Genomic DNA, 67,145 nt, shown 5'->3' on the forward strand with positions numbered 1-67,145 from the left:
CAGCAAATCGCTAGGCCTTCGATATATTTGGATCGACAGATATTGCATCGACCAAGACAACGATCTTGAGAAACAAACGCAGATACAGCAAATGGACCTCGTGTATCAAAATGCGTACGTGACTATTGTCGCTGCAGCAGGCACGGATCCATATTTCGGCCTACCTGGCGTTGGCGCTACCCCGAGAACTCCTCAAGCAAGTGCCCGGGTCGGGGGGCGATGCCTTGTACAAACTCTACAAGACCCGCGGACGCTCATCAAGGCCTCTACATGGATGCATCGAGCATGGACCTATCAGGAGAGCTTTTTCTCGGCCCGACGTGTCGTCTTCACAGAGCAACAAGTATACTATGAGTGTCGGACTGGCTTTAATTTCGAGACAGTCGAGAATTTGAGCGATGTTGGGGGACCACTTTTCGCGAACCAGAACCAGAACGGGTACGAAAATGATAGTCCCTGGCACATATGCGCCCATCTGACTGATTTCTGTGGGAGAGAACTATCCGTCAGCTCCGATGCTATACGCGCATTCCAGGGAGTGTTTCATAGCTTCAGGAAAACGAAAGCCCCCGTTCATGAATACTTGGGTATTCCCATCATGCCATCAAGGCCTGAAGGGTCAGAACGATCTCTGGACCTGACAACATGCAGCAAGGGCGAGGCTTTCGCAGCCGGACTCTCCTGGTGCAATACAGCATTAGGTACCAGGCGTTCCTTCTTCCCTACGTGGAGCTGGGCTGGATGGAATGTACCAATCAATTGGGAAACTGGGCCGTGTAGGAAAGGGCTGCAACTCAAAAACGAAAGACCATTAAAGGTCTTCATAGAAAATTGTGACGGATCACTTTCAAACATAGATGAGCAAAGCGACGCTTCCTTGGACATGGGCATACCTGGTTCATCCAACAGATTTATCCACATTGAAGCATGGACAATACCTATCGATATTCAGTACTCTCCTGACGAGACGAACGACTGGAACTCTTGGAAAGAATTCAATGGCTGTAAATGGAACTACTCCGGGTATTTTGGTGCATTTCACGATGATGACAAAACTGTCCGAATTGCCCTGCATTCGTTGTATGCGCAGTACGACAAAGATTCTGATATACAGCAAAGCTACGCGCCAGACTTTCGACAAGGTAGTCTGATAGGTATCGTGCTAGGCAGATGCGAAAATCTTCCATCTGATGATTTCACCGATGATATCTTTGTCATGGTTGTTTGGGAGAAAGAGGATCATTACGAACGAGTTGGACATATGGTGATCGAGAGAGCGTTGCATGAAACACTCGCAAACGAGGGCGCCTCTACTTCTGTAACACCTCCGCCGCTGTGTTTTCGCTTGAAAGAAAGAAAGACTATTCGCTTGGGCTGACGACAGCTTACAAGATCGTAGCTGATAAGATTACAGCATATTAGATGTCATAATTTATTCGAAGACACACTTAATGCGTCGTGTCAAACACATCACCGAACCGAAAAGAAGGAAAGAACACACTATTGTGAACGTCCTCAGTTTTACAAAGAAGTTCAATTCGCACAGGTCACCAAATCGGATACTTCGGTCGTAAGATAACCTAGGTATCAAGACTTAAAAGCACTACGCTCAAGACTCGAACTTCTCTTATCTACGCCATCGCCGCCGACATCTCGATGTTGCTACCTAACCACCAACAGTCCGCATTATCATACACACCGCCATGTCGTCAAATTAATGCGCATCGGGATCAATGGTCGTGTGTCAACGAGCCATTGTATCCTAAACATCGTCACGGAAGGGTCTCAAGCGTGACCTTGACATGTTTACAATACCGTTACAGAAACATCGCAAACTGTTCGTCTAGTCACAACTGTCCTACCCTTAGTCGCACTGCTGGCGTCAGACATCCCGCATTTCTTCTTCTGCACGCTGTAAATACTAACAAAATGACGTGATTTCCATGTTTTGGTATCGTGATCGAACAGCACAACTACCCTGCTCTGCATACGCGGCTGTCACGGCTCCCGGCACTTTTCGGAGGCCCACCGCCTGGTTTAGCCTCAACACCACGGCGCACGGTCGGCGCGCTGATACCTGCGCCACAACATGCATCGTCACTGTGGCGCATGATTGTCTCATTCGCTGCCCACTCCAGGAATAAAATCATGGTAAGCGGTTATTGCGGCCTTGTAGACCAATGGCAGGAATGAAAAAGGCGCCGGCGCCCGGCATTCGGTCCTTGTCTGCGTCGTAAGCTGCTTCGAGTTGGTAGCAGGGACAGAGGTAGCAGTTAAAGACGTGAGAGGTTCGCCCACTTTTTTCTGTTCAGCCACAGATACAGCCACACCTTCAGTCTTTGAGCCTGCTACGACTCCGAGAAAGTCTTCACGAGAGAGAAACAGAATATCCTCTCACGACCACGAAATCAATCACACCCGACATCACACAATGCCATCATCCACAGTACGTTGCCCTTCCCCAAACCACTCAAGAACCCTTGCTAACGATCACAGTCCACAGTCCTCCTCTACTTCCTCGCAATATGGATCCCCTTCCTCCCCGTCGCCATGAAGCGCGGCTGCGCCGCCGACCTCTTCATCAACATCGCACTTTGCATCCTGGGCTGGATCCCCGGTGTGATTCACGCTTGGTACATAATTAGTCAGACAGAGAAGGTTCCTGTGGCTTAAGGACTTAGAATGCGCAGTGTTGGCAGCGAAACCCTCCAGATACCCAAATGTCACTTTATTCATCTCTTATGTTCGAGTAAAAACGATGACCATGGCGAGAAGGAAGGCTAGACGTAGCAGCTATACAGATTGTGCTGATATCTGCTACAAGCCCCTCGCCTCCCTTGCTCCTTCCCCCAAACCCCATCCATCCCTCCAACCCCTCCAACTCTATTTCCCAAACCCATTCTCAGGCGTACATCCAGCACACCCACTGATCTTTCCATTGATGACATTGAAGGTGCCGCCATCGCCCGTGTTGCACCCAATGACGTCTGGATCGTTTGATGCTGTGCAGAAAGTTCCCTTGGGGACTCTGACGCCGGGGTCGACCGGGCTGCCGGGTGCGGGGTTGGATCCGCGTTGTGGTGTTGGGGATGCGATGACAGCAGTGGCCACGAGGGCGAGGGCTGTGATGAGGGAGAAGGAGGTTGAGCGCATGGTGGTTGAGGGGGGATGGTGGTTGGTGGAAGGATGGGTGGTGAGGGTGGTGTGATGTGACTTCCGGAGTCGTTGGTGTGTGTGAAGAAGGTAGTGAAGATGGTAGTGGTGATGGTGCTTTCTTCGCCGTGGACAAACAGACCTCTATATATGCACTGCGAAGAAGTACTCCCCCAGCTCCATCTTCCAAACGTCTCATCATCCCATCTCGCTAGTCCAAAGGTAGAAAAAACGATTACACGAACAAATCGCCATGTTGGGCAAAATGTCCGTCGTCCGCTCTCTTTCTCACTTCGCGCGTTTCAGTCTGCGATGTTTCGGGGTATAGAGACTTGGCTCTACTCGCACGAGCCCGTGTATGTAGTAACGCTGAAGATTAGGCTAATATCGGTAGAGTGATCTCGTATAGCGCCGTTTTGGTATTTCCCCGGGGTAGTGCCCTGGTGAGAGCTGCCCAGCTCCCCAAGAGCCTCCAGGTCGCAAAACATGATGTTGTATTGTTGGATATTTCCATGACTGACACATACGACCATAGGATCATGAAAATTAGGCTTCCCGTCCGCTCAGCCATATACAAGCATGATACCGGCGGATTAGTAGTTAGGTGGGTGACCACTAGCGAATCCCCGCTGTTGTATGTTTTTGCCTTCTTTTTTACTCTTTTTAGTGACCTGGCTGGGGGAAGGCGTAGGTGCGGAGGTGGGAAGGATGTACAGGGAAGAGAGAGGGGTGGCGGAAGCTGGGGAAGGATTGATGGTGGTGTGGTGTAGGTCATGATTGAAGGGAGATATTAGGTGCAGTTTGAATGCCATAATTTTATTTTTGCTCCTCGGATTGTCAGTGAGTCTATCGTGGTGAGGCCTGTGGTTGGATAGTGCTGGATGAGACTCAACTCCTTCTCGCCCACTCTCTTGCCATACCAGAAGCCCGTATCACAATCTCTCATACCCATCGTCTTCATCCTCTTCCACCAATCCGCAAGGACTAGCTAGCCCCAACCGCCTCGTAAGCAGCGCACTGAACGCATTAGCACCCACGTCGACAACATCGAGACTTGGTAGCAACGAACAGCGGAAGACTCACCCAGACGAGAACCACTTCAAGGATCCTGACCAATGCTCAACTTGATAGACACATCAAGATCAATAGAGAAGCAGGTCTTGGTGCCGTAGATCGGGAGAAGAGTGAAACCGCCGCCGCAATCGGGCTTGGGGTAGGTGTTGACTATGACAACCAACGTTAGCCCACTTCAATCAAGAGTGCGTGGAATGGAGACGTACGAGCGTTATACTTGATCTCCCCATCCTTGCCCACAACCCTGATGCTCTTCACCCCATCAGAAAGCCCATAGCAGACATTTGGATCAATCCAGAGGAACTCGTAGGCGCCGCCGCACTCGGCTTCTTTGAAGGTTTGGGCGCGGACTTGGGTTTGGACGCTGGGGTCTGCGGTGGTGGTGGGACTGGGTGTGGACGTGGCGCTGGTCGCGGCGCTTCCCAAGAGGGCGCATAGGAGAATAGTGGTGAGCATGGTGGCGAACATTTTGGTGGTGAGATTTTTGGCGGGGATTTGTGAGTTGGAGTCGTGGGTGCGAGGAGGGAAGGTGGTGTTGGTGTGGTGTGTGAGATGGTTTGGTGCAGTGGGTGCGGGTGGATGGAGTGAGTGGTTGATGTGCGTGCGATGGTCTGGTTTGGTGGGTGAGTGAAGTGAGAGTGAGTGAGTGCGTCTGGTTTGTTCTGCTTGAACAACCCGAATAGCATTGACGAAGGAGGGACAAAAGGATAAAGGGCGAGCGAGCTGTTTATAACGCCCGCTTACCGTCCTCCAAACCTGAGCAAGTTACGTGGTTATCTGGTGCAAACGCGCAGAGGTAAAAGGATCCGGGGAAGCGACGCCAGACCGCGCGTCTTTAGGTGAAGGCACTCGGTGAGGCAGTCGCGGCCCTGGTTGCGGGGTCAAGATCGTGGGGAAGTCGCGATTGCGGTGAGTGCGGAGAAGGCGTGGTTGGCTGGTACTCAAGGTACAAACGAACGGTAGGGGGGATGTGGATCACTGGCGTTGTGGTAATTGGAGTGACGACAATCAGAGTCATGGGTTTACTGAGAGATTAAGAGAGATTTGTCTAGCCGGCGGCGGTGAAAGTGCTGTTGAAGGAAGGGAGTGGGGAAGAGATGAAGTGAGGTGAGTGGGGAGATTTGGTCACAGTTACACAGTGGAGGGATTGTGTGTACCAGACGCGTAGCGGCAGAGGCACTGAGCAACGAGGAGTAGGACAACCAGAAAGATGTTGCACGAAAGTGCTGGATCGATCAACCTCTCCGGAGCCGTAAGTTGAGCACTGTGGTTTGGGTATGTAGGCAGGTTTGGTGAGTGATATCATGCTCGTGGTATGTGCGATGGGCGTGAAGACTGAGATACAAGGAAACGCGAAGAGACGGTGCGCTGGCTGAGCATGGTCAACTTGTAGAGTCAGTGACGGAACGTTTGGAGGAGTAAAGTTGCGCCCAGCTTCTTCATCAACGGAGCACACTCCACACATTCTGGTGTCCAACACAACTCATAAACATCGTGTATTGAACAATAGAGAGATAAACTCCCTAGAAAGATGGTATCCTCGCTTCCAAATGCAATCATGACCATACCCACCTTTAGAACACTTCACTCTCCGACGACTCAGCAGACTGTGCAGTAACAACTCGAGTGGGCTCTGAGACGAACATAAAAGAGCCTGAAAGATTGGCAATGGGCACCGCACACGGTGTATACTTCACAGGCTTTGCGGATACGAGGAGATTGGAAGGTCCAGTACTTTCAGCGTGTTCTGTAGGTCCATCGAGCCCCGCAGATCGACGAGTCTTCGTCCGTTTGGCCGCTTCCAATAACATATGCGCAGCGGAGATAATGTTGTCAAGCTGCACGTCTGAACTGGCTGTCGGAGCATCAGAAAGAGTACTGACGCTCGGCTAGAACGTCTCCTCCTCCGCACCCTCGCCCTCAGCCTCTGGTGGGATCTCGAAACCCTCTTCGGTAGAGTAGAGAATGTTTTGGATCTGCTTGAGCAGCCCCTCGTCCTTCTCGAGCTCGGGGTCGGCCTCCATTGCTTGCTGGATCAGCAATTCAATGTCGCGCAGCTTGCTGAAGTAAAAGTCCCTCTCGCGCTCGAGGCCCGTGACAGTCTCCTTGAGAGCACTGTTCTCCTCGCGCAGAGCGGCGCTGGCGGCTCCTCCCCCAGAGGCAAGCGGTGTGCGTGTCCTAGGCGCAGCCGTGTTGCTAGCAGCTGGTGCTCTTCGAGCAGTCGATGCTGCGGCGCGGGGTGCAGGTGTGGCTCCGGTCGCGACACCGCCCTGACCCTTGCGGCGGGCGACGGGGTCGTACTCGTGGCCGGGGAAATGCTGGTCCCAGTACTGCTTGACGAATTGGAGGAACTCGAGGTTGTCCTGCATCTTGCACTTTACGAGCGACTCGACGCGGATGGGCTTGTCGACATGGTGCTTGGCGAACGTGTCTGGATTATTAGCGGAGAATTTGGACGGTGGGAAGGCAGACGTACTCTGTAATACCTTGAAATTCTGCAGGTATGCGTACTCAGTGTTCGCATTGAACTTGACTCGCGACATGGGCACATCGTCTGCACGCTGTTAGTCTTAATCTCATCCGCGCCTAGGTAAGGCGAAGGACTTACAGAATATGCTGTCGAAGACTTGGCACAGCGCTGCTCTGTCCGCCATGTCAGTACACGTCCTCAGTCCTCAAGGCCAGGGGTGCCCCTCTATCCTCGGCGCGCGTAACGTACCCGGTTCCGCATTGTTCGACTTTGGTGATGTTGAGCTGGAGGAGGTTGTTCAACCAGGCGACGAGTTCTTGTCTGTTCACGTGGCGCTGTCAGTGTGTGGTCGTGGTGAAGGTGTCTGCGCAGATGGCCGCAGCCTAACCCCTCGGGCCTGGTGCCTACCTTGATTCTCCCATGGCGGCTATCTATGTGCAGGCGTCTAAGGGTTTGTTTTGGGCGATCAGCGACGAGATAAAAGCATGCAGCCCGAAGTGTCCGTGGTGAAGGGGTGGCGTTGCAGGCGGTGGACCTGAGTGCTGTTATTTGTTGATGCGCCTTCGAGTCGGGGAGTTGACAATTTGGGCGCCGCTGCCCCACGCTGGAGATTTTAGCGTCAGGTCATGGCGCTAGCGTCACGTGCAATCGTCTCGCCTGGTCGCGATTGACCTACGACGAACATGCAGAACTAAACTTCATGCATTCGTGGATGGTAGTTGCATGATGTGGTCCTTCACTACACAGTCTCACACCTTGCTGTCCTCTGACACTGTCACCATCTACCCAACAAACTCCCTCTCAACCATACCAACTGCTGTGCCCCTATCCGCCCTCACCGCTTCAAAAGCCTTGACAACCGCCGGGAACCATACATTCGCCATCTTGACATCCCCACTATCATTCGGATGTATTCCATCCCTCAAATCCGCCGTCCCACTGAACCCCGTATACTGGTCCACAACCCAGATGGGGCTTTCCGTCGTATTGAGACCCTGAGCCCAAGGAATGATTGCGCGATTCAGATCTTGGATCTTGGTGTTGTAGCTGCCAAAGCCCATGGGGATGATTTGCGCGACCTACGAAGGTGAGTGAGTAAGCGATTGGTATACGATAAGACCACCCAAGATTACTCGCGAAAAGACTTCAGGTTACAGCGCGGAGCCCAGAAGCATGCGACGCGACGAGACGGCGCTTGTACAACAGCACATCTTACACAGATACACAGGCAAGTATGAAAAAGAACAAACTCACCACAATCTTCATCCTCGGATTCGCCCCCCTCATACTCCCCACCAACGTCCCAAACGCCTTGATAATATCCGCCACCGCCTTATTCTGCTGCACAATATCATTCGTGCCCAAATGCATCGTGATCACATCTGCAGGATTACTTTTCAGCCACCCATCCAACTGGCCCTTGTTTGCGATATCGATAGCGAGGAAACCAGAGTGGCCTTCGTTGTCGCGGTCGTAGGTCGTGTCGCGGCAGTTGTTTTCTGTTTTGCCGCTGCCGACAAAGTCGACGGTGGAGGAGTTGAAGGGCGTGGTCTGGAGGCGTTGCCAGAGCTTGGAACGCCAGCAGATTATTTCCGTTATGGAGTCGCCGAAGGGCATGTAGCGGATTGGGGGGTTGGTGGTTTGGGCGGCTGTCGTCGTGAACAGGCCGGCGACCGAGAGGAGGATGGGGAGGAACATTGTGGTGGTTGCGATGTGGTGGAGGTACCTGTCTATGAGCGAAGCTATGGTTATGCTTCGGTTACGTTTCGGTGTGAGGACCAAGGAGCCGGCCGTCTTAAGTTGTCTTCATGCTGTGCACCTGGCGACATCTCATCTATCGTACGGTACGCCATCTCTCAGCACATATGAGGATGACGCCTAAGGTACTCTGGACGCAAATTATGACTGCGGAGAGAAGGAACTCTCTGGTGACGTGGGCGACCTTGGGTGTGCCTGGGTGTTACTATACCGAAGGCTAAATGCAGCTGCCGGATGATCGCTAATATACGTACAACATGCAGCTCGGAGAAAAGGCAAGAATGCGGGGAACATATAGCAGACTACCCAGTCTGGTCTGGACACATCAGGTGCATCGCGTACAATGATCTCTGGTGTTTAGACGTTATGCGATCTCGTCGAGCGGCTTTGGTTTTCGGCATCCGTCTAATAAGTTCGAAGTGAAAGTCAATAGCACGTGCGGAAGACACTCCGAAACTCAAAGGGTCTTTTCCAGAGGGACAGGTACCCGCTAGCCCTGATCGTAGCACGGACGAAAATGTCAGAACTGAAGAAGTAGGTACATGCGACGACTGGGAGAGTTGGCCAAAGCATAACGCTCGAATCTCGACGGAAGGAGAACTACTCACCGCCTCTGACTTTCTCAAAGACTCAAATCGCCGAACCTGGTCTTCAGAAGGAGAAGGTGGAGTGCTCGTTGATGAAATTCGACCGTGGCGTAGATGGAGACACGCCGTCACGCCGAGCAATGTGCGGTGACCACAACGACACATAGAGATGTACCTTCCTGATGTCGACCATGACTAAGGAAGTCACAATTATGACTGTACAGCACTTTGACGATGTACGAGGAGATGAACTACCCGCCATGAGCTTCCACCAACCACAGCCTTGTAGTTGTCAGCCTAGCTCTTCTTCTGGCAGCTTCACTCCCAATACACTCTAAGCCTGAGGCGCAGCAATCTGTGAATTTGGAATCGCAGGCATCGTATGATGCTCATTGCTCGCTACCGCTACCGCCGGATGTTACTCCTTAGCGGACGGTAATACCCCAGATTTCTCGGCCCTTGCCCGACCGACATACGCTGCCGGGGTGTTGATTGGCTGCGTGAGTAAGAAACTTGGAAGTGGCAGTGCAAGAGACAACACGTGATTGCTGCAAAATTGTTGTGATGAGGAAAAGGGCCTTTGTCGGTGCAAGGAGAGGAAAACAACCGAATCGAAAAACACACTGATCGTGAAATGCACGCGAGAAGAGAAACGTGCACTCGAGCACAAACTGCGAGGAGACGGCGAGGTGCGCGGAGGTGAGACGATTGATGTGAAAGATTGGGGCGGCGGGTGCTGACTTCGTGCGACAACTCACTATCGGCCCTCACACCTAACTCCAAAGGCTCTCGCGATCGAGCAACCCCGCAACAAGATGTCGATAACTCATCATCGACGTATGCTGAGAGAAAGCAGCTAGCTTGGCGTCGTGATGCCTCGGTGATTCTTGCCAGAAGACGCCGATGGTGTTGATTTTACTTCCTGGAATCCAAGGTTTCGCGCTCCGAGCTGACGCGGTCCCTCAGGGCTGAGGCTGCCACGCTTGCAAGCCACCAGCCTGCGCCTATCGAGACATGAACAGCGCCACGTGAAACCGACCGGACTTCATGCAGCTGCAGTGCGATGGATCCCAAAGTAGAAGGCAACTCCATGCAGTGGTAATAATGTCGCGTATACACCGTAATATGAGAAACAGGCCGAATCTCCGATGGGAATTCCGACTAGGCCGATGACCGAGGGCTGACGATAACAAGCACAGCCTGGACAGCATGCTCCTGTGAGAGTGTGCCCAGCTTGAGGATGAAGTCATGGGAGTCTGGATCTCGACGCATGTTGCTGACATGTCTTGGAATTGCGGTCGCTGGAATTGGGTGTTGGGAGATCCAAGGCGAGGGACGTGCGGGACAGGAGGGCCCACAAGAGCGGGCACCAAGACCGCGACCGTCGAGACCACACCTGTTCCCAACCTTACGTGAACTGACATGCCCGCCGTTCCCAGCGTGCCCCCGCGCCGGGACATTACTTTTGCAAAATAGCTGGCGTGTCATTCGTCCGGATGCAACTTACTTGTTTGGCCCTGCACATAGCCACCACGACGCGTCCAGCCAAGCCGCGCCGAACGTTGAGTCCGCTGGCCCTCACTGGTACCACCTCTCTGCGCCAGACCCTGCACCATGTACAGGCGGGAGATCTCACTTGTTATCGCGGCCCTCTGGCGTTCGTGACGCGTACTGCTTGCACAAGTTGTGTTGTCATATCGCGAGGTCCTCACGGTGTTTTGCTATGCCCAGCCGGTGACTGACGGCTCTCCGCAAAGCCGCCGCATTCGGCCAGGCTTGTCCAACCACACATCAGCAGTAATACCGTTGGGTTCACCTGTGCCTGCGAGGTACCTACCTCCACCAAACTAAGCCAGGTTGCGTGTACGTAGCCATGCTTCTGTCAGCATCTCTCTTGGGGGCTTGGAGCTGTATCTTGGAAGGCGGGTGATCCGGGCTCCACCATCTATAAACCTCTTTGTCCTCTGCTGCCGAATCACTATCGAACTGCATATCCCTTACTCACCTCAAGACATCTCCTCCTATTGGTTTGGCTACCTGAACTCAGATCAATAGCTTCGTGATCGCCTCTAGAGACGACGCCATCAAGCCACGCTTTCAGCTAGGCGCTGTCGACTAGCCTTAAACATCGAGCCCTTTGGCAACTTCGAGTGTTCAGCATCATTCAACGACCTTGCAGTTTCAGAGCACAAGAGATGAAGCGCACAACAAGTTTGGTCATGGGCCTCTTGGCTCTGGGTAAGCCCCAAACAACAGCCTTATCTTACCACGGTGCTAACCCTATCTAGCCTCCCAAGCCACAGCGCAAGTAGCCAGCGTCTGTCCTTCTACTGGAGTATGCTATGGCCTCAACATCCCCGAGCGCACGGCATCATCCGGATCGGGAGACATCTTCTTCCAGATATCAGCCCCAAGCAACTATGAGTGGGTTGCGCTCGGCCAAGGCAGCGGCATGCCCAACTCCAACATCTTCGTTGTATACACTTCAGGATCTGGCAACAATGTTACACTATCACCGCGATCAACTACTAGCTACCAGCCCCCGAGCCCTAACGATGCGGCTCAAGTCACTCTGCTTGAAGGATCTGGTGTTTCAAACGGTGTCATGACCGCGAACGTGAGATGTAAGTTTGACGAATACAACGATAACAACACAAACTAACACGTGACGCAGGCTCAAACTGCAACTCCTGGTCTGGCGGTACCATGGACTTCACCAGAAACAGCGGGAGCTGGATCTTCGCCTACCAATCCTCCGGCGGACCCAAGAACGACGACTCCACCTCTGCGCGAATTGACCAACACTCCAACCAAGGTGTCTTCGACTGGCAGTTCGCCCAAGCAAAGGGCGGTTCAAGTGTAAACCCCCTCGTCAACACCTCACCAACCGGCACAACAGGCGGCGCAACACCTACCAACTGCCGCCAGCGCCCCTCCGGCGCCGCAGGCACAGGTAACGCCAGGCCAAGCCAGACCAGCAGCAACGACGACGACGACGATGACGACAACTATGGCCGCCCAACCTCTCGTCCTACATCGCGCCCCAACGGTCCCCCAGGAGACAAGCGCTCCCCCTCCCCCGATAAGGGCGGCAAAGACGACGACGACGACCTCCCCTACTGCGACACCCTCCCCAACGGCGGCGCCACAGGCGGAAACTCCGTGCAAACCATCAGCTCCGGCGCTTCCGTCAGCCCCTCCAAGAAGCGCACCATGCTCATCGCGCACGGCGTCCTCGCCTCCCTCGCCTTCGTCATCCTCTTCCCATCCGGTGCCATCGCAATCCGCCTCGCCTCCTTCCCAGGTATCGTATGGCTGCACGCTGGCTTCCAGATCTTGGCGTACATGGTCTACATCGCGGCATTCGGAATGGGTATCTGGCTCGCTCTTCCCATCAGCGGAGGTCACTACATCAGCAGCTACCACGCCATCATCGGTATCCTCGTTTTCTGCCTCGTCTTCTTCATGCCCTTCCTCGGAACCCTACATCACATCTTGTTCAAGAAGACGCAACGTCGTACTCTTACTTCCTACGCTCATATCTGGGTTGGACGTATTGCTATCACGCTTGGTATGATCAACGGCGGTTTGGGATTGTTGCTCGCGGATAATTCGCGCGATGGCGCGATTGCGTATGGTGTTATTGCGGCGGTTATGTGGCTGGTGTGGGTTGCGGCGATGGTTGTGGGTGAGGCTAGGAGGAAGAAGGCGGTTAGGGCGAAGAACGCGCAGAGGACGGATAAGGTGCAGGAGGAGAGGAGGGAGAGTGATAGGAGTACGGAGGATGTGGAGTTGGCGGGGCATTATAGGCCGGCTAAGAATCAGCAGTAGGGGGCTTGCTGGTTGAAGATTTGGTGGAGATGTTGTGAGCGGGTATGCGCTGAGTAAGAGAGAGTGGTGTATATAAGTGTAGTTGACATTTCCTTTGTTGTATCACGAAAGATCATTAAACACGTTCAAATATCCACCCACCATCCACATCTCTTCTTCATCCATCCTACCCCCTACCGCCTACCCATCCCACCTAAAACCCTACTCGCAGCCTTACTAACCTTAATAACATCCCTATACGTCAAACTCACCCTCGTCCCCCTCACATTCCTCCCTCCATTCTCTTCAACCCCCTTCTTCCCTTCTTCACTCAACAACCCCCAATTCGCCACCGTCTCGGCGTTCAAAGCTTCGTCAACCTCGATCGACGCGATACCGTGCATGAGATCCCTGTATGCACGCCCCCTGGTGATGAGGAGGGAGCGGGGTTCTTGGAAGATGCGGGTTGGGAGGGTGAGCATCTTTTCTTTGGTTTCCTGCTCTTCTCCGTTTGCGTCTGTGTCCGTAGGCTGGGCGTGTTCTCCATCTTCGCCACTTTTCTTCCCTTTCCCGTCTTCCTCCTCCCCCTCACCCCCACTCTTCTCCATCACATCCAGACACAACCCCCCTCCCAGACTAACCGTCGCAACGACCTCAGCATACGCCCCACCGTCTTCATGTGGCATGATGCCCTCACCAGGTTTATACTCGTTCACCAGAACATGGTTTGGTTGACCATGCGGCGTGTGAACAAAGATACCCAAGTCTTCAAAGCGGGGTAAGATGGGTGTGGCGAGATAATTAGGTAGAGGGGCGGCGAGGAGCGTGTTGTTGGATGTGAGTGTTGAGGGGAGGGCTTGAAGACGGCGGTGGGTGAGGTGGGTCCATCTCTGGGCTGGGATCTAGGGAGAGGGGAGGGTTAGTTGATGTCAAGGGGAATTGGAAAGAGGTATGGTTTGGGTTGTGGATGTTATGCGCGGTGGCAATGGGTGTGGAACTGGAATGCATAGTAAGGCGGGGTAAATGAACTTCCTTCCTATGTGCAATGCGATATCCGAGCGTAACGATCAGGAAATATGATGAAAAGGAGGAATACCTTCTGCAGAATCGACGCCTCTTCCTCGTGACTAATGAAGTTGGGGATATAGTAGAAATCCGGCGGTAGACCCGCAATGCGGAAAGCCTCCAGACCCGTCTTGTCGTCTACGGGTAGAGAGCACATAATTATTGCTCGGCCCTAGTTTGACAAGGCAGTTAACGGTCTTGGTAGCTCGTGGTGAGATGATGATGTTTGTGGGATGGACATGGGTCGAAGAATGATGTAATGCAGCCAGCAAACACCTGTAGACCCTTACGGTAGGCGCGCCTCCGCTAGTTTAAGCTAGTCGCGCGCTCACGTGCAAACGCTACGCTTCACACCACAATACATGGGAGTGCAATATAGTTGTTACGCACATTAATTGTCCAATACTCTCTGCGGGGCTTCATATTACCATCTAACGTAATTTTCAAGATGTCGTGAATCATGCCAAGCTTGTAGCTCCAACGGACTGTGACTGACTATACCAGCCCAAACATTTGAACTCAGCTCACGTGATGTGTCGGCATCAGTTTCAGAATAAAAGGCACGGAAACAACTTCAGGCTTGACGGGATCTTATGGCTTAAGATTCGCGGTAGCAGGAAAGCTAAGCTTTGCAACATTTTTCTCTGTAATAACAGGCCAACGATGCAGAGAACGGTAGAAGCGCGGAAAACATAAGTACGTGCATTGAGCGAGTGTGCAGTCATCAACACACTGTGCGAAGTGACTAAAGGCCAGGTGCTATCAACAGTCTTTGACCGCTTACTTTCCCCGCCTTAAGCAGATTCCACGCCTCTTGCACCTTATCCAGGCCACCAAGAACATGAACGGGCACAGGCTGCAGCCGCCCAGCCGCGAGCTCACGTTCCAAGAAATCCCACCAGACCCACGTGGTAAAGTCGCGTGTCTTTGGGTCAAGGTAGACATCCATAATCGGCACAAAGTTTGCTTGAACTCCTGAGGGCAGCTCCACACCCGGCCGCAAGCCCATTGTCGACAGAAAAGAACCCCCTCCGTGCGCAGCCAAGACAGCTCCCAACACAGGCTGATCCTGGGCAGCGTCCGCAGCAGCCAAGACGGCTTCGAAAGGCCCCATATCTATAAGCTCTTGCGTTACTGTCGGTGATTTCCTGTCGACAAAGTGCACAGCACCGAAGGACTTGACAAGCTGCGCATTCTGAGAAGACGCAACGCCCACCACTGTGTAACCTGCTCTAGCAGCCAGATAGGTTGCATAGGCGCCGAAAGAAGAAGAAGCGCCCCAGATAAGCACCTTCTTGTTCTTGTTCTCGGGATTGGGCTGTTCTGCTGGTTTCTCAAGGTGCAGGTGTATAAAAAGGGCACTGGCAGGATAGGCCAGGCTGGAGATGGATACCGCAGCTTCGAAGGACACTTGTCCAATCTGCAAGGCCATGTTGTTAGCAGACAGTTGTTTACATCGCGAGCCTTGAGCTGGACATCTCGTCCCCCTTACCTTCGCTGTCATTTCTTGCGTAGTAACCGCATATTTCTGGTATGCTCCGAATCGGGGATCATTGCGGATACTTCCAGCGCTGTTGGTGACGATGCGGTCGCCCTTCTTGAAGCGGCTGACCTCCGTGCCAACTTTGACGACCACGCCAGAAAACGATACTGCACTCGGCTTAGTAACCATGTTCTATCGCGGAGGCCACTCTGCTGGAAACGGATACTAACTTCCAATGATAGTGGGGTAATTCAGCTGATACGGGAGTGTTCCCTCTTGGATCTTGTATTCTGCTGGCTGGGCAGCGACTACTTTGACCTGTCATCATTTCGTTTGTCAGAAACGCTGCACAGAAAGGTGGATGAGAGTACGAATGAACTGGCTTCCCCGTTCACATTCCTTACCTCGATGAGAAGTTCCTCTGGGCCCGGTTCGGGGATGTCGGCAGGACCGATTTCGACCTGCTTCCCTACGCCTGGTAGCCATGCCGCTTTGTTCTGATACTCCGCCATTGAGATGTTGAGAAAGAAGTGATTGGAGACTGTCAGAGAGGTATTGAGTGTGAGTTTCTTTGTTCGTGCATCGTGAGGTAGCAGAGTGTTTATATTCCCTACTTGAACACATGATCAGGTACCGTTTGTGCAATGCAAGTCTGATGCTTCGGCTACTAGCTTTGTAACACTACCGGCTTAGCAATCGCGAGAAGAGGCTTTACCATGACAATGATGCCAAGATGTATTGCCGGATTACGAAGACGCTCGTTTGTAGTGTGTTGTAGGCTAACACCCAGAATCTGCACAGACTCTACGACACACTAAAAACGAGCTCCTTCGTAATGCTACCTAGTGCCTCGGAAGATTTCCGCGCTTCTCTCATAAGCAGACCCACGCCGCCTCTGGTCCGGATACATCATGTTCCGAGAAACCGTTCTGTTATCTATGGTTAGAGAACACATTATGCTTCCTCGATACTGACGCAAGAATAGTGAGCGGCCTTGCCAGCTTGTGATAATATGCGCATGTTTGTTAGATGGGATTGAGTCCGAGATGGGGTTGAGTCCGAGATGATGTAACGTAACCAGCAAACGACGCGTCGCCAGTTCAAGCTAATCACGCGCTCACGTGCGGACGCTGCTCTCTTTATCACACAACCCATTGGGGTGCGATATGATTACATGGAAATCGGTGTAGTGATCAAGTTTGAAGATGTATTGGATCATCGTACTGTATGCAGCATGTGCTAATCTACAAATGCAAAATCGTGACTAGCCCCGGACTCCAAACATCCAATGCCAAAACATCGTTGAAATCTAATGTTCGCGCTCGGAAAACAAAATCCTAGACTCATGTTCATGATACTCCTCTCATGCCATAACAACCATCACAGCATCAGCCCACAGACCTGGGGCCGACTACCATCTCAAAAGAACACGCCACAAGCCTGCGGCGGAGATTTACTCAACACCAAAACCCACCCAACCCCATCAATCCACAATCACATCACAGCACACCCACCAGGCCCACTCCTCGCCCTCCTCCTCCTCCCACCCCCACCCGTAGCCCCAGCCCCAGCCTCCTCCTCATCCGCATGCATCATCTGCGCCTCTCTCGCCCTCCTCCTCCTACGCCTCGCACCCGCCCCACCAACCCCCGCCTCCTCATTCAACATCATCCAATCCGCCCACTTCCTCTCCAGCCTCGCCGCAGCCGCAAAGTCACCCCTCAGAACCCTTTTTGTATGTTCTTCAACAGTCGGCTGCCAGTTGTGGAAACACTTTAGCTTAATAATCTCACTTGGGTACGTCGCGACTTTACTCGCAGACCGCGAATTCGGTCTTGTGATCTCCGCGTTCCTTGATAGGACTTCGCGGACGCCGGTCCAGGTCACGTTTGCGCAGTCGTAGGCTTCGATGCGGAGGCCTACTTCGGGGCGTTCGGAGTTTGTGAGGCCGCGGGCAAGACGGTTGCGGTTGCGCAGGCCGGAGGCGGCTTCGGCGAGGACGAGGTCGGAGATGCGTGTGTTGTCCATTTCGAGGGAGGCGAGACGGGTGCAGGCTTTTAGGACGGGGAGCATGCCGACGTCGCCGAGGTTTTCGCAGTAGGAGATGCAGAGGTGACGGAGGTGGGGGGCGCAGGCGGACTCGGATAGAGTTTTTAGGACGTCGTTTGTTAGGTTGTCGATTTCTTCGATGTCTAGGTGGGTGAGGACGGGGACGGTGGGGAGTAAGCTGGTCAAGGCATCGTCGGTCAAGCCGCCGCATTTCGAGACTTGAAGACCTTCCAGCGACGGAACGTTGTGTACCAATGTCTTCAGGCCAGCATCCGTGATGCTGCGGCAGCGCGTAAGGTTCAAGTGCTTGAGGTTTCTCGGTGGGACGATTGGGCGATCGGTAAGAACATCAACCTCTTCGTCTACGCCCTCAATCAAAGCAGCCAGTGCTTCGTCGTTGAGACTGTCGCAGTTCTTCAGGTCGAGCCTCTCGAGAGTGTTGTGCTTGAACAGTGCGACCATCAGCTCGACATCGTCCCAGCCTCGCACCTCGCCTGCCCTGAGATCGCGCAGCTTCGTGCATCCCTCAACAACCTTCTTCAGCCCTCGGTTGTCGATATTGTTGCACCATGAGATGTTCAAGACTTCGACTTTCGGGCAATGTGCAGCAAGGATCTTCATAGCAGCATTTGTCGCACCCGCAAGACCTGACAGATTGACGTGGACAAGGCGACTGTTCTGAAGCAAGAAGCAGTGAATAGATGTCCTGTCGATTCGGCAGCCCTGAAGCGAGAAGTTCTCCAGGTTCTGGCAGGACTCAATGAAGCCGTCCTTGCCCCAGTGTTCTCTTAGCTGCACGCAGCCCCTGAGGTTTAAGTCCTTCACGAACGGACCCGCCGATGTGATGATGTTGACCAAAGCATTGGCAGAGATGTCGCGGTAAAACTTGCTCGTATCGAGATCGCTCCACAGTTGACCATCAAAGCACATTGTATGCCACGACTTGGAGACGCGCGAACAACGCACAACCTCCTTCGGCTCGAGGTATCTCAGGATCTGCATGCGAATCTCAGTCGGCATATCGCTCCAAAAGTTGAAGTTTGCCCGCTTCTGGACCTTGTGGACGGGACGCGAGAAGTAGTCGTTCTCAGCTTCAATGCCGTCTCGAGTGTATGGCCGTCGGGCGGAGGGAAGAGGTACTGAGGATGGGATATCTGGTGTCTTCATCCGCAGGCGAGTCCTCTCGTCCCAGAAGGGTGTGCCGGGTGGGCTGTTGGCGACGGAGGTAGGAGCTGTGGAGAAGCCATTTGACAGTTCCGAGGAGTAAGAACTGCCAAATGAGTTTCCATAAGGTGAGCCAGGCGATGCGAGGGAGACGCAGGACATGGATGCCTTTCCGCCGCTTCTCAGACTGTGAGATCGGGGTCTACCCAGGTTTGCCAGACTCGAGGAAGAGCCCATCCGTTGTAGGCCCTTCAAAAGACGCTGTCTGCCCTTGAGCTTTGGCTGCTCGATCATGATGGCGTCTGATGGCGGGGTTCCCGGCGCGGGACGCACTTCGCTGTGGTCGACGACCACGGAGTCGATGGACAAAGGCTCCATGGTGAAGCGTGGCTGTGCGGTACGCGTGCTCGGCGACAAGCGGGACGGCGCGGGGAAGGTGGAGGATCAAAGAAGTCGAAGACCGAGGGAGGAGATCGTCACGTCTACTGGAGCAAGATGGCAGGCAGAGAAGGTGGGAACAGTCCCGTACCAGCGAAAAGGAACGAACGTAAGAGGAGCTGACGCTGACCCGGTGGTTGGGTGCGCGGTTTTTGATAGCTGAGCGGATGGCGGAACGCGCAGTTCAGTGCAGTCTAGAAAGGCGGGGATATGGCCCGTGTTATGCGGCGAGCCAGAGGCCGATCAATAGCCTTTCGGTTCAAGAAGGGTTCTTGGCCGTTGGCTGACAAGGCGAGCGGGCATCACTTGAGGGCATCTGGGTGCGATGCTTATGGTGTGTGACCAAGTGACGCGAAGGATGCCAGCAGCAGCGACGTGCAGCGACTTCATGTGCAGCGAGTTGCTGTTGTCCAATGTCTTATCGTTGCTATCGCGTAGATCCGGAAGGCCCGATTGGGGGCGCGCCACGTGCGGCCTCCGATGTCACCAGCGCACCTCCGAAGAGAGACATTGGTCGCTTGACCGTTGAGTCAGTGTCGCGTGAGCCGATAAGAGCTTTGGATTACAGGCTTCCCACACATCTTGCGAGATGGACGTTTTCTCCAGATTCAAGATGTGAAGAGAAAGGCATCGGCTGTCAGGGTCAGCTCTCCAACCTGCAGTTGGTGTTATGCAGGGTCAACCAGCAGCAGCCTTTTCGCGTCTAGCCGACATCCACGACCCGCCACTGGCACAAATTCCGCCAATCTGGATGCCTTCTAGATGCAGAGGCTCCGCCTTGGAACTTTTCGCCCCAGACGCCAGGCAAAATACGTCCTTGGGCCCAACGGCACATGGACCATTCAGCTGGGCTTCTCCATGTTTCCTGACAGGCGGGTGAGGATTGCACCAAGCATGTTGTAGCTGTTGTCCATTAGGTCTGACAACAAGAGTTCGTTGATCTTAGCGTAAAGATTATAACGTAAATATGTGGGATAGTGTTCGCATCTAGAACTGTTGCAGATCTAATTATGCAGGCTTGCGCTGTGCCCATGATGTTCATCCTCAAGGGCCAAGTCACGATACTCCAGCATGTTGTAGACCCGAATATAACTCTCCCCCCATCCATGTCCCGCTATGCCACCGTCTCCCCCGTACAATACTTCAAAAACTTGCCATGCGCCCCCGGCCAATTCTCCTCACACTTCGCCTTGACCGTCCCCACCAACATCCTATTCGCCCTAATCTCCACATCCTCCACAAGACTCCACTCGCATCCCTCAGCACCCTCTCTGTCCCCCTCACTCAACCCCTCCGTCTTCAAACATCGCCACGTAGTCTGCTGAGTGAGCCCCAGCGGCGCCTTGATAGTCCAGAAGACGCCGTCGTCGAGATCAGTCATGTGGGCGTCGAACTTGACGGTTGTGTCCCAGAGGCCTGCGGGCAGTGCGTTCATGTGGTCGGTTATGCGGTAGCATTTTGCGTCTGGGGTGGAGGGGTCGCTGGGCAGGTCTTCGTGCGAGGCGTATTCGGGGTCGAGGCGGATGAGGAGGACGTGGTTGTGGAGGTGGGAGACGGCTGTCGCGAAGGAGACGGAGCGGGGGAGGTGCGTTACGTGGTGGAGGGTTGCGGTTGTGTTTAGAGCTGGGGTTCGTTAGGGAGAGAGAGGTGAGTAGAGGTGAGGGACGTACAGAACATGGCTGGTGAACTGGTTTAGGTGATTAGATGGTGGTGAGGATTGCGATGAGGCACAGGTTGCGGCGCGGATGTCGTTCTATGTAAGACCTGGCGTAGATTGAGCACGAGTGGATTATAGTAATTATGGTAAGTCCTGAGATCAAAAGCAAATTATCGGCGAGAAGCTTGAGAGAAGCTAAGCTTATGTACGTCGAGCGCTCGTTGATGATGCTTCTACAGTTTCACGGCAATAAGCGACGCGTCTCACCCAGGCACAACAATTAGGAATAGGAATATAACTACATTCAGATTTGTGCAACAAAGAAGCCACATCCAGCCCCCCGTGATGATATCGAGAGCAAAAGCAAGAAGTCGGAGCTTTGTGGTTGACCTATGGCAAGCATCGGAGTGCGGAGCTTCAGTCGACGCGATCGGGATCCGCGGGGAACCTGGGAAGCCTGACGGCCAAGCCCTGCAGCGCGTCTCCGAGCTATCACGCCGACCACGACCTTCATTCTGTTAGTCAGGCCACCGCTTTGACAAGTCATAAAACTCGCTTTCAATACCTCAATCGAAAGTATCTTCATCTACACACCCGCAATGGACATTCTCACGCAAAAGACGCCTACGGCGCTGGCGATCGCACAGGCGGTGGGCATCACAGGCAGTGTGTTCCTGGTTGGTAAGACACTCTGGCACTCAATGGCCATCTCAATCGCGGTCAATGGGAAATTAGACCATTCAGAGGATTGTTACTAACAAGCATACCAGGCTCCAACGTCTCCCTCTCCGTCGTCGGCATCCCCGCCGCCATGCAGGCCCCCGCACCCCTCGCCGTAAAGCAATGGTACACAATCTTCACACGCGGCGGCGCAATCGCCCGTCCTCTTGCTGCCATCTCAGCGCTGGCTACGGGGTACTTGGCTTACCACCGTACGTTTCATCGCATCCCATGTCCCTTCTAATTCCCCAACCCCCATTCCATTCACCTACGATCCATCCATAGCTCAAGTTACCACACACTAACAACCCAACAGAAGACCGCACCTCCACCCCCTTCCGCCTCAACGCGCTGGCCACCCTCCTCCTCCCCTCCATCGTGCCCTTCACGATCCTCGTCCTCGGCCCCACAAACAACAAACTCATGGCCAAGAAAGACGAACTCGCCAACGCTTCCCTGCGCGACAAGCACGTCGAGCAGTTTGCCAAGGAAGGCGAGACAGTCAAGGAATTGATGGACAAGTGGGCTAGTTTGAACTTGGCACGCGCGCTGCTTGTTGGTGTTGGTGCGGTGTGTGCGGTTGCGGCGGGTGTTGTGGGCAGGAGGGAGGTTAAGGAGATTGGACGGTTTGCGGGGTGGGGACGGTAAGGTGGGATGGTTGAGATGACGTTAGATTGTAGGGCTCAGAGGGTAGATGAAATTTGGATATGAATCATGGCTCATGAGGCAGATAAAGATATATGGAGATTATGATACACGAATACATGCATTGATTCATACATCTTAGCTTGAGTAGTAGACAAATTCTTAAAGAAAAGAGGTTTGCATTGCAAGAGAAGCATTTGCTTATAGTAAGATGTGCTCTGGGACATGTGAAGCGCAAGTCTCTGAACTGACTTAAGGTATATATACATGTATACCGGAACACTAGAAATAACTAAGATACGACAAATCCTGTGTGCCCCAACAGAGATAAGACGTAAGAACTTTTAGTGAGCACAGTACAATACGTGTAGATCAAGATCTCACTCTTTACCACATCACATACGACTTCATACTGGCAAGCAACATACAATCCACAAATACATTTATTTATGCACCTTGCTATAAAGATCCACCCATCGACCCTTCACACACCCCCCATCATTCACTCTCTTAGTTAACCTTAGCCTGAGCCAAGCTGTTAATCTGCTGAGCACCATCCTGAATCTTGCCGTTGGCAGCCTGGAAGCGGCACAAGTTGCCAGAGCGCTCCTGGACATTGTTGTCGCATACGAGCTGGTCGTTTGCTACGCAGTTGAGTGCACCGTTGCCTTCAATCACATTAGCATCGTCTCTCTCTCTCTCTCTCTCTCGAAGTAACTCGTCTGGGTCTCAGGGTGTTAGGGTATTAGGTATACGTACAAGCAGCAGGTCCACCAGGCACACACTTTCCAGCCGCACCATTAACAGTGCAAGCATCCTGCTTGAGCGATTGTTCAGGGATACAGCATGCGCCGTTGGCAGCCTGACGGTTCTCAAGTATAGCGCGGGGGGTGTTGCGGACGTTTTCAACGTCGGCGATGGCGGCGGAGGAGACGGCGACGAGGCCGAAGAGGAGGGCTGTGATGGAGAACTGCATTTTGGCGGTTGTTGAAGTAGTTGGTTTGTCGGGGTATTAACGTTGATTATTGATTCGAAAGTTGTTGATGGTTGATGGGTGAGTGAAAGTAATCTGATCCGCACAGCGGGTAGTGAATAAAGAATAAATGTAGATGTGAATTGGATGACTGGCTTGAGAAGCAAACTATGGGCTGGCGTAGATGCTTGCTTTATACTTGCTGTGAGAGGCTCCTTCTTCTGAGTATAGAGCATTGATACCTATTTTGCCTTTCCATAAAAGGTATCCAGGGACGGTGATCCTGAGGCAAGTCGCAGGCAGGCGATCATGCACATCTCAAACCTTTGGCCGGGTGGTCGGGCCCTGGCGGGTCGGGTGAACCGAGGGATCGCAAGCGGGCAAAACAATGATTCTTGTGCGTAGGGAGTATGGCCGAGGAGGAACCGTGTACTGTGATTTCTAGTCTCGCGAGATACAGTGTACTTACTATCCGCTTCTGCGATAACCTTACATCTTGGTTGTGGCGTACAAAATCGCGTCCCACCCCATCTCTCACCAACGCCACACTACCCAACCGCAAGCGTGCCGTCAAACCCGAATCGACAAGCGAAACCGAAGCGCTGCCTTGCACTTGAAACACTTGCTGCCTTCTCAAACATGCGGCCTTGGGAACCTCGGGACCTTGGGGAAAGATGTAAAACGTAGAAGAACCTGCGGTTAAACGGCTGATTTAGGCGACGGGTCTGTGACATGCAGGTTCAGGCGCTTCCAGGCGCACAAGGCATGACGGTCGTGAGCGAGTTGAGCGTGAAGACCGAGGGGAGTTTTGTCTGAGTGCAGGCGGCACTGATGCTTTGGTTTCGTCGGACATGATCGAGGTCGTTGCGAAGTGCAGGGTGAAACTGCCGGCTAGCCGGACTGCGCCGCTCTGGCGTAGAGTGCTGCCTGCCGAGTAGCAAGAGAGATGTCGAGAAAGATATCGAAAGAGGGTTTGAGAGAGTGTAGACATTGGACGGCTGTGGGACGGGTGCCCGCGCATAATGTTGAGGCCAAAGGTTTTTACGCGGGCATGCAACGTCGGGTGCTGAACACGATGGGAAACGCACATACCACTCGCGCAACAACGCCAACTACGTAAACATCTTGCTCAACTTCTCCAAAGTACAAGGCATGTTCCCGAGCTGCGCCAAAGATCCTGCGACGTGGATGAGAGGCGTTATTTAGGCCGAGATACGCCTTTGTAAAGACAAAAATCATGTAGATGTATGTATGATACATGTGAAGATCTTGCAATTTGGAAGTAGGTACAATTTGCTCGTTCGTACATCCATTGTGATGAATCATCCGATGTGCGGAAAGTACTGTGACCACTGAGGGACTTCGAAAGCCGAGTCCGGGAGGTGGAAGACATCCAGGAAACATTCGACTATGATGAATGTTCTACAAAGGACATAGAACAAGAAAGCAAATGTAAGGAATAAGCAGAAAAGCACCGCGCCTCGGAACTCCCACGATTGCTTATCGTCGCCAGCATAATCATCGTATGGTTCCATACACCTGTACCCAATTGCGAGCGGGGCGCCCGATATCAGAATAGTCAGGCTGCTGATCTTCCAGAGCAGCTCGTCCATCTCGCCGCGAAAGGATCGATTCCAAACAAGAAGATGTATGCTACCGTAGAACAGACCCGCAAGAGGGAATCCTACGAAAAGAAAAAAGTTCTCGTTTGTAGCTTTTTTTATTTTTGGGCGATTGCGCACACGTACAGCCAAGCAGTTGTTCTCTCTTGTGTCGATGTTCATGCTACTCAGGATATTGGTGCACGACCCGTACTTCCTAACAGCTTCATAGGCTAGATCGAAGCGTTGGAAGTCTCGTTCGGAGAGAACTAGCGGAGCGTCATGCGAGTGCGATCTGTGCGTGGGGATAGCGAAACCATGGTAGACATTATAGTTTGAGACTGATAAATTGGCGTCCCTCGATGGTCTGAGCAACATATGATCTAGGTGTCGGGATGGATGGTGCATTGCAGTGTCAGGCGTTAGGCCAAGGTCTTTGCTGTCCTGCATATCCAGTGGTGAAAAACGAACTCGCGGAAACATATCGCCAATGGCAAGAAACGCGATCACCGAGTGTGTGTCAACGTGTGTGAGAATGGTCGGCTCTTCGACATCAAGCGGTTTATGCCACCAGAAAGAGAAATACATGATCAGGGTACAAATGGCGTGCACGGTAGTGTTCATCTCCAGCAGCGAGACAGAAAGGCCTTGAGCTGACCGGGTCGCGCACTGTACGCCAAACCATAGCGCTTGTCCACATGTAACGAGCTTTGTGAAAGCATTTGCCTTGCTCTTATCTACTATGGCTGATTCGGGTAGATCCGGGAGGAGATCAGGAACGTGATCGGCGATGGACCTAAGGCCTTCTGGTGTCAAGATCATCCTCTGTCGCCCATCTGGGAGATAGCTGTGATCCACGCCCCGAGTGTCGACAGCGAAGCCTCCCATCGTGGCGTACAGGGAGTGGGTCTGTGTCCAAGGGTGTCGCCGAAACTTCGGGTCAAGCTCAACGTCTATAGCTTCATGAAGATGCTTTGGCTGTTTGATGAGCCTTGTCTTATTTCCAATACATTCCAGACCATCACAGATGGATCGGAGGAAGTCGTCCAGTGTCGCCTTTAGCCTTCCGATGAAACCCGGGGGATCTGGCTGGCCGAAAGCTTTTCGCATTGTTTTCCCTACGTCATTTGCCGCTACATGTTGACGGTAGGCAGTAAAGACAACCTTGAATCGAATCAACCTTGGCCAACGTGCGGCAGAGTGATTAGACTCACCCATTCTGGGGCAAAGATTGCTATGACCATCCAGAGCAACTTCCGCCACGTTTGCGGTGCGATTCGCCAGGCTTGCGCCTTCATCTCGTCCGTTTCATGCTCAGGGATGTTCAAGTGAACGGATGTCCAAACACACAGGACCATCGTCAGTAGAGAGGACGAGAGTATGGAAAACGTGCCGCGAACCAAAGGCTCCGGCTTCCAGGTGTGATATTGTGTACCATTGGGCATAGTTGTGTTCGCCATCTCGTTTGCCGCCTTGTCCAAGGCTGAGGGTTCAGACCGCGCGCCCGCGACACGATGTATGAGACTTTTTCTGTTTGCTTAATGATCGTAGTCAGGCTTGGAGCGTCTTCTGTCTTCTGTTGAACGACGGTCGTTGTGAGACTAGAGAAGACGGAAGTGAAGCGGTTCGGTTTATTATCAGTCAACCGCTTTCCAGCTGACAGAATGGTGGCGGCTGTGGCGTCGCAAGGCTGAGGCTATACAGCATCTCGACAGCCCAACGTCCCGCTCAAAACCTGAAAGCTGACAGACATGCAGGCCGCGAACTTCACATTCGTCCAAGAGATGATGCCAACTCAGATGCTGCATGAGACTATGCTTTGTAGTGTCGCACAGCAGATCATATCTCATAATCCGTAGACGAATGTAAGCCTATCGTCGCCCTCCCTGCCAGACCGCGCAGCCTTCTCGAGCCAATCCGCTAGCCATGCAAGTTTCGCATGCGGCCGCAGCACGTTGATGGCTTGTCTAAGCCACCGTTGTTGCTGCGGTACCGGACCCCTGCCATGAAGCCTTTCGGCCTCGACGTCGTCTTCGCTCCATTTGCGTAACATGTCTTGTCGCGTTTTGTTCTCAGCCTTCAAGCGTCGAAGGAAAAGCACGTAACCCAGAGCAGCTAACGCGACAGATGCAAGTGTCCACCAGAACGGGACAATGTAGCCACCCGCAGCGTACTTTGGGCGAAACAAAATCGCTGAGATGACTCCGGCGAGGTTGCCCCAGCCGTTGATACCGAGCAGCAATGCGCGCTTACCGGGTGACGGCGTGTTTCCGGAGATCCAGGCCACAGTGAGGGGAGATGCGACGTAGGTACCGGAGAGGAGGATGTTGAGAGCGATGTAGCGGGGTATCGCCCAGGAGGACGGTAACAGTACCACGATTACCAATCCGGTCACCATGATGAACAGCCCAAGCAGTATAGGCTTGAGGCGTATGCGATGTTTGTCGCTGTAGCTAGCTGCGAAGTAGAGTACTATGGCTCCACAGATATGTGGTGGTGCAGTGAGCAAGTTGATGAGCGCAGGGTTCGCCTTCTTCGTCAATGGTGCCAGTACAAGCGGGAGGAAGACAGAGAAAGCATAGACTGGGATGGCAGATAGAACGTTACAGGCGAGGATGTGCCATATCTTCGTGTTGAACACTGACGAAAGGACGTCGTGAGGGCTTAGACCGCGATCGTCGACCAGCTGTCGCGATGGCGTGGCTGAGGTGATCGAGTGCTTGGATGAGTCGAGAAGACCGCGCGACTCCTCATCGTAGGTTTCTTCCGCTTCTCGATCATCTTCTTGGACTGCTGCCGGCGCGTTCTGTATGTCTCTGTCTCTTACCACACGCGAAGACGCATATCGACGCTCTTCAGGTGTGAGGAACCATGCCGTCTCCACGCTGTGTGGTAGCCAGAAGTATCCGATGAATGCCACCACGATAGTGAGAGTGCCCTCCAGTAAAAAAAGCACCTGCCACGGTTTCCAATCTTGGTCTGAACCTCCATCGTCGCTACCGAAGTGGGAAAAGACGAGGTAGCTTATAAGGCCTCCAAGAGCGCCGCCAACTGCTGCCTGACCGTAGAAGAACGAGAGCCGTCTGCCGAATTCGAAGCGCGTGTAGAAGAGGGAGAGGTAGGTGACGGTGACTGGGTAGAATCCGGCTAAAGACCATGTTAGCTTTGGAGTCTGGAAGGGGAAGCGACAGTCAGATGAGGAAAGCGCGAGTGGGAGGCTTCCGTACCTTCAAGACAGCCGATGAGGATGCGCAGCGTATACAGCTGCCACCTGTGCCTCACCCACGCATGCAGCGCCGTGCATACCCCCCAAAGAAGCATACAACTCGGCACCCAAAGCACCATGCCATACCTCCTCCCCAACGCCGCACCAAGCGGTTGCAGCGCAACGAAGAAAGCGAAGAACAGCGCAACAGCCGTATTCAACGCGCCCTTGTCGAGTCCAATATCCGCCGTAAAGTGCGCAGACTCTGCATTTCCAATCTACATCGCATTAGCAACAGCTCTCCCACAAGAGTTTTTGTATACGTACATTCGACTTATCCAGCGCATTAAACAAGAACAGCAACGCCAGAAACGGCAGTAGTAGACAGTCCAGTTTCCTCAGCGTCCGTTTATGCAACCGCGCATCCACAGCGCAAGTTTCCTCCAGCTCATCCGGCGGCATCGTTGTCGTGTCGTGATCCGTTGCAGAGGCAGACGAAGCTGCAGTGAGCTCGTATAGCTGGTGCTCATGGTCGGCCATATTGTCGGGCGCCAAGAGCGAGCCCACGCGCATGCATCACAGGGTCTGCGACTTCGGATGACCTCGGTCTGTGTCGGGAGGGATGACGCGTTTGGGTATGTGGGAAAGGGTTAGAGTCAACAGAGGGATGCATGATGGAATGTTGTGGAAATGTCAGATGAAGGTACGGAAGATTAGATGGGCGGTTGAGCTATTGTTTTGGACCCTGAGGGCATGACGTTGTTGATTGGAAGGTTCATGGGGGTGCTGGGATTGGCGCTGGAGTGGGAAGGCGCCGAGGGTGGCTTATCGATTACCACCGAGATTGGAGAATATCGTTTTGGGTACTCTCATGATTTTCTAACATGACACCGTGACATTCGAACGCATCGAACATCCATTATCTACTCTGCCATCTCCTCTTCTCGCTTTCCAAACGCCTTGACAGCCTCGTAGTACAACGTAGCAGTTGCCTCACATGGTCCCTTCGCACTCTCAGTCGCGCATTGATTGAACATGTCCGTCTTGAAGTTATCGTCGGTCCGCGCCTTCATTGCGTCGAAGCGGCCTTGTTGTTTGTAGTTGCGGTAGCCGAAGTCGTGGCGGTAGCAGGAGTTGATGACTGCAATTATCAGTATTGTTTACTTGATATATGAAAAGCGTGGAGAGAACATGGAATGTGAAAGAATATAGGTAAAAGCACTTACAGTCAAATCCAAACGGGTTATCTGGACTAGCAGTGCAACCATTGCTCTCCCAGTTTAGCTCTGGGGGGCCGACCTTTCCGTTACGGTTGGCGATGAACTCGGCGATGGAGATGTCGAACATGTAGGTATCGGTAACCTGCTCAAGAGACGCCTGGCGTTCGACAAGCTGTGCAGGCGCAGAGACCGCAAGAGAGGCAAAGCCCAGAAGGGCAGCGATGATAGTGGACTTCATGGTTGGTAGACTTGGATGAACCATTCAGGGTAGAAGTCGACGTATATGTCTTTAAGCTAAGCTACACTGCCTCACTTTATACCACGTACACCACGATGCATAATGTCCCGACGTTTGTGCCGCGGGGCCTTCCCGGTCTTGGGCGTTTGCGCCATCATGGGTACCTGCATGTGTGCTTCGGAGCAGATCACTTGCATATGAAATGAAGCACTTCGTCGAAATAGGCCCTTATGTGCTGGAAGCGTTGTAGTGAGTAGAGAAACAGCATGCAAAAGGACGGAAGAATGCATGCGCATGCCAGATCTGTCAGATCTGTCCGTGGTCACGGTCTTATGTCGGACTTGCCAAGAGGTATGTAAGCAGGTGATCCGAGACAGCCTCTTCAGCCGCGCTATCACGACCGCAGTTGCTGCGCATGTTGTTGATCGGTATTTAAGGAAAGGTAGTGTGAGGTGAAATTGAAGGTTCAAGAGGACAGGGCTTATAGTGCCGTGGTGACAAGAAGGCAGGCAGGATTCAAATTGGAGTATACGCAAAGACGATGCAGACACTTCAGGTGGATGTGGGTACCATCATGCCTGATATCAATATTCAGCTTCTGCAGTAGCAGGTCGACAAATTGAAGGGGGATCTTGCTAGAAGTAGCTCGCTACGCATCAGAACCGTCAGGTCGATTAATGGTTGTGTGCCAACGAAACGCGCTTTCGAAATGCCGCTCGAGAATCGGTCATACAATGCTGTTCCCGTGGGTGTAGGTCGTGCAGATTGATTATCTGAGGAGTAATAAAGTCTGAAGGCTTGAGTCTGGTAAGCTGAAGAGAGGCCCCACATGTTCGTTCCTCGCTGGTTTGACAGACATAGCTACCGTTCATCGATGCGGGGCTGTCGCTCTGGACACACTGGGACCTCTCCGCAAATTCTCCAGCTGTTGTATCCTTCTTCGTAGTATCGTGAGCGGGCCTGAGACATCGGTTAAACATCGAAGAATGCCCTGTAGTCATCACTCCACAAATCACCATCCTTCGTGCAATGCCATTGAATTGTCTATGAGCATATTCCCACTACTTATACAGTGTCATCGGCTCTTTCTGATCCTTCCAATTCCTCGCTTACAACTTGCTGATGAAGAGACGGGCAGCGAACATGCGCAGACGCTGGGGCAGGATGTACTTGGAGAAGATGTAGATGAGCGATGGCAGGAGGATGAAGGCCACGGTGGTCTCGTTGACGAAGAAGAAGGGGATGAGCTGGGGCATGGCCGACTTGAGGATAGTCTATCACTTGTATTAGCTTCCTTCCTTCCTTCCTTCCTTCCTTCCAGATGTTTCCCGGAGTCCAATCTCACCATCTGCTGAGGGCCAACCTCGACCTTCTTGTTCTGGCTCGCGATGAAGGCGGGGCGCGCCAGAGCGGAGGGGCGGACGGCCATGGGCGCGCGGGCAGCGGCGGCCCTGGAGAAGGGGCGGAGGAAGCGGGCGGCGTTCATGATGGGCTATCTGGAGTTTTGCGGGTCAGCGCGCTGCTGTGGGGGTCCAATTGGCGGAGCTGAGCCTGCGAGACGGGAAATTGACGCACTGGACGCGATGGTCGAAGCCTGGGGAGATGAGGGGAGATGGTGTTGCGGTCGCGGGAGTTTCGGTGGTGTTGCTATCGTCGTCCGCAAAAGCTCGCACAGCTGCGATCCCGGAAGTTGCCGCGTCCGTGCGTTGGCTTGGCGCTGCCTTCCCTACCAACTCCGCACTTCCCCACGACTTCTCATCTGTATCATACATTGCGTCTTTGAAAGTTCTTGAGACTCCTATACTGTCGCCTCCACAAAGCGCATCCCCTTTCACGATAGCCTTTGCTCATGTTCTGGAACGCCCCTGCTGCACGCCGCCGGACTGCCTAACACTAGAGTTTAAGGTTTGCACAGTACTCCAAACATGATGATTGGTGTAGAGAATGTCGGATCTCTTATCCGCATGGATATCACAGACCTCTACAGCTTCATTTCTGGTCCTATTTTATATGACGAAATGAGCTAGTGTTGGCTCTTCCTTTCAACCGTGTCAAGTGCGGGGGGCCTCATCTTCCAACCTATGTAAAGGTGAAGCTTACTGCACTCGTGTGACATTTCCTCACCTGCCCTTGATTTCAAAAACACCAACATGGCCATCGAGAAGATCATGATATTAGGAGTAAGACGCGGGATGGGCTGACTGGCATCGAGTGGCTAACACGCGTAGAACTGGGAGCTTTGCCTCACCATCCTCAACGCCCTTTTCCCACAAGAAAAACGACAAGGAACACCCAGATATCAAGTCACTGTACTCACTTATCTTTCACAAACCCTCAGCCTGCCACCTCACGTCAAGGCCTCCGATGTACAGCACAAGAGATCCGGCTACTCGTCCGCTTCACTACAGTCGGTAATGACTGGGCAAGACTTGGTTATAAGCACAATGTCAGGCGGAGATGCAGAGCAACAGATCCGCATAATAAACGCCGCCATCGCCGCCGGCGTAAGGCGCTTCATCCCTGATGAATTCAGTCACGACAGCATGAACAAACAGATCCAGACGCGCATTCCAAAAGACGCTGGCCGAGCGAAGGTCATTGCTCATCTAAGGAGCATGCGGGAAGATTACCCGTATTTCGAATGGACTGCGATTGCGACTGGGTATACGCTGGACACCCAGCTTATCAGCGGCAACATGGGTTTTGATCTCGAATGGCATAGCGCGACTATCCATGGCATCGGTACCGAAGCGTTCGCAGCTTCCAGTTTGGAGAGAGTCGGACGCGTCGTGGAACGCGTAATCTCACACTGGGACCAAGTCAGGAACCAATACATATACGCTGCAGGCGTCATAACGTCCGCCAACGAGGTCCTGAGATCTACTGAAAAGACGACTGGTCGTGAATTCACCGTCGGGAATCACGATGTTCAAGAGTGTGTTGCAGAGGGAGAGAAGAGGATAGAGAAAGGATTCCCCGACTCTGGCATGTTTCTGCTCGAGCGCAGCGTGCTGTATGACGAACAACTGGACGCTTCAAGACCTTTCAGGAATCGCAACTCGAACTACGTACTAGGACTCAAATCAGAGTCGGTCGAGACTATCGTCAGAACCGCCTACGACGACTTCAAACACTACGGCAAACCCGGATGCGGATGTTCAGCTTGATACCCCACTTAACGTCAGACTTCTATACCATACCATCGATCTCACGCCTAATCCTACCTCATCTCATTTACCTCGCATCGCATTCCCAAACCGCAACTTCCCCCGCAAGATCCGCATATCCCGCATAATCTTCCATCTCCACACCCACCCCCTACCCGTCCTCTTTCCCGGAGCGGCAGACGAACAGTCCTTCATATAACTCAAAAGCCACCCTTACCGATCAGGAAAGATGTCGTGCATACACCCGGATAACGCCACGTCGTAGATCCCGTTCGACATCGCTTGGACCCTGAGTTCGACCCAGCCTCAGGATACGAGGCTGGGATTACGGTATCGCGGGATACGCGGGATACGCGGGATACGAGAGCGCATGGCGGGCCATTGTGAAGGTCGTTGCGCATGAGTAATTTCCTGGATGTCAATAAAGTTCGAGGAAGTGTGGATTTTGGAGGATGGGGACTGGATATAGACGGCGTCGGTCGTGCTGGGAGGCGCAAAGCGCGCGTGGCCTTTACGATGCCACTCAGGAAGCAAGAACCACATCACCACGATTGAACCTTCCTTATACCAGTGACATTTTATACCCTCCCAACTATTATTAACCACATCTTCTCCACTTCTCCTACCACCCACTGTCCCTCCCACACGTATCCCTCCCCTCCCCTCCCCTCCCCACCTACCGGCCAACAACAGCCGAAAACCTCGGTCAAAACTCCCAACATGTGTCCATACCCAACCCACACGGCCTCATCCACGTTACACAGCCTCGTCACAGCCTCAGTTTCGGGCTGCAGGATCTGAGACCCAACGGCAAGAAGGCTGAAACACCGTGTGTGCGGGAGGCGTTACTTTGGGGTCTCACCGGCAAATGTTGACGGTGAGGGTGGGTGCTGAGTGAGTAGAATGGGGTGAAGGGAATAGAGGGGATGTGAGAGGTGGGGTGGTGGTAAGAAGATGTGTGTTGGTTGTTGGGGTTGGAGTTGTGGTTGTGGTTTTGGTGTTTGGGTGAGTTGGTGAGTCGGTTAGTCGGTGAGGTGGCAGTGCGGGAAAAAGATCAAAGTGTCGGATGTGGCTGAGCGTTGGGCATCCATTTGCTTGTTCCCGCACCGCTCGCTGCAGGTCCCAGTCGACCAAAATGAACCGTGCCAACGTCTTTTTATTTTCCTAAGCACGTTTGCTCAACAAGTTTCTATTTTCCCTTCATCCAAATATAGCCAATTCAATTCAACAGTTCTCAAGTCAAGATTGTAAAACTTCTTAACGCATTGTTCAATGGTATTGCAACTTCTACAGGAGAAAACAAGTCTATAAACGTTTTTGCGCTGCGCAAAGTAAAAAAAGGCGGGACTAAACTACGTTCTACCTACGTTGGTTGGCAAAGTAAAGGGAGGTGGGGATATCGCTGGTGTGTGTGACAGTGTGACATGTCGAGGGATAGAGATGATGACAGAAAGGCTATGCTACTACTGAAAATGCTGGGAGTCGTGCCTTCGTGAATGCCGAGATAGATGAGTGAACGCTGCTGCGGGAATGGGAACGCTATAAACAAGAACGCTGGAAAAGGGGGGTGTAAATAGTCGATGCGACGGCGCGACGCGAGATTAGACGCAAGAATGAGGAAGTTCAGATACCAGTACCACACCCACCCGTGCGATAGTCTTTTTGTGCTACCTACCCTTCCGTGGATGTACCGTGAAGCCGGTGACGCCGAGAGAAACCCAGGACGCAATTGTTGCTTGTGAAAGAAAGTCTAGAGATCGGAAGTTTGACTCATATCATGCTCGCAATCGAGTTGAGTGCCGTGGTAGTTGTTCGTATACCCACAAGCTCGGGTTCACTGACTTGGTGCGAGAGATTTGGCGAATGCGAGTACTGGTGGCCGGAGAAGCTCTGCAAGCTTTGAAGTGGCGTGGTAAACATGCCAACTACGGGCTCGTGTCTGCTAGAAGGGTCGCCATACGCATCACCAAATGACGTCGCGGTCGGGGTTCGAAGGGAATGCATATTGGGCGTGCCCGAAGTCGGTGTGGGGTACGCTGTACTGGGATAGCACGAGGTGTTGACTTGCGGAGTCGATGTTGGTGTGGAGGTTGGCATGGGAGACGGACCGCTCGACATGCCGTAGGACTGGAGCGACGAACTACCGGGTATCGGTGTTGGTGTGGAATGGCGGTGAGATGTCGCGTCTGACGTCGAGAGCTCCGGCTTGACTGGATACGAAGACGAGGTCGCTGACGCGGACGACGCTGCACGAACGCGCCCAGCCTGTGTCTCACGGCGGCGCTTGGGGCCATCTTTGACTTTGGGGTGTGTGTGACACTGCGGCAGTGTTAGCATACTCGATCTTATAATAGTTGGTAGCGAGGCGAATCAGAACTACGGAGAGCCAATAGCCAAGCACCGTGGAATGTGAAGGACGTATGACTTACCTTGTATGCATGTCGGAACCATGTCGTTCCCTTCTTTTTGTTGCTGACGAGCGCAATCCATTCACCGCAACTCCCGCAAAGTCCTTCCCAGACGTCAAGATTGCCTTCCGTCCGGCGCGTGTCTTGCGGGCCCTGGAACGCTGCGCCGGTAGCTGCGCTGACACCATGCGTGAAGGACTTGTCGTACCAGAAAGCACTGTTCTTGAGTACAAGCCATCTGCCAGGCTTGCAGAGACCGCACCAGCCCTCTCGTTTATTGCCATGACCGCGAACCCAACGCGGGGTGTACAGGTCGCCAACAAAGCGAAGATCCTGCTCGTGTGGCACAAGGTCGGGATCGGACGGGTTCATGTCGGACTCCGGTGGGTTGAGTGCCTCTTCGTGCAGGGAGGAGTAAAGATCAGGTGGGTCTGACAGGTCTGCAAAATGAGATGAGCAGCCTCCGTGACGATCCGCGTTACTTTGGAGTAAGCGAAACAGGCCCTGCGAAGGTAGCGGTCGAGGCACCTCGAGATGATGCTGCTGTTGCTCCTGGTGGGCGAAGAACGGCTGGTTGTTGGCATAAGGAGAATTCGATTGCGAGTACAACACGTTCTGCGTCGGTAGCCCGAAGTTGTTGTAGGCACTTGGCGGGTAAGCGGGCAGCGAGTGGTGCGGGTTCAGGCGGGGACCGTATGGCGCAAAACGATCCGAAACCTGTGACATTGGGCGCGAGTTGTTTGGGGTAGATGTTGGCGCTTGCCCGGTAGACCACCTCTTGAACCGAGTGCTTTCGAGTGTGTATGGTGATGAGCGGACATTGTTGTGCGGTGTCGGCGACACGCGGGAGCGACTTCCAGTTCGAACGACGCCATCGTACTGAGGTCGTCGTGGTGAGGCAAGCGGTGACAGAAGATGGCTGGCACTCGGCTCCGGGTGGTTCCAAGTCTCATACTCAGACGGATATGAAACTGGTTCCGATGATCCCATCTCTTCGTAGGATGCCGGCTCTGGAAGCACACCGCCAGTGCTAGACATCGAAAAAGACGACTCAGATAGTCTTCGGGTGGAGTTCGGATTGAAGTTGGCCATGTTGTCGTGTTCTTGTTGGCCCATGTTGTTGTATTGGCGTAGATCAATGATCGGAGTGTTCTCATCGTGTCCCATCATGCCATGACTGAAGTCCGACACATCCGACTCCAGGGAGGGGAATGATTCTAGCTCTTCGCACACCTTCTGACCCCATGGACCTTTGTTCGTTAGCATACCATGCATGCCTACTACTGAAGAAGCTTACTTGTGTCGATGACGCCGGGAAAGTAGTCAGTCGTCGCAAGCGATTGCGGGGCAGTCATGGTGGTGCTGTAGACAACACCACTAGTCACAGTCGGTTGCGAAGTCATCATGTCCGGTCTTCCCATAAACTGTCGTTGATCCTCTCTGTTGCCTACAACAGGACCCCGCGGCGTAGCATAGTACTGCTGAGTTTGCGGCACAGCCCACGTGGGCTGAGGTGGCGACGGTCTGGACATAGGGTGCAGGCCTTGTTGTTGCTGTTGCTGCTGTTGCTGCTGTTGTTGATGTTGATGTTGATGCTGTTGCTGTTCATGAGGTGGAAGGCTTGCGTAAGAGTACATTGACTGCATCCCTGGGGAGGGGGAGGGATGCCCCATGGCGTACTGCCGATTAGGTGACGGACGGTACCTACAAAGGCCGTCAGCATGCGCGCACGAAGGAAGGCTCACTGAGAATACTCACTGTTGAACCGCATTGAACTCCATCTTGGGTTCCGTTCTCTATATACAACGACCGTAAGATGTTATGGAAGTAGTCTGTAGTGCAACGTGGTTAGCGACTGATTAGGCTATACTGCCAGACAAGGGATCACCCGTCGAAGCCCTGAGTGACATCGAGCAATTCTCAATTAGGAAACTCACATTGATAACGAAAGTAGACGGCTGCAGAAAGGAATGTGGCAGGGCGATAGCGCTGTGCGACTATGGCTGAGCAGATGTGGCGCCGGGTTGGATGTAAGTTTCTCAAATGAGTGTACGAGAACAAAGTTCTCAATCGCAGCCAGCGCGGATGGAGCCCGCTCCAAATGAAAGAAATGTATACGAAGATAGTAGTTGGGCAGGATCCTAAAGAGTGACGGGCCAAATAGTAGGAAAGGCGGTTGGAGGGGTTGCTAGGCTATATGATGAATGCACGGGGGTTGCAACATCCGAGAGGAACAACGAAGAGCAATGATCTCTGTGATTGACGCAACGGAACCGCTTGGGCGCAAGTTTGAGAGAAGTGTCGGGACGCGCCTTGGCTGCAGGTGATCTGGAACGGCCACAGCAGAAGCGTTCACCCAAAAGAGCGTCTGGCGGGGATGGTGTAGTGGGTGGTGGACCGGGCGCAAGGCTGCTGGGATGCCAAAAGGCGATTAGACGCACTCTGAACGGTCGCACCAGTCGTTGTCTCCATGATCCTCTCGGCTGGCTCGGAGAGGCTCCTCGGGCCTGCGCACCAAGTGCCCCATGTTGCTGAGGCGGAGGTGTCGACATGGATGCCGCGCTGCCCTCGGCCATCATGACGACCCTCTGACAGGGAGCACTTGGTCGACGAGTTCAGCTCGAAGGGCATCCCATCACTCGTTGCAGCTCGGCGTCGAGTTTCAGCGCTCGAACAGGCTGGTGCATGTCGTTTATGGAAGGATGGAGAGCTGGGAGAGGTCGGCCGCGAGATACGCAACTTCCCGCTGTATCAACTCCACTACCAGGTTTAGGGATCCAGTTTCATCATAGCTGGAAAAGTTTTGTCTCAATCGAGTGCGAGTTGGATGGCACGGAGCAGCTGATTGGGGGGTGGGCAGTGTATCATCGCATGTGGCGCGTAGTTTGGTGAGGGATGGGCTGAGTCAGCAGTCGCTTCCTCTGGCCCCACGTCTCTTTACCGCGTCGCGACAGGTCCGAAACACTCTTGACACACGTCCAGGGGAACCTGAGACCCACCCTGCTCGCAACGTGTACCGCACCATCGACTCTTTTCTCGGTTTTTTCTATATTGATTCGCCGACACGAGCCCTCGGTTGTGTCGTGCAGCGGAGTTGTGGCCGCATTTCCATGTGAAGTCGACGTATTCAGCTATTCACTGCGCGGACGCACCGCGTTATCGCCGAGCAGTGGCATCGTCAACTGCCCATGACCGAAGCGAAGCCACTTCATTCCGTTCTGCCCGGAATGGCGCCATCTTTGCGCCAACGGAACATCCTCTCGTCTGTCGTCCGTCGTGTGTAGTTAGCACGGTGCAACGGTTATCAAGCTTCTGCACGTCATTGAGTCATGTTGACAAGTGACAGCGGCCGATCGCCAAATTACCTGCTAGTCTGAACGTTACAAGACGTCGTTGATTGAATTCAATATTTCCAGGACTTGGCCTTGCACGCATGGAGGAATAACTTCAGATCACGAGGCCGCGGAGTGGTTCGCAATCTTGCCCTGGTTCGTGGCTTCGTTACGATGCATGCCTCAGTCTTGTACCACCACCAACCCAAACGCACATTTGTCAACAGGGCACAATTACCACCGGAACTTGAGAACCCAGGCTACCTGCAATCTTCCGAGAGCTCGAATTCCGAAGCACGAACTACTACAGCCCTGCCTCGGGTGCCGTGCCGGATCGTTCAAGATGATGCGCCACAAGGAACGACCCCAAGCAGTAAGCATCGTGGCTCGAAAAGAGCATAAAACGCCGACTATGAATGATTTCAATTCTCACGAACTCAAAATCGCTGCAGATCGCCGCTGCCATTATGCGATTAGTAGTAAATATTGCCTTGCCCCTGGTGTCAATGGCATCTCCACAGCTTCGTGCCTTTCAGGTCAAGATCTGTCCGGTACTTCTCGGCCAACAACAGACATACTTGGAATTGTCGCAAACGGGAATCCAGTCGCCCAGGCAGTGTGCCAATGCGGCGTCGATCGTCCCAAAGAGGAGAACCTGCTTTACCATCTGGGGATCATCAGCACCATATCACGACCACATATCTTATGTGCGATATGAGACCACACCACCCGTGCATCGCAGATTCTGCATGCAAAAGCTAGGTTCGTACGAAACGATTCTGCAGCAACCCCTCGACCACGTCATAGACAATGTTGTTCGACATGGCCACCTTTCATATCTAGATCTGTTATAACAGCGCGTTCCACAGCGTATCCGCCTCAGCGTATCGCAACACAACCAAGACACCAATTCACCAATTCACCAACAGCCCAGTCCCTGCACCTTACCACCACCTCACGAACACCCCCAAACCTTGTAACCATCTCTCACAAAACTCAGCCTTATGCCATGACGTAGCCCTCCCCCCCATCACGAACGACACATGACACCCCCAATTAACCCAACACACCCGGTCGTGGTGTAGCGTAGCTGCGTCGCAACTCCCCCGAACCCAACCGCACATCTTTCAGCCCTAAACTTCCCCAGCCAGCCCTACTGCCCCCAAACCGGGATCGACGTGTACAACATAAGTGAAGGAACGGGGGTCATCCATGTGCGCCGAGACAGTGGTTTTGACAGGGCTGGCAGGGAGGTGCTGGCGGGAGCGGGACGCGCGGACGACAACTCATCCACGACGGCCACACTATCATCATAGTGAGGGAATTGACATGTCGCATGTTTGTATACAAAGTTAGTGTTGATGTGAAGGCGTGCGCGATCGAGGAGACGGCGTGTTCGAGTTGACGAGAGAGATGGAAGTTGGGCTGCAAGTAGAATGGATCGTGATATCTTCCATCTATGAGGAGTCAATTCCAGGCAGCAAGTCTACCATCTAACCCCCAGCACCAAAGCCAAAGCTATATCGTGCGATCTACAGCTTCCCAACTTTGATCTCACACCCGCCAGACACAGTATCGAAGCTCAAACTACTCTTCCCATCCCCCTTTTTCGCCTCCACATGATTCTTCCCCGGCTCATCGTTCTCGCCCAACAACTCCAACTCCTTGCCCTGCAAATGCAGCGCACCACTCAAACTCGTGCCATCTACACTGCCCGTCCATTCTTCCGGGTATGTGACATCCAACCCACCACTCGTGCTCTTGTGCGTGCTCACCAGTCCACTCATAGCCACGCCCTTAGCCTTATACGGCGAGCGCAGTGTGAGAGAAGTCTGACCCGAGTGTGTATGCGTATAGATCTCGCTCTGGTAATCCCCGGATTTAAACGGCAAGAGGTCAGCCGTAACAAGGCCAGCCACGCTGTTGATCTCCGTGCGCGACCCGTGGATGAAAGTGCCATCTACGGAGCCGACGGTTGTGTTGATGTAGGTTTGGTAGTCGCGCTCGGGGATGTGTTTGCGTTTGAAATCCGTGCGGATACTACCCGAGAGAGAATCCACGCTGAAGACAGCGGGGTTTGTGGAGCCTTCTGCGGCGTGCTGGGGCTCGATGTCGATGTTTACGGATCCAGATTTGGTTTTAACGGAAAGGAGGTCGGAGAGGGCGTAGGCGCCGGAGATGGAGCCAGAGATTGTGGAAAGGTATGTTTGGCGTGAGGAAAAGGCGATGGCGTCGAGGGTGCCGGTGGTCAGTGAGATGGAAGTAGAGTCTGTGACGGTGAAGTTTGTGCCAGAGTGGATTTGCATGCCCATGTGGGTTGTTGCGATGTGTAGTTTTGACAGGGTGGCGCCGGGGGCCATGTAAATTACTACGGACATGCCCAGACAGGCTTTTCCGGGGCGCACGCCGTCGAAACCGTCGGGGAAGGAGGGATCGCCGATTGTGAGGCTGTTGTCTGTGGACGCGTATCGGACGGCGTTTACGTCGACGGAGGCGGATACGGCGTAGGATGTCTTTACTTGGATGGTGCCGGGGGCTTGCTCGGGAGGGGCGGTTGCGACGTGTATCCAGCCTGCTACTCGTCTGTATGGGCCGTCGAGTTGGTGGATGGCTTCTTGGATGCTGAGCTCGCTTGTTTGGCCGAAGTCGTGGTGTTCGGTTCGGACGTTGTAGTCTTTTCCGCACTTGGATGGCCAGCGAATCGGGAAGGATTGTTTCGGTGCTGTGGGTTGCGCTGCGGCGGATGGTGATGGCCATGGGACGGCGATGAGACTGGGTTTGTCGGAATCGTCGTCGATGAAGCCTTCGGGGTGGGCGGCGTCACCCTGTGCGGACTGTGCTGAAGATAGGGAGGTAGTGGCAGAGTTCTTGACGTATATGTCAGTATGATGAAGTGCTTCTTTGGGAGTATCTACTAACCTGTCTGTCCCTTCGGACTGACACCGCGGCAACCATGAGGGCCAGCATAGCAGACACAAGCATCATAGCAAGTACCGTGCCGACCACCTTCAACCAGGTCTTCTTGAGGCATTGCGATCTGAGACTTCGTCTCCCATACTGCTCTTCCTTGTAACTCGCATCCCGGGCTTCTCGTCCATCAAAGGAGAGCAGCCTCGCGCCTTCTTCGCCACTCAGTCGACTCGTATAAAGACCCGGGGTAGTGGCTTCAAGGTAAGTAGGCGGCGGCCTCTCATCCGTCCCAGCCTCTTGTCCCACAAAAGCCTCCATAAGCGGTGTCGAGCGATCATTATACGGCGATGGCTCGATGGTGATTTGAGGTCTCGAGGACCGACTGTTCGCTGACGCAGTATCGATATACATGATTCGCGGTTGAGACTGTCAACAAACAGTGTTTTTGAGAAAAGAACGAGTATTTAATGAAGATTGTAACTTGCGCACGCGCAAAGAATGGACCGAACCAGGGTATCAAGAATGTACAAGGAGAGAGAGTAAGAGGATGTGGAGGTCAAGAAAAGAGCCAGGCAGCCATCGATCTAAGTAACCATCCCAAGTTCAGGCATACAAAGCTTGATCTGCGACCCCAAGGGCTGGGCCGACATATTGTGCTGCTACAGATTTGTTTCGGTGCTGGAAACGCTGCATGTTTGATGTTGGCTTGGCGAGGGTGTGTGCAAGCGAACTGCCGTTGCTGCGCGTTGTTTGCGCTTTTCTTCCTCGGCGAAGTTTGGATTTGAGATGCGACTGTTGATCACTTATGGCTGATATCTAAGCATATACTTCATCGGAATAGAAGAAGAATGGGTTGTCAGAGGTTGTGGCTCGTAAGCTTGGTGATGAAAGGTTGTGGCTGGTGTCGTTCAAGGCGTTGTCGGACGATGGGGACGCTAGGCTAGGGGCTTGCAACGCTGTCGATCAGGCACTTGGCACTTCGGTACAGGCACACGGCAGCACGCAGATATGCCTGGACTTGACAATACGACGTGGCGAGCGTTTTTGTGGTCGAATATGGCAAAATACCGAGGAGCTTACCAGCAGATATTGATCTGGGATGACCGGGTAATCGGGTAGGTTCGACATGAATACTCAAGCCTCAGTCGATGGAACATCATTGGATTGAATTGATGAAAGCGTCGTCCAAGCTCGTATCTGAAGTTCAGCTGAGTGAGCCCAGAGGTATGTATATACGTAGGCTACCTCGTCTAGCAGCGGGTTCTCCGTGCAGGACTTCTAATCGCCACTCGGGGGCAACATGCGGCTCCTCCTTGCAATGGCGTTCTTCGTGCAGGCATTCTGCTTCGAAGTTGCTGCACAATTCGCGACTTGTCGCGATCCCAAAGTACGAAAAGAATGGTAGGCCGACCTTGAAGAGTGTGAGTAAGATATGCTGTAGCTTATGAACCTGTTAGGCGATCTCTTGATAAGACAGAAAAATTGCAGTACATTGCTGCGGTACAATGTCTTTTGGAAAAGCCGGCGGTCACTCCTACTACTGCTGCTCCAGGTGCGCTTTCGCGATATGATGATCTTGTTGCGACGCACATCAACCAGACGATGTCCATACATTTCGTGGTAGGCGCGGCATGATGTCACTCAAGACGATGCCGACCGCCATGAAGGGTCACTTCCTCCCATGGCATCGTCTCTTCACCTCATATTACGAGAAGATATTGCGTGAGGAGTGTGATTACAGTGGGGCGCAGCCGTATTGGGACTGGACGTTGGATACTCCAACTGCCAACTTTGTTCAATCACCCATATTCGACGCAACATACGGCTTTGGTGGGAACGGCCCTCTTGTGCCGGTCAACACGTCGAACAACGAAGTGCCAGGGCGAACTGGAGGCGGCTGCGTACAAGATGGGCCTCTCGTCAACATGACGGTTCATCTAGGCCCTGCTGCGTCGCTTGCAAGAAACGACCAGTGTCTGCGGCGAGATTTGGCGCCCGACTACGCCGCTATGTATGTGGGCAGAGATAAATTGGACACAGTCATGGCGCAGGCGGACTACGGATGGTTCGCGCGGACGATGGAAAGTGGTACGGCCTGGGACGATAGTCAGATCCACGCTGGTGGGCAGTACGTGATTTATCTTTCAGGATCCATGCGGCAATGCTAACGTGGTCTTCTCAGCTTCGGTGTCGGTGGCACCTTTGGCCAGATGCGCGATCCGTTCGCGTCACCTGCCGACCCCATCTTCTGGCTCCATCATGCCAATTTAGACCGCTTGTGGTGGTCCTGGCAGGCGAGGGATCTGGGGAATAGATTGCGCGACATATCGGGGCCGGTGGTGCTACAAGATTGGGACAACGCGCAGGGCGGCAATGTAACTCTGGACTTTCCGCTTTCGCTGGGTTATAATGGCTGGGATGCGAAGATTAGCGACGTGATGGACATTGATGACCTCTGCTATTCGTATGACGAGCTGTATTGAGCGGTGTTGATGAAGCACATTCTAGACCAGTGCCTTGTGTCGTGATGCAGGTGTGATGGTGAAAGGCTGGCTGTGAGCGGACCCCCGAGAGCGGGGCTTGGCGGTTGACGTAGCGAATTGTCGCATTGCGGGCGTGGCCTTTCCAAGCTTCACGTCAACGATGAAAGTCGAATCTCCATAACAGCCCGCAAACTCTCGACATGGCAGCCCTGCAGAAGTTGTCGCAATTGTCGCCGCCACACTGTGTGCTCCTCGCCGTACAATATGCCACCGAATCCAACATCCTAGCGCTGCGGGCGCTGACAGCACTCCGAGACGGGGATCTGCCGCTTGAGCTGACCCTGAGCATTCTCCTCAACTACCTCCCCGAAGAGAGCGACCCGGCGTCGTACTACGAATATCTCCATGATCTGGCGACTGGATCGCGGTATCCTGGCGAGAACCCTGGGGCATCGCTAGACATAACATCGGTGGAACAGCTCTCGAATTCACGGGCGAAGAAGAGGAGACATGCGCTGGATCTGCCGCCTGTAATCCATCCTCTTTATGCCGAAGAGAGCGAACTGGACCTGTTCAGCCACTTCCTCATACACCGCGCCCACCGAATAGACGCGCAGACGGGCCTCCTGGATCTCGTGCCTCAGCTGGTGGTCCCCTTCCTGGGCCACTCCGAATATCTACGCACGTGGTTCATATCGACCGTCCTCCCACTCCTACGCCTCAGCTACGAGTACTATCCGCAATCAACTGCAACCACGCTCGACGAATTTGCGGCACTCAAAGGACGACGTGCCATCGATTACCAACTCTCCCACGCTCGAAGCACGACACAGACCAATACACACAACGCGGCACGAGATCTGAAGGGCGTAGTCGCCCCATGGCTGTGTGGAACGAATGACCGCAAGAGGCGGAAGATCACACACGAAGGTCGGAGAGCGTCGATCACCCAGGATCAAGCACGGGAACCAGACGACTGGGATTGTCTGTTCCAATGGCTGCTACATGCATCGAAGGAGCACTTGGCGCTTGTCACGGCAGCCATCTCCGACTGGGACGGCCCTGAGGATATGGATCTTGGTGGCTACGAGGAAGGGCGAGACTACGTCGATGACCAACAACAGCGGCAGCTGGAGATGAAATATGCACGCACCGCGCTCGCATGTCTCTATCTAGTAGATAAGAGCGACATCACATCGTTACAGACCGCACATTCGCTGTTGACGAGGATATGCACGCTCCTCAATTATGACCCGCCTCCAGACCTCAGCATCGGTGTCGCGCAATTACCCAGCTACGACCTGAAGGATCCTCTGCTCCAGGACTCTACAACTGCTTTACTGAGAGAGGATCGTCTACTGGATCCTGACAATGTCATCACACAGCCTGGTGCCGAAGCGTTTCGCATCATTGAGCTCATCATCTTCTCGTCGTGTGTCCTATCGACCCTACAACAACCAGTATCTATCCGGGAAATTGCGAAGATGTCTCTGCGGGACGACTACTCCGAGCAACTATCATTACTCCAAAAGATACTGCACACACTGAACAGCGGCTCCAAGAAAGACAGCGAACAATGGGCTACTATCCGGTCGAAGTTACTGTGGCTCTGGAACTGGGGAACCGACTACCACGACGAAGACCGAAAAGCCCAAGGTGTCTTTGGTTTGCTGGAGCGGAAGACTCTAGAGACGGAGGTATTGAAGGCTCTTTTGGAAAGCAACCACTTCCCCCTCGCGATAGACCTTTACATCAAACCAGGATTTGGCGAACAGCCACTCCTCTCCTCAGATGTAGAGCAAGTCGTGCTCGCCTCAGCCATGAATCACTATGACAACGCCAGCAACGGCAATCGCAACAGAGGTGGTATGAAGCGTGCTGCTGATATAATCGCCGCATTCGCTCCCCACTTCCCTTCCTCGTCGCGATTCCGTCGCTTCCAAGCACTGCTCACAGCAACTCACGCCATGTCGTTCTACTCGCTCATACTCCAGCATGGCGTCCCTTTTCAGCCGGTCAATATCAGAGTGAGCCACAATCCGCTGTCGTTAGTGCGCAAATTACTATCGCAAAATAGCGGTAGCTACACCAAGCTCGACGATCTGGTTTCTATCGGTCAGAACTTGGTAGTCGCCATGCCATCAACCATTATGGATGAAAATTCAGGAAACGTGACTACGGACGCCGCCACGATCGAGCGAAAGAAAGCCGCGGCGGGGCAACGAGTGATTGGCATGGCTGTCGAAGCTGCACTGGAAGAAGATGACTTTGAAACAGCGTACTCATACGTCGTCAACCGACTAACCCCCTCAACCCCCTCACCAACACCACCAACCTCCTCAAACTTCTTCTCCTTCGGACCCACAGAAACCGAAGACCACTCCGACGACGCCGAAGACGTAGCCTGGCGCGCCGCCCTCCGCGCCGGCCGCCACACCTCCCTCTCCCCATCCACCTCCTGGACCCAATCCAGCTCCACCGCACGCCCCGACCTCCGCCGCCTAGAACAACGCATGGAACTCCTCAGCCAAGCCCTCCTCCTCGCCCCACCCAACCACCTCGAAGAAGTCCTCGGCGTATGGCAGCAGTGTGAAGCCGAAATGATGCACCTCCTCGCCCAAGAAACAGAAGCCGAAGAACGCTTCAACGACGCTGCTGACCGCAAACTGCCTGGCGCTTTCGATCTTGATACTATTACTGTGCAGCCGCAGCGAAGGGAGGTGGGGCGGGGTGCGGTGGAAGAGTCGCCAATGGGGTTGTTTGATGTGGCGAGGGGTGCTGCGGCGGCGTTTTCGAAAACGGCGTTTCCGCTTCGGAGTAGTAGTGGGAGTATGCAGGTTGCGGATCACAAGGAAGTGGGATCTGGCAGGGTTAGTATGGATGGCAGTGAGACAGGCAGTATGGATGCGCAGGAAAGGGTGAGGAGGAGGGATATGGTTGCTAATGCTGCGACGGGGGCGCTTGCTAGTGGGATTGGGTGGATGTTGGGTGCTAAGCCTGTTAACGAATAAGTCAAGGGGCCTGTTGTTCAAAACACGATGTTCATAAGTGTGACCGAGATAGAACTGTGAGAATGAAGCGTCTGCTGATGCGGTTTGTGCTTTCTGGTGAAGACGGGTACGACGTTACTTCCGTCAAGCTTGCTGTCATAGTCTACAACCCCAAAACATTCCACCACCGCTTCATCCCTGCGCGTTTCTCCGTACCTCCACGCTTCACACCCATCCCACCCCCCACCATCACCATATCATCCATCACACCCTCTCCCACACTTTCTGGATCAATACTCCATCCACATGACCACAACGGATATGCCGAGTCAGCAGGTTCCTATGCCACACACTCAGTCAATTCTCCTTCTCGTTCCCTCTAGAAAACGGATGCAACGTTACATACAGGGTGGGTGGGGGAGGCGGAGGGGAGGCGGAGGGGTGGAGGAGGGGCGGAGGAGGATGCCTAGAGTTGTTTGATTGACATCACAAGCCGATACTGCTCACCCAGCGTTTCATCCTACTGTCCTTCTCCGCATGTCCAGTCTTCACACCCATCCCACCCCCCATCATCACCATGTCGTCCATGATCCCCTCCCCCATACTCTGCGGATCAATACTCCATCCACATGACCACAACGGATATGCGGGATCTACAGGCTTCTATACATGCATCTCGATTAGCTCTCGTACCCCGTCTACAGTTAATGGCTAAGCCAAGACGGATACAACGTTACATACCCCTTCGATACAACATGCCCATCCCCTCGGATAAAGATCCACAGTACAGTCTGTTATGTTTGCGACTGGGATGGGGGTATAACATGGTGGCCCGTCATGCGAGAGCAGTTCGGTGCAGCAGTTGTCGGTCCAGGTGGGATCTATGTTCATCTGGCATAGGCTTAGGGGTGGGGAGGGTTGGGCGTTAAGTGTGGTGAAGAGGGGGAGGATGAGGAGGATGGTGGAGGTAAGGGGGTTGGGAGTGGACATGGCTGGGGTCGTTGGCGGTGATTGGAACGGGAGTGCCGGAGGTGGTAAATGGGAAAAGGAAGATTAAGGAGAAGGGTAGGGTAATGGTTGATATTTATATTCGAAGTAAACAGCCTCTCATCCCCGCTTCTAATAACCCCGAGTACAACATTACAATCCGACGTTACCCATTCTCCCCGCTGACTTCCTTCTGCCGTTCACATGTACTCCAAACGAGTGACAGAGCCATGCAACGTACCACCCATCCGTCATCCATCATCCCTTCTCACTATCCGTCATACCTAAATCCACTTCGCCTGCCTAGCCGTGTATGGCGTAGCCTACTACGCGCTCAAGCGTTCTTCATCGCAGCAACAGCCTTAGCCATAGTCTCACCCATAGCATTGGAACTGAAGTAATCCCAATACACCTGCTCCAAATCCTCAAGAGTCATGTATTCGGATACGATGCCGCTGGGTCCGTGGCCGAAGAGAGGGCCGGAGGCGGGGTAGGCGGGCTCCTGCGTTTATGTCAGTTCCATTACTACACTACCCACACCATCACATTCCCCTCCCTCTTCCCCCAACCCTATCCCACCGTTCATGAATAATCCTCGGAATTACTAGTAAAGATCATACCTTCTCAACACAAACAGCCCACCCCGTCGGATAATGATACGTAGAGCACTCGGTCAAGTTGCCCACATACTCGATATCAGTGCAAGGCGCATTAATCCCGCGGCTTATGACAGTGTGGCAGCAGGCGTCGGTGTAGTCGGTGCCGTAGAGGAAGCCGCAGATTGTGTCGTCGGGGCCCATCTGGGCGGTGGTGAGGAGGGGGAGAGACGCAGATGCTGTGAGAGCGATGGTGGGGGCGGTGAAGCGCATTTTTGGGGAGTTGCTTGTTGTTCGGCTTGTTGGGCTTGTGGGTTGTTGATTGGGTAGGTTTGATGAGTGGTGGGAGATGGGATACAGCGGTCCTTCATGGGCATTTATGTAATGACGGATATTTGCTGGATCAGTGGTAGAGATGGAGATGCACTCATTGAGGATGTTTTGGTACTGCAGATGCGGCATCCCGTCTTCTTTCCTTCCGTATGGCAGGAGTGTGTACCCGTGGGTGTTCCTCGGACGGGCGATGGGAGTTTGCAGAGCCGCATGGACTTGGCAACTCCGTTGAGAAATGAGAGCCGAATGACCCATTGGTGTAGCTCTAGATCGACTGACCGGAACGAAGAAGTTGAGGAAACGGCATGATAATCCCCAGTGCCGATGATGTCGGGGTCTTGCATATGCCGTGGACTCAGATGACATGTCAGGGTTTCCTAGTCTGTCAAAATCTTCGCGGATGGTGTCTGTTGCTTTCTGGTTGAGCCTTTACCTCTATCGGTAAGTCTTTGTTTTCTTTCCTTGTTGCTTACCGGGGTATCGATTATGTGTGAACATGTCCAAGATAGTCGAGCAGCAAACATACCTATGTGTAACAGTCGCACTTGAGGCTTGGGGGTTAGAGAATGAGGTAGAAGGTAGTACATGCTAGTAGTGGATGTGTTGAATGAGGACGGGGATACGCGTATAGTCCTAGGCAAAACCTTCCTTTGTTCCATCAAGAAACATCATCAAGCCAACCCTGAACATTCACCCCTTCATCCATCTGCAGATCCCTCATCCAAAGCCACGCTTCAAGATCATGCCACCAAGGCCCAAACGGAACTTCATCCAAGTTTGTGAGCCCCTGCATCGATACACCACTAAATCTATAAACCGTAGGATCATGGCGCAGCCGCCGGTGTTCTCTCACGTATCGACTTTCCTTACCCATGAAAGTCGTGCGGAGAGGCACAAGTCTATCCGCGAACACTCTAGCCCTAGCGAAATCACCCCTCGCTTTCGTGATCTGAAAAGCGAGGTAGTAAGCATGCGCCAGGCCGACTGGATTCGGACTATGGTCGTGTCGCTTCCACAGCAGGACCATTTCCTCAATGAGGCAGAGCAGGTTCTCAGGTGTTTTGTTGATGCCGCGCGGCCCGAGACCAGCTTCGTCTGAGATGATGTTGTCTATTTCGTTAATGCGATTCAGAATCAAGTCGCTCTCGATGGACTGCTGAGATAGTAACGAGCAGAGTTGACATTGACAGGTGAAATGAAATCTCCTCTGGAGCTCCTCTTGTCGCTCGTTTCGATCGAAGGCGCCGCCTAGGTAAGATATCGTGATTTCTTCTCCCTGGGAGATATCTCGTATAGCATGTACTGTTAGACGATTACTATCATCGTGCCAGCAGTGAGCAGCATTGTTACCGCACGCGTGGTTGATGCGGCATGCTGTGGAGAAGATACCACTGAGTTCTAGCTTTGACCCGATGGGTAGAGCGTTTGTGTACAAAATCCCGATCCATTGCGCCTCGTAGTCGTTGAAAGGGTGGATATTGCACATGGATAGAAACTCGCCTCTGTGATGTTGGCTCAAAGACGTGACTCGCTCTGCTAGTTCTGACTCAACTGGTTCTCCTACCGCGAAGACGGGTTTCTCAGATATTATCCTTGTACCTTTGGGGATATCTCTAGTCGCGATAAGGCCTTTACCTTTCCCTGGCATATCTTGGATGGCGTACATGAGTGGGGTGGCTGAAGCTTGCATGTTACCGATGAGTGCTTGCCGTGAGGGATGCATCTTGTTCTGGCTGCAAGTCAAACTATGGTATGATTGGCGCCTTGTAATTTGCTGGACGGTTCGTAGAACGTTGTGAGGATTGAATATCTATATAAGTAAGTAGCGCAGATCACGCTCAGGGTGTCATGCTGGAACCCGCAAATCATCGGGGACAGACGGTTGTTTGCTGGTAACACATGAGGCTCTGTCTTGGGTAGGAGTGAAATTGTGCTACCCGCATTGTCGCAAACAAGAGCTTCCATTCTGTGCAATAACAGCCGTTGAGAGCGCATTCAGCGTAATTGCGTGGGCGGCCAGTCCGGTGGATGGCTGGAGTATCGCCCTGAGTGCGCCAATATGAATTTGCCGCTATCCGCTGTGCAGTCTCCATACGCGCTGAGGTAAATAACCATGCTCAAGAAAGCAACACTTCGAATGTCTGCTGAGACACGTGAAGACGTGCAAATCATGGACGTTGTTGAGATGGGAGTTCCCCGGCTGACGTTCAAATACCGTAAGCCAACACTCCGCAGTCGGACCAGAGGAGCTTTGCCGATGATCTTCAGCTGATCATTTCGAGATCGCGACAGCTATCGTCAGGGCAGAACCGATGAAGGCGATGAGGCGTGAGTCGACGGCCGCGGCTTTGCATGTGGTTCGTAATAACTGAGGCTTGCTCGGAAGTGGGTTTGGAGCGTTGTGGGGAACGATCGCCTTCCCTGCCAGCGGCTTGGCGACCGCGCTAGTGGGGTTAACGTGTCTCGCGCGCGACCGGCTTGCTTGATCAACACTCCCCGCGTCTCCTCATGGCATGCATCATCAGCTAGCCGCCCAAATCTGGTCTGGGTCAACAGCGAGCTCACCGGAACCATGACGAGCGACAGTCGAGACATGCGCCCACGTGTGCCGCACCCCGCATTACTTCTACCCCTCCTGGCATAATAGCTCCATAGCTAGCTCTGGGCGATACCGGGGTCATGTGTTGCTATATGTGTAGAGCGCGCCGTCGGCATGCTTGCGCATCATTTCTGCCCTCCTCTGCCTTTCTTGATTCAATTCCTTTCCTCTGTTGAGTTCTCGCATTCGTCGCGTTGTAACGAGTCATTGCACGCCCAAAACCACCATGTCTGACTGGTCTGATCTTACCGCGGCTCTCAAAGGAAGCTTAGGCAAGCTTTCCGAGCTCCTCCAATCCGATGCACAGCTCAAAGCCTTTACGACTTCGAATGCCATTGACAAAGATGTAACGTTCGGCATCAAGTCAAGCGGGTCTGACAACACCCTGCTTGTCACAGTCAACAACGGCAGCGCAAAAGCCAGCACCGGCTCTTCGAAAGATGCCCTGTTCACGCTCTCTGCTCTGCCCGAGCAATGGGAACAGCACTTCAAGGCAGTCCCGGCGATGCCGTACCAGAGTTACTGGGGAATGTTTGGCATGAACATCAAGCAGAAAGGCATTGAAGTCCTGGGCGATCAGACAGCCTTTGCGCAATGGACACATGTCTGGAGGCGCGGCCTCGAACTCACACACGACGCGCATTGTGGACCGATGAAGGAGGACGAGCAAGCCGAACCCGAGCGCGACTTCCTTACTGGAAAGTACCTGTACCTCGATGCTCCAGTATGGGGTAGGTGCAAAACCTTCTACGAGTACTCTGGTGAGGGAAAGCAACCCATCGTCTTTCTGCATACCGCTGGCAGCGACAGCCGGCAATACCACGGTGTCATGAACGACGCGAAGATGCGCAAGAAGTGCATCATGTACGCATTCGACTTACCAGGACATGGACGCAGCTTCCCTTCGAAGAACTACTCCCCGGGCGCGCATACAAACACCGAAGATAGCTACGTAGGCATCATCACGGCTTTCGTGAAGGCCCTGGGTCTGCGAAGACCGATCATTTGCGGCGCAAGCATGGCCGGTCAAGTTTGTCTGGCAGTCGCAATCCGCCATAGGGAGGTCGGCGCTGCAGGTGTCATTCCGTTGCAAGGGTACGTGGAACGACGAGGCGAAGGTATCGATGCTAACGATCATAGTTCTGAGTACCTCAACATGGAGCGACAATGGCATGATCGCTCTCCAGTCGTGAACCAATCGCTGTTCAACCCGGAATGGATCTATGGCGTACGTTGAATTGCGTCGTTAAGCAGAGAACATTACTGACATGCAGTAGATGATGTCTCCAACCACGCCCCACGTAAACAAGCAGCTCATATGGCACACCTACAGCGCGCAAGCCTACGGCGTAAGCACACCCCCAAAACCTCCCACCCCACCCCACCCCCTTCTAACCCCTCCCCAGATCTTCCACGGCGACCTCGACTTCTACTTCGGAGGTTGGGACGGACGATCCCGCGTAGCCTCGATCGATACCCAGAACTGTCCCGTATACATGTTGACCGGCGAGTACGATTGGTCCAACACCCCAGAGATGGGCCAGAAGACGGCGGACAAGATACCCGGAGCGATGCACAAGGCGATGCCGGATCTTGGTCATTTCCCGGCGACGGAGAACCCGGCGAAGTTTGTGCCGCATCTTATTGAGGCGGTGGATCATATATTGAAGATTAGGTCGGATAATTTGAGTACTATGCGGTTGGGTGATGGTACGGATTAGACGTATGTCGTTGTGAGGATGGATGGATGGCAGCGATGATGCATTGTTTCTATGCGAATATATCTACTACTTTTCATTGTTCAATGGACGTCTTCACTCCATTCAAGGGAAGATCTTAACTGGTGCCCTGAAGTCTACATTGCCCTAAGACTCTCTGTTTCTAGGATTTTAAGGCAATGTAGCCTTCTAAGCCTATTTTTACGAGTTGTACTTCGCGGAAATACGTGTCTAGTGTTTCCATTGAGTGGGATAGTTTTACCCGCGACGTTCCTCAGCGTTCCATCTCATTCGAGGAGAAAACTGAACATGTTAGAGCCTTCCAATCAGCGGAGTGAGAGGGGAATGAGAGGGAGCTGCTTGAGCGACGACAGGGAGGATGGGAAGATCCGAGCATACTGACATAACGTTTCGTGAGCTGGGTTACGCATTAATCGTATGGTTTGGAGGGTTTCGTTTGCGGACATGGTATGAGAGAGTTTGCAATCATTTGACACGTTAATGGGCGAGAGGCAGGACAGTAGTATGCTTATGCATTACTTCGACGGATGGAGATACGCAATTGATACTTGTATCTCACATGCACACTTGCTGTCCCATTCGAAAGGGGTATCGTACTCAGATTATCCATCCCAAAACCATAACAAAAACGCCAAGTGCCAAAAGAGCATACTCCAACGCCTATATTACAAACACGACCCAAAGCCCCAACGCCCTCCTCACATGACAACTAACGGATTTTATCAACCCTCTTCTTCGCAATCCGAATCTTCCCATCCACCCTCTCCACATCCTCCTCAAACAAGCCCAACATCGCATTCTGCTCCACAATCTCCGTATTAATCTGCACACCCATCTCCTTCATCCTGCGCACCACCGTCGTCAAATCCACAAGATCTTCATCCTGTTCTTGTATAATCTGTTGCTGTAATTGGAGGACGCCGTCATTGTCCAACTCGCGGGTTTTGTCTGTTTCGGCGGCGGGCGGGCCGCCGAGGACGCGGCGGCTGCTAGAGGATTTGGTGGGGTGGGAGGAGGTGTTTCTGGAGGAGAAGAGTCCGGCTTTCTGGCTTTCGGTGACGGCGGCGCTGGAGGAGGTGGAAGGGGTGGAGGAGGTTCCAGAACCAGAGATTGCGGCTTTTACGGCCATGCTGTTGAGGACGGAGTCGAGGCCGTCGCGTTCTTTGCGGAGACCGCTTATCATGTCTTTTCTGCGTCGGATTTCGCCATCGCCTAGTTTCTCGGCGGACCAGTCGTCTGAGGTTTTGTTGTTGGAGCCGCCGAGACGGCTTAGCCCTTCTTCGAGTGCAGAGATGAGGGTACCGGCTCTGACGAGGCTTTTCTTCGCATTGGCCGCGGCTTCATGCTGCGCCGTCGCAGCGGTAGCTTGTTCGCGTTTCGTCAACCACCGTCGCGCATCTTGCAAGTTAGATTTAAGCTCTGAGTGCTTGTCCAGCCAATCTGAACTATCCCTCACCCTATCCTTGCCGAATTGGCTGCCGGGGAAACCAGCTGCCTTTTTCCCGTTCGCGCCATCCTTCTCTCCTAGTTCCAGAAACTGCTTGTAGGCTTTGGAGACGCGCCAGCGCCCGTCTTCGGCGCTTTCTATCGCGCGGAGATAGGTTTCTAACCCGACTCGTCGCTTCTCGATGGCTTCGGGCGTGGTTGTGGTGGTGCCTAGGCCTAGGAAGCCGCCGAGCCAGGATTTTGGGGGGAGGGGCGCTGGTGGTGCGGCGCTGACTTCTGAGCGGAGCGATGAGTCGAGGGCGGAGAAGTCGGAGTAGCGCTTTTGGAGGGTGGTTGCGGCGCGTGGGAAGGGGTGTTCGATTTTGATGGTGTAGGATGTGTAGGCTTTGCCGTTTTCGGGTGTTTGCTCTTGCGTCGTCGGTATCGAGATCTTGAGAGGCGCCATGCTTGCGATAGGTATAGTAATCGACTTGCGACGTAGAGCTGGTATTGGGGTGATTCGGCGGCAGGCGGCCGTCTTGTGTTAGGCCGATGCCTGGCGCGGTCGCGTGCACTGTATTCGCGGCAATAGCGTCGTTCTGCTGGCCCAAGCTGAGTGTATGCGCGTGATGTCTCTTTGGGTTTATTGAATACCGGGGCGCAGACGCGTTGAATGCCAAAAGCAAAAGAGAGATGCTGCTGCAAGATCCAGGGTCCATGGCTTGGTTGACGTCGTTGCTGCAGCCGCGGCACGCTAGCGCCACGTGCGTCACTAGAGCCTGACGGAGTGAGGTTTGCGAAACTCCATGTCTTCTATCATCCTCCATCCCATCCAACACTAGACGGCCACAATGACCTGCTATCGAAGCCGCTGTTCGCCATATGAAATCTATGCCTGCTATGCCGTTACGCATCGCGAAGTCAGCGCTTACTCGACCCATTCGGCCAGCACGCTCCCGTTTGTGGGATCGCGTCCGATTCACCACGATGATTGCCATCACCAACATTGCGATCGATACCAGAAAGCCACAACGACCTCGCACCAGAGTAATGATCCGCGATACGATTTGATGTCAGCAATGCCGTTACGCACCACAACCTGAATGCCGACTCCACCCCTTCGGCCTACATGCTCAGCTTTACGGCATCTTGGTCGGTTTGCGCATAGGTGACCGGTTGCTATGTACAGGAGTCATCAAAGCGCTACATTCATGCTGATGTCACGTCTTCCTTCAGAAGTATCTGAAACTCAGTTGCTTCCATTCTGTCCAACATATCACCTGCATATGCAGATCGTGCGTCCCAAGATCTGGTTTCCGACATGCACAGCTCAGTATAGCAGCTACTTGGTCTCGCACCTTCCCCTGGTTCAAGCTGATTTCGTATAACAGTACCCCAGTGTTTATATTCTATTAGCATTCGTCTTCTCAAACATGCGCATGCTGCCGCCATAGACAATCAAGCCGTGTCCTAGACTCCGGCATCCACGACTCAATATTGCAGCTACCCAGTCTTACATTCGATTCTTTTCATCGCCCACTATCTTAGACACCAGAATGCCGCCTCAGTCTTACAGGTCGTCTGTTCCGGTTCCGGTGCAGCCTCATCAGGGCGCAATATCATCACAAGTCACTGCACACTCGTCATTTCATCTTTCTCTACTCTTTGGGATTTGCGACCCATATCTAAGGCTCGACATGTCTTTCATGTTCTTTTGGAAAGATTCTCTGCAGGCCGTTTCAGCGTGACACTCTTGTGATGCCTTCTCTCCATGGTACAGCGTCGTCAAAAGCCACTGCATATCCGTCATCTTTTTTCGTCTCCTTCTTCTCCGTGGGCTTCAAAGCCGATATCTACGGCTCGAGTTGTCTTCCATGTTCTCCCATAGAATGTTCTTTAAGAACATTTACCCGCGACACACTGCATCGTGGGCGACTGGCGTGAGGCACCGTTGGAGTACTGTCTTGCCAGTAGAGTCTGAACCTCCGATATATGGCCTGCAGCCATCGCAGATGCCTCTCGGGCTCTCGATAATAGACATTACGTCTACCGAAGTGATCTCAGTCACCACTGTTGACCGAAGGTCTTGGGAACAGAGGATGCACCAGGGGTAGCTACGATCCCCGTCGCATTTTACACAGAATATTCTGGGGTAAGAGCATACATCATCTTGAGAACTGCCTAGTTCTCAAGATTTGATAGCACGTATACTGCAAACGACGAGGAGATTCCTAGCCGCCGCCGGCGGGGGCGATCAGTGAAATGACTGGAAAAGTCTTGCGGTCGGACGCTTTCCCTGAAGCGAGTACCCCACCACTATTCAAACCGCGACCGCTCAGGCAACACGACTTCTGCCCTCATCGAAAGTAGCCAATATTGACAGCGACAATGGCGGCGTCTATCTTCCGTCTTCTTGACCTTCCCCAGGAGTTGTTCGACATCGTCATCCGCGACTTCTGCGAAGGCGAAACCGCGCTTAGCCTGGCCAAGTACCGCCGCGTCTGCCGTAAGTCTCTCTATATGCAAGACTTCGCGACTTCGCATAAACTGACTCTGCCTACTTAGGAGCTTTCAAGGGCCCCATCACCGTCGAGATCTCCAAGAAGCCGATCGGCGACTTCCTGCGTATGGGAGTGAACAGCGGCCGCGATTATCTCAAGAACAAGGACAACCTTGGAGACCATCTCGGTCATCTCGGTCTTCGGGCATTCATAGGCAAGCCTGACGGACGCTTACCCTACCTTCCCCGTCTCATCGCGGGCCGTATGAAGCTCCTGCGTCAGTATGGGGTGATGCAGGACGGTCAAGAACTCGCATACGCGCTCCTTCTGGGTAAGCAGCTGGCGGCCCAGTGCGATTCTGCCTATAACCTGGCCATATACAAATCGACAAGCCAGAAGTTCTTCGACGTTCTTCCTAGGTTCAACATCGCTGGGGTCAACCTTGAGGTAGAGTTGTTCGCTACCACAGCGGCAGCTGGTGACGCCGTAGGCTTCCAGAAGCTGATGGATCAATTCGGTACCGCCGGTCTCTTCCGCAAGTCTTACGCGTTCGGCTATGCGCTCGCTGCAGCTGCAGGCGGCAATCACATGAAGCTCGTCAATCTTCTCATGGATTGGGTCATGCTCAACTACCGCACGATTCCCAACGATGAATATCATCTTGCCGTCATGGAGGCCATCGACGCATCACTGGCCGGAGGACATAGCGACCCCGCGCTACTCCTGCTCAAGGTCTACCACGGTTTCTTCCCTGTACACCAAAACGACGACGTCTATAACAGGTGGCTTTCACTGGCGGTCAAGCTTTCGGACCACCGCATCGTACAGACACTGACGTTCACCATTCGTCGCTTTCCTGATATCCTATCCCGTATCACCGCATTCGAGATGGCTTGCAAGCGCGGCGACGTGCTCATGGTCCGAATGTTCGTCCTGAGCGGTATCCTCGATCCCAACCAAGGCTATTACGAGCGCTCGGCCTGCGCTAGCCAGGAGAATGCTCTTGTAACCGCGGTCGCGGCAGGAAAGGTCGGTCCCGTGGAGGAGCTTCTCTTGCTTGGTGCACATCCTGATGGTCTGCCTGCCGCCAAGGGTCGTCAACGCCCTCTACGACGCGCTCTGGTCGACAACCGCCTCGAGATCTTTCGTCTGCTGCTGGTATGGGGCGCTGATACCCAAGACATCTGGCCGGAGTGGTACGAAGTGGGCTCCAAGATGTCGCCTCGTCGTCGCCGCTTCTTCGATTTGCTCCACTCTGGAGTGGGCGACACTTTCGGTTACTGGAACGCCTTGGTTCGTAACGGCCGTGGCTTCGTCGAGGAGCGCAACTAGCTGCGATTGATCGTGGTAGGTTGAGGGGTGCCTGGGTGCTACGCCGTAATATGTTGTCGCAGAGAATAGCCTGCTGGCTCAACGTCGACTCTACGTCCGTGGTTCCGCCGGGTGCACGGACAACCCCCACGACAACAAACTTCAGCTCGCACCTTCACTCCCTGTGGCTAGAACGCCCTCCTCCACCACGTCACCGTCCACGTCCCTCGAAAAACGATTGAGAAAAGAGCATGGGCTTCATGTAGGCGAGATCCTGGGTCTTTCATCGACTAGGACTTAGGTATACTCGGGCTTTCGATTGGGACGATTATCGAGTATTAGAGTATGGGGCTAAGTAGGGTCCTTGGGCGTTGTGGAATTGTTTTCCAGAAGCTCAAGTCTTAGATCGGATGGCTTTTACCAACTCATGAAAATTACAAACTTCAGTCAGAATATGCTTGTGATTGCTCGCAAAATTTCATTCCTTCCGTTGCATCCTAACTACCTGACTACACCTCCTTCCGCATCCCATCTTCCTCATACTCAGTCACCTTTACCCGATGTTGAGATACCTTTGACTGAGGTCTAGTTACCTTTACCTTTACCTAGTGTTCAGTCACCTTCACCTTTGGCTATGAACTTTTCTCACCCGACTCATGGAAACCACAAACTTCAATTCCACCATCTGCTCGTACTTGTCAGATTGACGTCGACGCCCACCACGTTGTCTCTAGTAGCTTTACAATAAGCGTGTCATTGTTGACTTGCTTCCTAGAATCTCTTTCGCGCACTACAATAAGACTATAGCAAGTTCACAGTCACCTCGACGCCCTTGGCGAATCGACAGTCACATCGGCAGCGCGACCTCAATAAGAATTCGACGGTGACCAACGATTGCGAGCTTACCTTCAGGTACTTATATTCCCCAGATATCCCCAGCGAACCATGCGACGCGAACCTCTTTGTCGAATCTCAACGCCGATAACCTCCACATCAGCATCACAGCATTTCGAGGTTCTGATTAGCTAACAAAAATGCCGCAGTTACTTGATCTACCGACCGAGATCTTCCAGCACATCATGGCCGTGCTGGTCAAGAAGCACGGATTACCAGAAGCCTGGAAGGCCCGAGGAACAAGCCGTAAGTACAAACACAAAGACGCCAGACGTGATGAATAGAACTAACATGCTGCGACAACAGAGACGTTCCGCCGTTACATTATCTACGAGATCCTCGCCAACCTCTCCCTCCACGACTACAACAGCACTCGTGTCGGCCGCGAGATCCTGAAGAACTACCTTGCTGACTTCCTCTTCCTACGCAGCTCTACGCTCAACGGCTTCGTTCGCCATCACGTGCCGGAGTTCATTCGGGATGTCATGTTAGCGCTGGGTCCGTGGGTTACCGACGATGAAGCCTCAACCTCACTTCGAAAAGCGCTGTGTGAGCTCTTTGTGCGCAATCACCGCGACGCGCTGAGGGCTGTTACAACTGATATCAACAGCATGGGCTCTCACTTACAGCAGACAATCCTATCGACTGATATCGGCAATCAAGTTGCCGCAGCCGCCGCGACAGGCAGCGTTGCTGCGCTGAGGCATTTCGCCAGCGCCAAGAGGCACATGCTGTGGTCACTCTCACCTTCATTTGGCTACCCGCTCGAAGTCGCTGTGTATGCGCGCCAGACCGCTGTTGTTCATGCAATAGCGCAACAGGCAATTACTAACCAGAGCCAGGAATTTGCCGAGTCTTCCTACACCGAACACCTGTCATTCCGCAAAGCGATCTGCACTGCTATCGAGCTAGGAGAGAACGATAAGGTCGGCTATCTCCTCAAGACGTACAACGATGCATTCGGTCCAGCAACTGAAGCCTGTATGAGAGCCTGGTTGGACACAGCGATCGTGTCGGACGATGAACATGCTCTCAAGCTGCTGCTGACCATCCCCACACAGTCTGGTCTATCGACCATCTACGTCACCTTCGAACTGGCATGCCATCTCGCGAAGCCAGCTCTTCTTCACGTACTTTTCACTCCGCACGCAGACCGAACCACATTGTCCATCAATCACATCCAGGACAACACATACCCCCTCTTCACCGCCCTCGATAGCGCAGCAACACCACAGTCTGTCATCTTCGTCAAAGAGCTGCTCAAGCTCGGCGCAGGTCCTAATGGCCCTGCCTACCTGTCCGGTCTCGATCGGCCTCTCCGGGCAGCGACCCGTTACGGCAACCGCGATGTAGCCTGTGTGGCACTGCTTGAAGCTGGTGCGAATCCATATCTGGTCGCTGGGTCTGGCTGGGTGAACAGCGTCAAGCGAATGTATGGTACAGAGACGGAGACGGGGAGGGCGTTTAGGAAGGCGCTGATGGAATGCGAGAAGCCAAGGGTGGCGGGGGATGAAGACTTTCTTGTTGAGGTCAAGGAGGAGGTCAAGGATGGACAGAGTGATGGGGTTGACGAGATGCTCATGTACTTTTTCTTTTGAGTATTGAGACAATCTTTCGACGCCTTCGGTGTGGAATGGAAGAGGGACTATTGGTTTGGCTGCCGTATAGGCGTTGCGTCCTCCCATAGCTTTGGCCCTGGGATCTTATACCCGTCAATCTTCCGATGCACATCCACTAGTATACCTTCATCTCTCATACCGTACAAGTCTTTACCCAGAACACCACCAGCCAGCTTCTTCCCCTGCTCCTCCGCCCCTCTCACAACGCGTAGATTCACACACTGCGGATACGCCTGCGCACCATCCAGTTTCTCCGCAATATGCAGGGCGATAATCTCATGCCGCAGCACATAGTATCCTTCCGAGAGTCTTTCCGGTATTCTGACCACCCAAGAATACTCGTTCGCAATGAGCACATCCGCGGCCCACGTCCCACCGAGATCTAGTGTCTCCCAGCCTGTACTATTCAGCCATCCCAATTCGTCGATCTTGACCCATGCCAGATCCTCACTTTTTCTGCCCGTGCAGCTCCCCTTACAGTCCGCAAGATACGTCATAACGGGCCCGACGTGCGACACCGGCCATTCGTTCCATTGCAGCTTTAGCTCGTCGCCGGCCGTGGTGTTGATGTGGAGAGCGCCTGGGATGGCGTTGTAGTGGCAAGCGATGTTGGAGGTGTTGAACTGCGAGGGCGGGATGTAGATGTTGCCGAGATTTGACGCGGACCATGCCGCAAGTGGATGCGGCGGTATGAGATTGTCCGAAGAAGCGGGATCCCAGCCTGCGTAGACTGCTCCGCTCGATGTTGTGATTTGGGTTATTCGGCCGTGGGCTTGGACGGCGGTGGTGAGGAAGGCTGGTATTGCGATGGTGGAGAGATGCATCTCTGCGCGATGTAACGGGCTGTTGTTGTCAGACTTCAGACAGCCTCAGAACGGCACGCGATGAGCACGTTATGGCCATCTTGTAGTGGCCGACGACCAGGATATTGGGCCTGTGATCCCCTTCGTAATCGTCGTTTACCCATACACACCTGGTAATTACCCCAGATTTCGTGATGTTGTACCTCATATCGACATGCACCCGTGATTGGCCAAGCTCTTCGGTAGCTTTGAGGAACTTACTCTAGACCTAACGCCTCTACCAGAAATACGTCGCGCGTACTACACGAGGCATCCCGACATGGTCAGTTATCCGCTCAGAGCCGCGTGAATGGCCTCGGTTGCTGTACCCTTGGCTTGTGTCGGGGCTGTTAGCGTCCAAGTCTTAAACGCGTCGGTACCTGGCGTCCCTTCGTCTTCTGCCGTGGGTTAATGTGCTAAGAAGGCCCTTATATCTGCGTAGGGTCCGACGAGATGCCGCTTAGCAGGCGCATGCTGACGATAGTTACATTGATCGGATGTCCGGGTGTACATAGTAGCGGCAGCCAAAAGCTGTCCTTAATGTATTAATGTAATCCTAGTTTTATTTACTAAGACACTAGTCTAGAAGTAGATTTTTTTCTCTTATAATACTACTTTTCTATATAAATAGTAAATATTATAAAGCTATAAAATTAACTTATAATACTTTTTTTTTACTTTTACTTTTACTAAAATTACTTACTATAGTAATTAATTAATATATTTACTAATACTATTTACTACTTAAGTTTTTTTACTTATTTAAAAAAAATTTTTTTAATAAGTATAAGCTATAGCTATACTAAAAATAGCTTTTAAAGTAGTACTTTTAGCTTTATTAGCTTATTAGTATAAAACTTAAAAAAGCTAAAAACTAAAATATTAGTAACTTTATACTATTACTTAAGTAAATTATATACTATTATTAAGCTACTTAAATATAAATATAGCTACTATTACTTTAAGCTTATAAAGTATTTACTAGCTTTTTTATATATATATAGCTAGTACTAATAGCTTTTTAATAAATAAAGCTTTATAGTAAATTATATTAAGTTTAAAATTTAAAGTAAAGACTAAAAAAGTAAAATAAGCTACTTAGTTATTAGTAAAAATAAAAAAATAGTAGTTAAAAATTTTTTAAAGTAGTAAAGTATTTATAATTATAATAAAAAGATAAAAATAGTAGTAGTAAATATACTTTTATAAATATATTATTTAAGCTTTAACTTTAGTTTTATAGTATAAGCTATTTCTACTTTATAAGCTATTATAATAACTTATTATATATTTATTATAAAGTTATTCTTAGCTACTATAAATATATATAAAAATAACTACTTTAGATAAACTTAGTAAACTACTATTACTAAATATCTTTTCTCTAATATATATAACTAAAGTACTCTTATAAAAAGACTTTTTAGGCTTAAGCGCAAAAGATAGAGAAGCTAAAAGCTGTGTCGCTTTTAACGATAGTTGTAAGAATGCGAGGATAGATCATGCGGTAGGGTCGCAGGGTGCGGTGCAACTTATAAGTGTTGCTCCTATGCAGGCGTTGCCTTTTGTGAGTATTGCAAGTGTGTGATATGTGGGACGAAAGATCCATGGATGTCAAATGACGCACGAGGGTGACTGCCCAGCTATGGACCCTGGTGTCGATCGCACCCAGATGCGCCCTAGCGCCCGCCAAGCGAGATCTCTGGGAGAAAGGCCAACGAACCGCCGCTCCTCTACCCCACAAACAAGACGACGGAGCGACCATCACGACCCCGCATGCTCCAAACGGGGCCGTTAGAGGTTGGAGTACTAACGGCTCGAGCCATGACGTCTAGCGCGTGTTTTTCGACTGTGCCTGGTCAGTGGGTCGCTAAGAGGGCTTATGGGGCCGAAGTAACAGGGCGTACATAAGACGACCAGAGACCAGGAAAGAAGTAATAGTGACAGGCTATCGTTTGGACGCACGGGCCGACGAATGTGATTTATCCGTAATAACTTCAATTACTGCGATTGAATTGCGGATCGTTCTAGTCACATACCGCGCGTGTAAAAGCTACGAACCACGCGCAAAGACATTGGACAATTTTTCGGATCATCAAGTAAGTAACGGAGCCTAATATGTGAACGTTACATCTATGCAAGATCTATCAACTAACAGGTTCAGAGTTGCTATGGTCGCGATCACGGTATTGGGGTCAGCGGCCCTGGTAGCTACCGTCCTGGCTTACCCTCAAAGTTCCGCGACGTATTCACCTCCGCCGACTGACGAGCTCTCATCGCCATGCGAAGAAGCGGCCTCAAGACTCTATCTAGGGGACGGACCTCAGAAGAACTACCTCTATTCCGATTGTCATACCAGCGCTCATGTCATTGTCACAAGTCCCAGGCCTGATAGCAACACCAGTGTGGTCAAGCCTCGGCTTATCGTGGCATGGCCTGCTGGTAACAGCGGCGCTATGGCATATTTCGCGCCTGAGAGCGGTCAAGGCAGTCTGAATATCAGCCTAGAAACGTCTGCCAACGGAGAAACGGTAGAGGCAGTGAGCGCATCGGATCGTGTTGGAGTGTCAGCATCGATCAACTTCAATACTACTGCTAGATTGACGCAACCTATCCTTGGTAGTATACGGGCTATCCGCGACCAGACCGAAGGCTCAGGCGTTAGTCAAGACTTCCAGAACAATCTCGGTTTCGCGATCAACGAAGACGGGAGCGCCTCCATCAACCGTACCTGGTTTGACGGTGTGACTACTACGACGCTGAAGTTCTCACCGCTGAACGGCGCGCAAGCCATTACCCTGAATCGCGAGGCGAATTGGACCTTGACATTCGGCGAAGGTAGCTACCGTTTCGAAGCATCTTACAACTATCCGCAACTGGAGCAGCTCAGTCCTCAAGAAGTTCTCAACGAGGCGTCTTCCGGCTTGATTGCAGAGAACCCGGATCAAACCACCTCTTTGTCATTCCTATCATATTCGAACAAGCTACTGGCTGGCACATGGCGCTTCCTCACCTACTTCGGTCGAGACAGTATGCTCTCGCTGCTGTTGATGCAGCCCGTTCTCAGCGAAGCGGCCATCGAAGCCGTCATCGGAGCTGTTCTCGAGCGAGTCAATCGCACTGATGGTACTGTGTGTCACGAGGAGGTCCTCGGTGACTACGCGACTTGGCTCAACAGGAAGAAGGGAATCAACTCCAGCGCACCTGGCTGTGACTACAAGATGATCGATACGGACTTCATGCTTCCTATTTCCATGAACAGCTACTTCGTGGATACAGATGCTGGCAAGAATCGTTCTGACGCTTTCTTCAGCCAGACCGCAACATTCCTAGTCGAGAACGACGGACTGGCGTATTCTGAGCTGGCCCAATTCACCGCCGAAAAGATCATGCGCATTGCTGCACCATTTGCGCAGAGTCAAGTAAAAGAGAACCTCATCCACCTCAACGAAGGCGAGATAGTCGGGGAGTGGCGCGACTCTAGCAATGGCCTCGGAGGAGGTCGCATCCCGTACAACGTCAACACCGCGCTTGTCCCTGCAGGACTTCGGGCTATCGCAAGTTTGAGCCGCGCGGGCTTCTTCTCAGACCATCCGGACTGGTGCGAAGAGGCCGATAAGCACGCCCAGATTTGGGAGGACGAGACGTTACGCTTCTTCGAAGTCACCGTCCCGCAGGCCGACGCCAAATCTCTTGTGGAGAACTACGTCTCGAACGCCAACCTTACCCTCTCAACAAACGTCGAAAAGATCACAAGCGATGTCACATACTACGGCGTCGCCCTTGACGGCGAAGTCGGTGCACCCGTTGTGCCAGTCATCAATAGCGATGACTGCTTCCGCCACTTCCTCCTCGACACCACGAATCAAACCCAGCTGACCGCATACATCAGCCAGACCGCGGATCACATCCTCCAACCTTTCCCGGTTGGCCTATCGAGCGACATTGGACTATTCGTTGCGAACCCTGCGTACGCTGGAAATGCGACATTCGAAGCAGGTTTCTCAACGGACGACTACCACGGCACTGTGGTATGGAGCTGGCAGCTTGCCATGATGGGTGCTGGACTTGCGCGACAGCTTGGTCGATGCGATAAAGAGGGTGCGCCTGGTAAGTCGATATCCTGACATATTCTAACGTTTCTCCATCATGTGATTGCTAACTCAGCATCGTAGACTTCTGCGCAGATTCGACAGTCCATGACAAAGTCCTTTCCGCATACAACAGCCTTTGGGATACAATTGACGCCAACCGCGACCAGCTGAGCCATGAGGTGTGGAGTTGGAAATACGACAACGGCTATCAGATCGAGCAGCTGGGCTCGTTGACCGCGACTGAGAGCAATATTCGCCAGCTTTGGAGTTTGACCTTCCTTGCTGTTAAGAGGGAGAGTTTTGGAAGCGCGTAGAGATGAGTAGGTCGTCATGCACATGGGGCGAAGATCAAAACAATGGAATTAGGCAAGTAATGCGCCAAAAGCTAGCCTGTCAGACATGTCTGCATAGTAGGCACGACGCGTAGTGACTTCGAGTGAAGAACGAATAAGGATGCTGATCCCGATTACAAATGAATCTCATCGCAATAATTCCCATCTTCGGTACTTTGTGGCCAGATAGAACGCAGGAGATGAGTGCCCAGATAATGCAGGCCAGCAGGTGTGGCTTCGGACAAAACTCGCGCTAGCTCGCGATTCGCTCGGTCTGACGTCATCGCATGCAAGCCACTACAACATATCTTCCAACCCTGAACGACACCGTACACACAGTGTTACTTAAGCGGAATGGCCCATTCAACTATCCACAGGTCAGTTCTTCAGTCTGAGCGACGGGGCCAATTCTGTATTTACTCCGCTGAACAGTGCTGTATCTCCCTTGTCGTCCGGGAACGGACCAAAATCCGTCCATGGGGCAAGACGTATTCGGGCCATTATGCGATGGAGTTAAGGGAAATACGTGGAGATAGACGACGAAAAGCAGGTGCTAACAGGTGTTACCAGATGCCTTCCACAGACCGTAGTATTTATATAGCAAAGGAGAGGGTTGGAAAACACTCAAACCTACAGCTCATCATACAAGAGTTGCTTCATCAACACCCGTTGCCTGCGACTCCGCAGAGAAGCACCTTATAAAGTCCAGTTCCATTCCAAATAACCATCATTACAACAATGGCGCAATATGACGAGGTCCACAGAGTCGCGAATCTTCGTGGCGCAGGCGACGCTCGTCCTACAGCCCTCCAAGTCATTCGCGACGAGGGTCTGACCGGCAAGTTGAGCGACAAGATTTTCCTCATCACGGGAGTGTCTTCCGGCCTAGGCATTGAAACTCTTCGTTCGCTGCACACGACCGGCGCCCACGTTATCGGAACCGTGCGCAACCTACCGAAAGGCCAAGCTGTGGTCGACAAGATCCTCGCAGAGAAACACGATGGAGGTGGGAAGATTGACCTGATCGAGATGGAACTAGACAGCTTCGACAGCATCCGCAACGCCGCTAAAGAGATTCTCGCAAAGACCGGCGGAAAGCTCAACGTGATTATTGGCAACGCAGGCGTAATGGCCACACCCTACGGCAGAACCGTCGACGGCTACGAAACCCAATTCGGAACCAACCACCTCGGCCACTTCCTGCTCTTCCACCTCCTCAAAGACGCTCTCCTCGCGTCCGCAACCCCCGAGTACCCCAGCCGCTACGTCAGCC

General features: G+C 52.9%; 24 protein-coding genes across 24 annotated transcripts in view; 10 read left to right on the forward strand and 14 right to left on the reverse strand.

The window, feature by feature from the left end:
• Positions 1–4,252: 4,252 nt before the first annotated feature.
• On the reverse strand, positions 4,253–4,683 carry J4E78_010123 (uncharacterized protein; the record flags this gene model as incomplete). Its single annotated transcript, XM_049370704.1, has 2 exons — positions 4,253–4,377; positions 4,434–4,683. 2 exons carry the CDS (start codon positions 4,681–4,683, stop codon positions 4,253–4,255), a joined length of 375 nt encoding a protein of 124 aa, XP_049217584.1.
• Positions 4,684–6,116: 1,433 nt separating this feature from the next.
• Positions 6,117–8,395, reverse strand: J4E78_010124 (uncharacterized protein; the record flags this gene model as incomplete). Its single annotated transcript, XM_049370705.1, has 6 exons — positions 6,117–6,658; positions 6,704–6,781; positions 6,836–6,870; positions 6,947–7,032; positions 7,537–7,776; positions 7,952–8,395. 6 exons carry the CDS (start codon positions 8,393–8,395, stop codon positions 6,117–6,119), a joined length of 1,425 nt encoding a protein of 474 aa, XP_049217585.1.
• Positions 8,396–11,237: 2,842 nt separating this feature from the next.
• Positions 11,238–12,873, forward strand: J4E78_010125 (uncharacterized protein; the record flags this gene model as incomplete). Its single annotated transcript, XM_049370706.1, has 3 exons — positions 11,238–11,280; positions 11,331–11,666; positions 11,717–12,873. 3 exons carry the CDS (start codon positions 11,238–11,240, stop codon positions 12,871–12,873), a joined length of 1,536 nt encoding a protein of 511 aa, XP_049217586.1.
• Positions 12,874–14,662: 1,789 nt separating this feature from the next.
• On the reverse strand, positions 14,663–16,024 carry J4E78_010126 (uncharacterized protein; the record flags this gene model as incomplete). Its single annotated transcript, XM_049370707.1, has 5 exons — positions 14,663–15,337; positions 15,410–15,567; positions 15,631–15,718; positions 15,805–15,941; positions 16,021–16,024. 5 exons carry the CDS (start codon positions 16,022–16,024, stop codon positions 14,663–14,665), a joined length of 1,062 nt encoding a protein of 353 aa, XP_049217587.1.
• An 870-nt stretch (positions 16,025–16,894) lies between these two features.
• Positions 16,895–18,991, reverse strand: J4E78_010127 (uncharacterized protein; the record flags this gene model as incomplete). The annotated part of the gene is made up of 1 exon (XM_049370708.1): positions 16,895–18,991. One exon carries the CDS (start codon positions 18,989–18,991, stop codon positions 16,895–16,897), a length of 2,097 nt encoding a protein of 698 aa, XP_049217588.1.
• A 1,174-nt stretch (positions 18,992–20,165) lies between these two features.
• J4E78_010128 (uncharacterized protein) lies at positions 20,166–20,728 on the reverse strand (the record flags this gene model as incomplete). The annotated part of the gene is made up of 2 exons (XM_049370709.1): positions 20,166–20,674; positions 20,722–20,728. 2 exons carry the CDS (start codon positions 20,726–20,728, stop codon positions 20,166–20,168), a joined length of 516 nt encoding a protein of 171 aa, XP_049217589.1.
• A 579-nt stretch (positions 20,729–21,307) lies between these two features.
• Positions 21,308–22,076, forward strand: J4E78_010129 (uncharacterized protein; the record flags this gene model as incomplete). Its single annotated transcript, XM_049370710.1, has 3 exons — positions 21,308–21,389; positions 21,479–21,640; positions 21,745–22,076. 3 exons carry the CDS (start codon positions 21,308–21,310, stop codon positions 22,074–22,076), a joined length of 576 nt encoding a protein of 191 aa, XP_049217590.1.
• Positions 22,077–22,583: 507 nt separating this feature from the next.
• J4E78_010130 (uncharacterized protein) lies at positions 22,584–23,049 on the reverse strand (the record flags this gene model as incomplete). The annotated part of the gene is made up of 2 exons (XM_049370711.1): positions 22,584–22,741; positions 22,833–23,049. The coding sequence occupies 2 exons, from the start codon at positions 23,047–23,049 to the stop codon at positions 22,584–22,586; spliced, it is 375 nt and encodes a 124-aa protein (XP_049217591.1).
• A 3,444-nt stretch (positions 23,050–26,493) lies between these two features.
• On the reverse strand, positions 26,494–28,392 carry J4E78_010131 (uncharacterized protein; the record flags this gene model as incomplete). Its single annotated transcript, XM_049370712.1, has 3 exons — positions 26,494–27,794; positions 27,875–28,130; positions 28,180–28,392. The coding sequence occupies 3 exons, from the start codon at positions 28,390–28,392 to the stop codon at positions 26,494–26,496; spliced, it is 1,770 nt and encodes a 589-aa protein (XP_049217592.1).
• A 383-nt stretch (positions 28,393–28,775) lies between these two features.
• Positions 28,776–29,334, reverse strand: J4E78_010132 (uncharacterized protein; the record flags this gene model as incomplete). Its single annotated transcript, XM_049370713.1, has 2 exons — positions 28,776–28,993; positions 29,079–29,334. The coding sequence occupies 2 exons, from the start codon at positions 29,332–29,334 to the stop codon at positions 28,776–28,778; spliced, it is 474 nt and encodes a 157-aa protein (XP_049217593.1).
• A 1,085-nt stretch (positions 29,335–30,419) lies between these two features.
• Positions 30,420–30,796, reverse strand: J4E78_010133 (uncharacterized protein; the record flags this gene model as incomplete). The annotated part of the gene is made up of 2 exons (XM_049370714.1): positions 30,420–30,584; positions 30,656–30,796. The coding sequence occupies 2 exons, from the start codon at positions 30,794–30,796 to the stop codon at positions 30,420–30,422; spliced, it is 306 nt and encodes a 101-aa protein (XP_049217594.1).
• A 664-nt stretch (positions 30,797–31,460) lies between these two features.
• Positions 31,461–32,477, forward strand: J4E78_010134 (uncharacterized protein; the record flags this gene model as incomplete). The annotated part of the gene is made up of 2 exons (XM_049370715.1): positions 31,461–31,490; positions 31,539–32,477. 2 exons carry the CDS (start codon positions 31,461–31,463, stop codon positions 32,475–32,477), a joined length of 969 nt encoding a protein of 322 aa, XP_049217595.1.
• Positions 32,478–34,247: 1,770 nt separating this feature from the next.
• J4E78_010135 (uncharacterized protein) lies at positions 34,248–36,531 on the reverse strand (the record flags this gene model as incomplete). Its single annotated transcript, XM_049370716.1, has 3 exons — positions 34,248–34,796; positions 34,907–36,135; positions 36,183–36,531. The coding sequence occupies 3 exons, from the start codon at positions 36,529–36,531 to the stop codon at positions 34,248–34,250; spliced, it is 2,127 nt and encodes a 708-aa protein (XP_049217596.1).
• A 3,218-nt stretch (positions 36,532–39,749) lies between these two features.
• On the reverse strand, positions 39,750–41,538 carry J4E78_010136 (uncharacterized protein; the record flags this gene model as incomplete). The annotated part of the gene is made up of 2 exons (XM_049370717.1): positions 39,750–41,084; positions 41,137–41,538. The coding sequence occupies 2 exons, from the start codon at positions 41,536–41,538 to the stop codon at positions 39,750–39,752; spliced, it is 1,737 nt and encodes a 578-aa protein (XP_049217597.1).
• Positions 41,539–42,761: 1,223 nt separating this feature from the next.
• J4E78_010137 (uncharacterized protein) lies at positions 42,762–43,610 on the forward strand (the record flags this gene model as incomplete). Its single annotated transcript, XM_049370718.1, has 2 exons — positions 42,762–43,255; positions 43,310–43,610. 2 exons carry the CDS (start codon positions 42,762–42,764, stop codon positions 43,608–43,610), a joined length of 795 nt encoding a protein of 264 aa, XP_049217598.1.
• Positions 43,611–43,810: 200 nt separating this feature from the next.
• J4E78_010138 (uncharacterized protein) lies at positions 43,811–46,621 on the forward strand (the record flags this gene model as incomplete). The annotated part of the gene is made up of 1 exon (XM_049370719.1): positions 43,811–46,621. The coding sequence occupies one exon, from the start codon at positions 43,811–43,813 to the stop codon at positions 46,619–46,621; it is 2,811 nt and encodes a 936-aa protein (XP_049217599.1).
• A 1,300-nt stretch (positions 46,622–47,921) lies between these two features.
• J4E78_010139 (uncharacterized protein) lies at positions 47,922–48,456 on the reverse strand (the record flags this gene model as incomplete). Its single annotated transcript, XM_049370720.1, has 2 exons — positions 47,922–48,089; positions 48,274–48,456. The coding sequence occupies 2 exons, from the start codon at positions 48,454–48,456 to the stop codon at positions 47,922–47,924; spliced, it is 351 nt and encodes a 116-aa protein (XP_049217600.1).
• A 2,885-nt stretch (positions 48,457–51,341) lies between these two features.
• J4E78_010140 (uncharacterized protein) lies at positions 51,342–52,836 on the forward strand (the record flags this gene model as incomplete). Its single annotated transcript, XM_049370721.1, has 4 exons — positions 51,342–52,210; positions 52,256–52,343; positions 52,393–52,464; positions 52,522–52,836. 4 exons carry the CDS (start codon positions 51,342–51,344, stop codon positions 52,834–52,836), a joined length of 1,344 nt encoding a protein of 447 aa, XP_049217601.1.
• A 727-nt stretch (positions 52,837–53,563) lies between these two features.
• J4E78_010141 (uncharacterized protein) lies at positions 53,564–54,745 on the reverse strand (the record flags this gene model as incomplete). The annotated part of the gene is made up of 1 exon (XM_049370722.1): positions 53,564–54,745. One exon carries the CDS (start codon positions 54,743–54,745, stop codon positions 53,564–53,566), a length of 1,182 nt encoding a protein of 393 aa, XP_049217602.1.
• A 1,922-nt stretch (positions 54,746–56,667) lies between these two features.
• On the forward strand, positions 56,668–58,112 carry J4E78_010142 (uncharacterized protein; the record flags this gene model as incomplete). Its single annotated transcript, XM_049370723.1, has 2 exons — positions 56,668–56,785; positions 56,845–58,112. 2 exons carry the CDS (start codon positions 56,668–56,670, stop codon positions 58,110–58,112), a joined length of 1,386 nt encoding a protein of 461 aa, XP_049217603.1.
• A 1,013-nt stretch (positions 58,113–59,125) lies between these two features.
• Positions 59,126–60,583, forward strand: J4E78_010143 (uncharacterized protein; the record flags this gene model as incomplete). The annotated part of the gene is made up of 2 exons (XM_049370724.1): positions 59,126–59,231; positions 59,292–60,583. 2 exons carry the CDS (start codon positions 59,126–59,128, stop codon positions 60,581–60,583), a joined length of 1,398 nt encoding a protein of 465 aa, XP_049217604.1.
• A 47-nt stretch (positions 60,584–60,630) lies between these two features.
• On the reverse strand, positions 60,631–61,428 carry J4E78_010144 (uncharacterized protein; the record flags this gene model as incomplete). Its single annotated transcript, XM_049370725.1, has 1 exon — positions 60,631–61,428. One exon carries the CDS (start codon positions 61,426–61,428, stop codon positions 60,631–60,633), a length of 798 nt encoding a protein of 265 aa, XP_049217605.1.
• A 2,474-nt stretch (positions 61,429–63,902) lies between these two features.
• On the forward strand, positions 63,903–65,854 carry J4E78_010145 (uncharacterized protein; the record flags this gene model as incomplete). Its single annotated transcript, XM_049370726.1, has 2 exons — positions 63,903–65,556; positions 65,622–65,854. The coding sequence occupies 2 exons, from the start codon at positions 63,903–63,905 to the stop codon at positions 65,852–65,854; spliced, it is 1,887 nt and encodes a 628-aa protein (XP_049217606.1).
• A 756-nt stretch (positions 65,855–66,610) lies between these two features.
• Positions 66,611–67,145, forward strand: part of J4E78_010146 (uncharacterized protein) — a gene marked incomplete at both ends in the record, with an annotated part of 1,044 nt that continues 509 nt past the window's right edge. The window contains one exon of the mRNA XM_049370727.1: positions 66,611–67,145. This exon is cut by the window's right edge and continues 509 nt beyond it. Within this exon, the coding sequence (XP_049217607.1) occupies positions 66,611–67,145 (535 nt within the window).

This window comes from Alternaria triticimaculans (assembly GCF_023758025.1).
Source record: "Alternaria triticimaculans strain BMP 0046 chromosome Unknown scaffold_27, whole genome shotgun sequence".
NCBI lineage: Eukaryota > Fungi > Ascomycota > Dothideomycetes > Pleosporales > Pleosporaceae > Alternaria > Alternaria triticimaculans.